At 39.1% G+C, this 61,855-nt stretch overlaps 5 protein-coding genes and 1 long non-coding RNA gene across 7 annotated transcripts in view; 5 read left to right on the forward strand and 1 right to left on the reverse strand.

Annotated features, from left to right (window-relative positions):
- The first annotated feature begins 1,451 nt into the window (after positions 1 to 1,451).
- On the forward strand, positions 1,452 to 9,105 carry gjc4b (gap junction protein gamma 4b). Its single transcript, XM_058787418.1, has 3 exons — positions 1,452 to 1,666; positions 5,218 to 6,376; positions 7,592 to 9,105. The coding sequence occupies exons 2-3, from the start codon at positions 5,248 to 5,250 to the stop codon at positions 7,603 to 7,605; spliced, it is 1,143 nt and encodes a 380-aa protein (XP_058643401.1). The 5' UTR covers positions 1,452 to 1,666; positions 5,218 to 5,247; the 3' UTR covers positions 7,606 to 9,105.
- A 764-nt stretch (positions 9,106 to 9,869) lies between these two features.
- LOC131547117 (uncharacterized) lies at positions 9,870 to 11,884 on the forward strand. The gene is made up of 2 exons (XM_058787417.1): positions 9,870 to 10,696; positions 11,462 to 11,884. The coding sequence occupies exons 1-2, from the start codon at positions 9,884 to 9,886 to the stop codon at positions 11,795 to 11,797; spliced, it is 1,149 nt and encodes a 382-aa protein (XP_058643400.1). The 5' UTR covers positions 9,870 to 9,883; the 3' UTR covers positions 11,798 to 11,884.
- A 166-nt stretch (positions 11,885 to 12,050) lies between these two features.
- Positions 12,051 to 15,831, reverse strand: LOC131547116 (uncharacterized). Its single transcript, XM_058787415.1, has 2 exons — positions 14,962 to 15,831; positions 12,051 to 14,357 (listed from the first exon to the last, which is right to left on the reverse strand). The coding sequence occupies exons 1-2, from the start codon at positions 15,091 to 15,093 to the stop codon at positions 12,408 to 12,410; spliced, it is 2,082 nt and encodes a 693-aa protein (XP_058643398.1). The 5' UTR covers positions 15,094 to 15,831; the 3' UTR covers positions 12,051 to 12,407.
- Positions 15,832 to 17,762: 1,931 nt separating this feature from the next.
- On the forward strand, positions 17,763 to 39,489 carry LOC131546621 (lactase/phlorizin hydrolase-like). Of its 2 annotated transcripts, XM_058786338.1 has the most exons (18): positions 17,763 to 17,885; positions 18,157 to 18,705; positions 19,181 to 19,251; positions 19,335 to 19,418; positions 26,153 to 26,252; positions 26,350 to 26,434; positions 26,525 to 27,215; positions 27,297 to 27,942; positions 32,425 to 33,981; positions 34,728 to 34,996; positions 35,096 to 35,386; positions 35,488 to 35,686; positions 35,791 to 35,993; positions 36,872 to 36,978; positions 37,968 to 38,099; positions 38,192 to 38,415; positions 38,592 to 38,828; positions 38,914 to 39,489. In XM_058786338.1, exons 2-18 carry the CDS (start codon positions 18,207 to 18,209, stop codon positions 39,054 to 39,056), a joined length of 5,538 nt encoding a protein of 1,845 aa, XP_058642321.1. In that variant the 5' UTR covers positions 17,763 to 17,885; positions 18,157 to 18,206; the 3' UTR covers positions 39,057 to 39,489. The 2 variants fall into 2 exon arrangements, with proteins under 2 accessions (XP_058642321.1, XP_058642320.1); XM_058786337.1 differs by lacking the exon at positions 17,763 to 17,885 and having other exon boundaries at positions 18,129 to 18,705.
- Positions 39,490 to 48,911: 9,422 nt separating this feature from the next.
- Positions 48,912 to 50,545, forward strand: LOC131546626 (uncharacterized). Its single transcript, XR_009272757.1, has 3 exons — positions 48,912 to 49,096; positions 49,373 to 49,530; positions 50,062 to 50,545. It is a non-coding gene; the product is annotated as an uncharacterized LOC131546626 (long non-coding RNA).
- Positions 50,546 to 54,872: 4,327 nt separating this feature from the next.
- LOC131546620 (lactase/phlorizin hydrolase-like) overlaps positions 54,873 to 61,855 on the forward strand; it is a 10,458-nt gene continuing 3,475 nt past the window's right edge. The window contains exons 1-8 of the mRNA XM_058786336.1: positions 54,873 to 55,452; positions 57,026 to 57,096; positions 57,187 to 57,275; positions 57,439 to 57,533; positions 57,632 to 57,686; positions 57,751 to 58,456; positions 58,534 to 59,179; positions 60,029 to 61,585. Of these exons, the coding sequence (XP_058642319.1) occupies positions 54,873 to 55,452; positions 57,026 to 57,096; positions 57,187 to 57,275; positions 57,439 to 57,533; positions 57,632 to 57,686; positions 57,751 to 58,456; positions 58,534 to 59,179; positions 60,029 to 61,585 (3,799 nt within the window). The remainder of the gene's footprint in view (positions 55,453 to 57,025; positions 57,097 to 57,186; positions 57,276 to 57,438; positions 57,534 to 57,631; positions 57,687 to 57,750; positions 58,457 to 58,533; positions 59,180 to 60,028; positions 61,586 to 61,855) is intronic.

Consider the following 61,855-nt stretch of genomic DNA (forward strand, 5'->3'; position numbering starts at 1 on the left):
AAATAGATATTTCTTTTCCTTCTTTCTTTTTTTTCTGAACAGGTGTTCACTGACAGTGGAATATATATTTAATATAATATAATATATTAAATATATAAACATACTTTTTAAATAAAAAATTGGAATTTAGTTCCTTTCCCAATCCAATCGTTTGTGTGCTTGACAATAAATTTCTTGCTTGTACAAAACATGCATTCAGAAAATGAATAGTGCATGACTGAGTTGTTTCCCTATAATCATTGTCATCACATGACAAACTGATGGAAAAAGTGTTGCATTTAAACGCGAGTGATTTATTGTCTAGTTTGGATTTTTTCCTTAGTCCATTGTCTGGGTCAAAGTGAAGAAGGAAAAAAAACTGTAAAAAAAATCCATCAATGGTGTAAAAAAAAAAATTGAATTGAAATAAATGTGGCAACAGAAAACTGGTTAAACAAACTGGTTTTCAATGACTGATTTTTCAAAGCTGGTGACGGAACTGTAAAATATACAGTCACCAAAATGCAATCCTGTGCTACTTTTACATTCACTCTTGTAATGTGATAAAGAAACAAATAAAGTATTGTATTTGGAGTAGTTCAACCAAAAATGAAAGGTCTGTCATCATTAACTCACTCTCATGTCATTCCAAACCAATATGAATTTCTTCTATGGAGCACAAAGGAAGATATTTACATGTAAAATCTCAATCAAAGTAGTTCCTTATTTTGATTACTGGCAATAATCTGAATACTCAACACATTTTTGTGGCAATCTGAAATTATTTTACATTTTAGCAAACTGGTGGCTAATTAATACGATCTTGATTTAGGTGTAGGGTTAGGGACGTTCATGTTTAGTTTACATACATTTTCGCTCTAATCATATCATACAAATTTACATGAAATCGCCACCTCATAAAACAGTTTGCTTATAAGATTGGGTATGTGTTTTTACTCTAGATGCAGACATACAGCCATTGTTTCTATCCTACACAACTATTTCCTGAATTTTTGTTTTTCTTTTGCACGTTAAAGTATTATGAGGTGCATTATTTCATGCTAAATAATACAATTGTTAGTTAAAAAGCAAAACATTAAACTAATGTGAACTAATGATTCAATCTTCTGAATGCAACATGCATACTTTAGTATTGATCCATCCATCACCATGCATCTGTGATTTTACAGTTACAAATAAAAGCTCCATTAACCAGACATTTAAAATCAATAATATTGGGTAGCCTACATGCTACCACTTAAACAAGTTAATTAATGTAATGTGCAATTGTAAAATTAGACATTTTTATTTTATTTATCGATTTTTTTTTTTTTTTTTTACATTTCTTCAAAATATGCGATGGGATGCAAATCAAGAATGCGACAGCAGGGTATGAGCTACAAAAAAATGTACTATATCAAACTATAGACTATATCAAATTTCATACTCAGGCCTGGAAGGGGGTGGGGTACGCAGGCGGGAGGAGCGCCAGTAGCCTCTTTGTTTCTGACGCTATATGAACCCCACGACGGCGTGTGGTGGGTACACATGCTGCAATACTCCGAATGGGTTAACAACGAGTGTGGCTTTCATCGTCAAAGATAGCTGAGGGATGTGGTGATATTTCAAGCGTTCGTATAAACTCTTACGAAGGACTGAGGAAAAGTGTGGAAATCGATTTAACGAGGTATGTTTTTTTTCCCTCTCCTTAACTGACTGAAATTCGCCAGTGACGCCGCCAACGGATTCTTTTGGTGACATCTTGCGCAAACACAACAAAATAGCTTCTTTTTCTGCGCTATTGGTTGTTTTGGTGGGTAGTTTATGCTCTTATTTTTTTCACTAACAGCACCATTAGAGTTAAATTTGTGAGTTGTTTTATAAGGGACTGTCGCGTCTTTCTTGCGTCAGTCGGAGAACAATAGTGAACTTACAACTGGATGAGCATTTTCGTGGAAGGATAACGGACAAACCGTTCGTAGCTGTACGACGAAACCTCTTTCTGTGGTCGATATTCAAGAGTTATCATGTTCTTCTGTAAGTGGCCTTGAAACTCAGCCACGCTGCTGTTTGGGATGTTGGCTCTTTTTTCCCTTAACGTACTTTGAGGGGAGCAAAAAAAGATTCACCTCAGGTAAAAGCGCGCCACCGTTCGCGCGTCCACATCGACACGTTGAGCTTGAGTAGAGTTAAATATTTATCGAAATGGTATTTATTTTTTTTATTTATTTTCCGGCTGAATCATCAAAAACAGTATGCTTCGTATTTAAAATATTTTGTTGTCTTTTATTTGTTAAAAAAAATCCACCGATAAGTTACAGATATTTTTCCTATCTTGTAATGTTATCTCTTGTCTCATAATGATACACTAAAATAATTTGTGTACCTTTTTAGTATTGGTTGACCGCATAACAAATTAAACTACGAAGAGTAAAAACTATCATTACTTATTTTTTTAATGTAAATTTGCTTTCTACGTGGTCACGTTTATTGGTACTACTTTCCCTACAGTTCAATTTAAGTTAGTTTATTGTTGGGTGCTATTCTCTAAATTCCCTCGATGTTAAAGATTCAATAACTAAGAAACATGAGTATTGTTTATATTTGAATTCATAATAGAGATCAACCTGATTATCTACAGATTTTTATTTTTATTTTTTATGCTTAGGTCAACACCGGTGTCCTGACATTTTATCCTACCCGTCAGGTTTTCCTACCAGGGCTTACTGCGCATGCGCAAATCAATATTGCGTCTTTTTTCTCATACTGAACAACATTTAACGTGTCTACGTTACTGTATTGGTAGGTTGAAAACTCTTCTGCTGACCCTAGGATTTGCTGAGTTTAAAAAAGTTTTTAAACACTAGTTATTTCGTCAAGATTGTTACAAAGAATCGTTTCAGTAAAAGCCCAGTCTTTTATGTTTTAAATGCCAGAATTTTCCACCAGCCTGCCAGATTAGTTCATAAACACATTTTGTGAATATCATTTGGTATAGGGTAAGTGACCACCATGCTTTTTGAAATATTAAAAAACTTGCAGAAAATGCACATTAAATGTGGTGATTCTGCATCAAACTGCTCTTAAGTTTCTTAGAAACTGATATGTTGTTTTGAGGTAAGAACCAGTCTCCTGTCCTTTCCCCAAAGCTGAAGGAATCTGGATTGGAACGATAACTACTTTCTCAGATGTCTCCACAAAGCCACTCTGTTCTCTCTCTTAAAGTTAATGTCTGACGTGGTAATGGTTCCTCTGTGTGGTGCTGCTTGACTTAGGAGGTCAGGGTTAGGTTTGAGGTGTTGCTGAGGCACTCACAGTCTGTTGTTCCAAACCTGTATGAATTTGTTTCTTCTGGAGTCTGAACACAATATTTTGTTGAAGAATTTTTTTTTTTTTTTGTACTCCCTTTGAATTTCACATGTACAGTTATTCAAGTACAATTCTGCTGGTCTTTCTAAGTTTAGAATCTAAACTTATTTTTTATTTATTTTTTTCCTTCTTAATCTCTTTCCATCCTGATTACGCCTTTATCTGCACTTTAGTTACTTTAAATATATGATTCAAAGTTTTTGTCTAGTGCTACATCAATGACTATTGGTCATTCATCGACCAAAAAGTGTGCGCGCCCAGTTATAAGATCACACCTTTATAAGATCACCAAGCTAGGTGTGTTGTAAGCGTAGAGACTGTTTGGGGCCCTGCTGATGTGTAATTTGAGGGCCAACTGGGCACCAGCTGTGGAATGTTACAAACGACAACCATACTGCTGCCAGTGATCGGATATGGCCCTTTGTACGGACTACAAATTACAGTGATTTTGAAGCCTTTAAATGGCACTCATAGTCTGTGTTCTCTACCACAACAGCGTGTCCCTCACTTCATGCAACTGTCTCTAATAAACACTTGGACAGAAGTTGTGGCCATTGGCAGCACGTCATCACCACCAGTTCCCATTAATTTTATTTGAATTTGGGCTTGGACTGGAGTGGGAGTCGAGGTTCTCATGATTGTGGAAACGGATAAATCAAGTAATTTAGAATGTACTTGCTGGTCTTATTAGAGACATTTGTTATACTTCAATACTATACTAATCAAGTAAAATTTCTCTAAATCTATAATCTTTTTCTCCAGCGCTGCTTTGAAAATACTCATCCACTAATCAAGAACAAAGTCATAGAAAGTCCGTGGTCAATAATAGAGGGAACCCTAGAGAGTCTTTACAGATGTTTTGATAAATTCACACACTGAACTTTGTGGAAAAATCAAGTCCCTGCCATGCCTGAAGTGCCTTTTGTTTACTTGAAGTCGGTGTGGATTGCACTGTTTGATTAGACCGGCAGATGACCCCATCCTCTCTCTACTCTTAAAGTAGCTGGACTCCAGATTGTGACCAAACTATTTTCAATTGGTTGCCTGTTTTGAATTTACTTTGTTAGGGCTGCCATTTCTACAGTGACTTCTGGGGCCTTTAGTTGGGAAAATTAATTTATCTTTCTGTGTCAAGTCTACAAGATCTGTCAGGTCTACATGAGACCCATGCTCTATTTGCTTAACACTAGAGTAACTGAATGTTTTAATAAGTAGGTGTTACACACTAGAGATCAGATAACACCAAGGTAGTAAATTCCTCATGCAAATGATTTTTTTTTTTTTCCTTTGGTCCTTCTGTAAACCTGTCTTATTCAAACATAATTAAGATTAATAATTTTTATTTTTTTTTCATTGAAAGACTATGCAAATTGAGGTGAATTAAGTAAATGTATATTTTAGGACATGTTTCTTCCTGTAAGGGCCTGTTTTTTTTTTACTTCATTAATTTAATTGAATGAATATAGTTAAAATGGTTCTTATTAGATTAATTAAACATTTATCTGACTTGTTTCTGTGACAGAGCTTGATAGAAAAGTGACCTTTTAGCACCATCTAGTGGATATTTCTGGTCAACCAAGCCTTTTATAAAAGGCTCTTAGAAACTTTAATTTTTTTTAACTGATAAAGCAAAGCACCTCATACAGCTTGTTCGTTGTCATTTTGCTAAGATGCATGGAAAGCTGTAAATATCTTGTTCATGGTTTGAAACATTGAATCAGCACCTCATCTCCTCAGAATAGTCAACTTTTGTCAGTTGTTGTAGGCAGTTAGGCCATATTTATTATTGGATGTAATGTACTAATGTCTTAAATCCTCTTTTTGATGCTGTTTTCCATTACTAATATTTAATGTCTTGTTCTCGTGCAGGACTGAGACGGCGGCTCTTCTCAAAGCATCATGAGCTGGAGCTTTCTAACGCGGCTGTTGGATGAAATCTCCAACCACTCCACCTTTGTGGGCAAGATCTGGTTGACATTATTTATCGTCTTCCGCATTGTGTTGACTGTTGTGGGGGGAGAATCAATATACTACGATGAACAGAGCAAATTTGTTTGTAACACCCAGCAACCTGGTTGTGAAAATGTCTGCTATGATGCGTTTGCACCACTCTCTCATGTAAGGTTTTGGGTTTTTCAGATCATTTTGATCACGACCCCCACTATTATGTACCTGGGGTTTGCTATGCACAAGATTGCTCGCATGAATGATGATGAGTACAAGCCGGGTAACAGGAAACGCATGCCCATGATTAAACGCGGAGCCAACCGTGATTATGAGGAGGCTGAGGACAACGGTGAGGAAGATCCCATGATGATGGAGGAGATCCTGCCCGAGAAAGAGAAAGTACCTGAGAAGCCTGGCCCTAAACACGATGGCCGGCGGAGGATAAAGCGGGATGGGCTCATGAAGGTGTACATCCTACAGCTTCTATCTCGGGTTGTTTTCGAGGTGGGCTTTCTCTTCGGCCAGTATATCCTGTATGGTTTCGAGGTCTCCCCCTCATACGTGTGCACTCGCAGTCCCTGCCCACACACAGTGGACTGTTTTGTGTCACGTCCCACGGAGAAAACGATCTTCCTGCTGATCATGTATGCCGTGAGCTGTCTCTGCTTGTCTCTCACGGTGCTGGAGATTCTTCATTTGGGCCTCAGTGGAATCCGTGATGCTTTTCGGCGACGCGCGCGCAACCACAGTGTTGCTCGCCCCCGTGGTGCCATATGCAGACAGGTGCCCACAGCCCCGCCAGGGTACCACACTGCACTGAAAAAAGACAAGCTGTCCATGGGATTGAAACCGGAGTATAACTTGGATTCTGGTCGGGAGTCTTTTGGTGACGAGTCGTCATCGCGAGATATTGATCACCTGCGTAGACACCTAAAACTGGCCCAGCAGCATCTGGATATGGTCTATCAGCATGGGGAGAGCAGTCCTTCACGCAGCAGCAGCCCAGAGTCCAACGGCACTGCTGTCGAGCAGAACAGACTCAACTTCGCTCAGGAGAAGCAGGGAAGCACATGTGAAAAAGGTAAGGCAAAAAAAACACAATTTCACAATAGCTTCTCGTTTTGTTTTTTTGGGGGGGTGGGGGAGAGGTAGAAATAAGGAAGTGTGTGTGTGTCATTTCTAAAAATATGTATATTTATTTATATAAAATGTAGTTTTATAGATGCAAGTATCTCTATATAATTTATTAATGAAATATATGCGCACTATTTATACTATATATGTAATATACATTTATATTTGTTTAAAAATGTATTTTTATTACAAGTATAATGTATTTTATTTATTAGGGGTGGGAGGAGAAAAATCAATTCTCCGATGCATCGTGATTCGCTCTTCATCGATTCTAAATATTTCATGTTTATTTTTTTTCGCATATGTGCGCGCTAGAGACGCGGTGGGCTTCATTGAACAGAATTTGTACTGAGACACGTGCACATTGCTTGACAGTGTGTGCTTCCACCCGCCGTGTTTTACTTTAGATATGCTTTAATTTATACCGTTTGGAATGCAGTACTATATTAGATGCACTGACAGACTTTCACGTGCGCTTTGTGTTTGTTTGTCCTGAAGCTCGATTGTGGCTGCGGTTAAATGCACTTGCATTTTCAAATACTTTTATACGAAGTTGATGTGCACACAGTCCGTTATGTTTTCAGAGCAGGACAAAACATCTGATTTATCGAAATAGATCTGTGCATTAGTGTGAATGCAGCCTGTTAAAGCTGCCACTGTCTATGATCTCATCAGTAATAATCAAACGGCAATAATGCTGAGGGGGAAAAAAGGAAAAACCCATAACTATTGTCTGTAAACTTTCGGATACTTATTTAAAGTAAGTAATTGTTTTAAAAAAAGTAGCCTGCTTGTATAATAAAAAAAATAGTAAATTTTGCACAAAATACATTAGATTTAAAATTTATATGAAAATGTAGCCATGTGCAGTAATATTGAAAACAGAATGTGACGCATCGTGATATTGAGTTGATAATGATAATTGTAATTGAATGGAATCGTGAAACCAAATGGGAAATGTAGAGCAAGAATTGTTTTGGAATCGGATCGTGACTCCCAGGATTGGATCGTGAAGTGCCTGAAGATTCCCACCCCTTTTTTTTTTTTTTTTTTTTTTTTTTTTTGGAGAATGAAGTTCAAAATGGAGACTGATGTTGTTACTGTCTCAAAATGAAGATATGTGAGTTTTAATGATTTTTCTTTTTCTCTCTGTCTCTCATAGGGATCCGTGCTTGATTGAGACTAATAGACTATCATCTGCTTTCCTGTGCAACAAAGCGCCCCACCTGTGGTTGACATGGCTCATCTTGAAAAGCAGAAAGTTTCTGTATGTGCGTGTTGTGTATTTTATGTTTGGCTGCTGAACATTGAACATTGTGTGAACCGAGTGGAGCATGTGTGTCTTTGTGCACACTGGTGAATCTGTGAGAATGTGTCGTGCAGTATTATGGCAAGTGAATGCTAAGTTAAAATCTCAGAAAGCAGCATCTCACCAGCCAGTTATACTTGACATCAGCCAGTCTGCCTGATACTCCAAAGTGCCCAAAAGCTAGTTAGGAAGATGGTTGTTATACTCCTCAGTCACTAGGCGACTGTGCAATGTCTCTCATTTCTTGTCGTCTTTTTTTTTTTTCATAGGAAAAATAAATTCTGGTTCTTCCATTTGTTTACCACACTTCTTGTGAAGTGCCAAGGGTTGCATCTCAAAAATGCCTTAAACTGGAGTTTACATATCTTTGCCATTCCAAAACGAGATGGACGAGCCAGTGTAAAACCACATCAGAAATGTAGTTTAGTATGTTTAGAACAGTTCTGTGGTTTGAGTAGTGGACCACAATTAGTGTATGTTTGTAACGAATTAAATGGGGAAAACCTGGAAAATGCTTGAATACTTGTGAATCAATTATTGATCTACAAAGAAGCTTTTGATATTCTATTTGCATATTGTGTACTTTACCTGTATATGAGAAGTATTGATTACTATCCCTCTTATTTTGAAGAACCTTCTCTGTAGGCTACAATTTCAGTCTTATTTGTTTTCTTTTTGTTTACTTCTGTTGTTTTCTGAGGCTTTAAACAAGTTTGGCTTTAGTTTCATTTGACTGTTAGAAAGGCAAACTCCGCTTTTCAGAGAATGTCTTCACACAATTGAAAGCACTAATAAAAAAGAAAATCATTTAATTAGTTTTTTTTTTTTTTTTTCAGGTTGGGGTGTCATTTTGCCTCCTTTATGCAAATGAAAATCATAAGTTGGTCCAAAGTTTACACTGAATAGCAATAAGGTCTCAGAATTGAAAGCCATAGAGCCTAATGTTTTATACATGGTACCAATGCAATCTGTCGTTTTGAAATGGTTTAATTCACCCATGTCTGTTAACAGCCAGGTTTTCCATCTTTTGATACATTTCTCCAGGATCATCTCAATTTTTTTTATATTTTTTTAATGCTTTTTGTAAGGTTTTGTAATCTTAAAATAAACCTTTGGTTTAAAAAATGCAGCCATGCCTCACTGTTCATTTTTTTTTTTTTTGTGCTTCCAAGAATTATTAATTTGTCTTGAATAATGACAGACTGATATATCATTGAGGTTGGGCCAGTTTTTGTCTTATTTGAGGTGTTTAACCATTGCCTGATAAAAGGTCCTTTGTGTGATTAAATATTATGTCATAAATATTTACAGTGAGTTATAAATGCCTTATAAAACACATTAACGTACAGAGATAGTTTTTTTTTTTTAATGTATCTTTCACTGAACTAGCAGCAGCAAGAGTGATAGATTACAGTATAGGTTCGAATATGCAGTTTATGGTGTTTCCCATGACTTAGTCAAATCTACTTTTTATTTTTATCTCACTCAACTGTCATCTCAAAATGAACATTTTGTCATATTTCACAAGCATAATGCTGTGATGCCTAAATTCCTTTGGGCATCACTGCAATAATTTGACATTGGTTATAAATCGCATACTCTGCAGAAACAAGCCAGTATTTTGTTTGTTTGTTTGTTTGTTTGTTTCTTCTATTTTAATATCTATAATTTTTCAGTTGTATTCCATGTATTAAACTGTATACATGTGTGTAATTTTTATATCATATCTTGACTGAATACCTATAAGTAGAGTATACAGGGGTATCAAAAAGCTTTCCTGATCACAGGGGTGCAAACTTGTCACGTTTCGGCGAAATTCGCCGTTTTCACCTTGAAATAGGTTATTCACGTGAATCATGTAGATCTGTAAAAAAATTAAAAAGCGAGTCATCTGTGTCATATGGAAGCCCATTTCCGCCAGGTAAGAAAAAAATTAATGCCTCAAAAAGTCGAAATTATGACATACTTAAGTCATAATTTCGAGATAAAAAGTCGAAATTATGATTTACTAAGTCGAAATTATGACTTAAAAAAAAAATCGAAATTATGATATTTTAAAAGTCAAAATAATGACTTTAAAAGTCGAAATTATGACTTGATGACCTGCAGGCTCATGATCTAATAAGATACAACACAGGTGGTCCGATGGATTGTGAACATATTAAGGAGTATTTTAAACGTGGTTTTACTAACGATGAAATTCTTGCTTTATTAGCGGAACGGCATGGAATAGTTCTGAGCAAACGCACTCTTGAAAGGATTTTAAGCAAGAAACAGCTTTGGCGCAGAAAGAACAAAACGGATGTGACTGAGGTGGCAGCTTTCATTGAACAGCAACTTCAAACCTCTGGCCAGTCCTATGGTTATAGATGGATGCACCAAAAATGTTGGTTGAATGGTATTGTAACTGATAGGGAAGTTCTGCTCCGGCTTTTAGATGGTGAAGGGGTTAACTTGAGGTCAAGAAATCGACTGAGGCGGCGTGTATATCATAGCCGTGGTCCGAACTTTGTGTGGTACGTAGATGGCTATGACAAGCTGAAGCCATTTGGAATCGGAATAAGTGGATGTATTGATGGATTTTCCAGGAGCATGATATGGCTTGAGGCATACAAGACCAACAATGATCCAAGACTCATTGCTGGATACTTCATGGATGCAGTAATTAAAGCTGGGGGGTGTCCTGCTAGAGTAAGGCTAGATTTAGGAACAGAAAATGTTCATTTGGCTGAGATGCACAATTTTTTTACTTTTTCTGAGGATCGACCAGAAACAGACCATGTTACTTTTGGCCCAAGCTCTGGAAACCAGCGCATCGAAAGATGGTGGCTCACTCTGCGAAGTGAATGTGTCCAATTTTGGATAGACCTCTTTGACAAACTGAGAGAGGATGGGCACTTCGCAGACACTCTTTTGGACAAATCCTTGGTCCAGTTCTGTTTCCTTAACAAAATCCAGGTGAGATCTCATTTATCGCAACTGCCTTGATTGCATTAATGTCTTTTAGAGGACTTTGTAGTCACCGATTTTATGTGGAGTTCAGTAGGCTTAATATAGTCTAAATTTATGTCGGGATACTGTATTCAAAATGGTTTGGCTAGGCATTAAAAGTTACAAAAGTATTCTTAATATGTTAACTGAAAAAGGAATACTGGTTTAAACCAACAATAACTTCCACATTTTGTTCCATCAATTACGAGAACTGAAAATAGGCTATAAAGCTGATTAACACGATAAAAGCTAGCAAGAGTTTATCTAAAAATGTTATTTAATTTAATCTGAATCTGAAAATCCTGATAATTTTCAATACACTTTATTAGATTTATTTAACTGTAGCATAGACCTGGTGTTTAAAGGCAAAATTAACTATAGTTATTATAAACTGAAATAGATCAGATCAAAAGTAAAATAACATTCTGCAAATGTCACTCAGTTTTGCCTGTCACTTCCCCAAGTGTCCACCAGATGTTACCTATAGTCTAACATGGAATTGTAACTTGGCTCACATCTTTTATTGACGTCCTCACTCAATCAGTGTATTTTTAATGTTATAAATCATTTTTATTATGCATACCAAAAATGTAAAATATCTTAATTCTATTCATTGCACATTTTCTGTGGTTTGATTACCTGGTTCCATGATGCATGCTCTGTTTGATTCTCCTGCTACACACATAGATTGACAGACATCTACTAACTCTGTTTCAATACGTTTCCTTACAGGAAGAGCTTGATGAGATTGTCTTAGCTTGGAACAATCACAGAATACGGCCCGTCCACAACTCACGGTCACCACATGGCCGACCATCCATCATGTATGCAGTATCTCATCTATATGGAGCCACAGACCACCTGCATCCAGTACATCTGGAGAAGGTTCAAGTCTGTTTAGAAGAGTGTATTTTCAAGGACTTTCCATGCGATGAAGACATTTTTAACACATGTGTTGATCTTATGTCAGAGCATGATTTGAACCTTACAAATGATGTGTTTGCAGCAGTGGACTTGTACATAACACTTAGAGATCTAATTAACAGTGTGTTGGAGCCTCGTAACTAAAAAATGTGTTGCTGAAGACTTAACATTTGATATTTGTATTCTACTGGTCAGTAATGAAGACAAACAAGTTGTGTTTTAACAAGGGAATTGTTTAATTGTCCCAAAACAACACATTCCAAAATTGCAATTGGAAAAAAAATACATTTAAATAAACTGTAGCATAGGCTACTTGTGTTATAGTAATGAAAGAACAGTGATGACGAGAATAAAAACAAAAGGAAAGTTTTGTATAATATGTGTAGAAAAACCTCTTTTTATCAAAATACATGACAAATTGTAGAATCTTTGTTACTGGAATATCAAAAAGGCCCTTTCAAACTTTGTGCCTCAGAGAGAATATTAACAGAAACTTTGGAAATGTGAACATGTAAAACGCATCTTGGAAAAAAAAAAAGACAAAAACAAAAAATAAAGCTTGCTTTGACCTCAATTATGTTGTTTAAGCTTAACTTCAGTTCCTTCTCTTGTGCCTTAGAGAGAATATTAACAGGAACTTTGGAAATGTGAACATGTAAATCACATCTTGAGAAAAAAACAAAAAATAAAGCTTTTTAGGTTGTTTAAGCTTAGCTTCAGTTCCTTCCTAAATAGTAGGCCTATACTAAGTGTCCTAGACTATATCCATGACCCATATGTTGCTCTCTAACACTTTGTTCATTTCGTGGCGAAACTCTGGGTAGTTATCATAATTCACAGGCAGCTCCAGGTGACAGCCACATGTGTGTGCAATGGGTCGTCTTTGAAAGCCTTCCAGTTGTGTGAAGCTAACGGTGATGTTCTTTCCCAGGAACAAATCTGACCCGGTGCAAAACCGAAGGAAGAGGGACAGGTGTTGTTTATCTGATTCTCTAAGAAATGTACTTAGATACCTGCCAGTTTGTTTTTGTTGTACATTCATCGTAGCAGGGTAAGCTATTGATTTCATGACCTTTCTTGATGTCGGTTGGAGTTCATCATAGGCAGCTGCGATGTCCTGGAGCTCAATTCTCATAGGTGCAAGCACATCATGCCACTGCTCTATCACAAACGCAGGTTCTTGAATCAACTTCTGATGTGCCATCTCCTCCAAGAGCTGCTCAATATTATCTGCTGTTGGGACTCTTCGACAGTTATGATGATCCATCACCTCAAACAGCTCTTCTTTGTCCACATCTTCAAAATGTGAACGGCATGATTCTAGGATCACCCTGTCTGATTCTGTAACATATCTGAGAAAGCAGTCCACAAGACTTGTTGTGACACATCCATGAGCTGCCTGTTCCAGCATTACAGGTGCTATTTTTACAGGCAGGTACTTCTCTTTTAGCCAACCAAATGCAATGATTCGGCCAATGCTTTCCCACTCTTGTTGACCAAAGTCATGTCGTAGATAAGGGACCTTAAAACTATTTCCCAAAGTGCATTGCTCATAAAAGTCATTCCAAAACTCAGAAAGCACATCCCTCAAAACCCCCCCTTCATCAACAGCATTTTCTAGCCGTCCATCAGGAAGAATGACTTTCATAGATATGTTATCTGTCAAGACACTTTTGTCACAAAAATGTGCAATAAGCTGTCGAAGGGCCTGGCCACGATGAATAACAAGAATTTTCTTCACCCTTTCACTCTGAACAAACGGCTCTGGTGAGTTATCAATTGGAGAAGGAACAGAATATGATTCCTCTAAAAGAGGTAAGGTGTCATCTAGCGCAGTGTCTTCCAGCCCAGAGATGTGTCCAGTGGAGACTGTTACAGTGCCACTATCCTCCAGATTGTCCACCTCTGGCTGTCTGGCTGCATCAGTCTCAATCGCACTTGATGCATCAGGCACGCTAGTTATTGAGTCAGACAAAAAAACATCATCACTGCCTGTTGCAATTACAGCGCTACTGCTTATGTAAATTAGATCTGGCTCAACATTCTCAGAGAACAGAGCGGACTGGCTGGTACGTGTGGGAGACCAGGAATCTTGCATGTTTTCCACTCTCTGCGCAATTGTTTCGCTGCTGAAGTGGAACTGTGTGTCTGACTGCGTGTCACTAGGGATGATTTTCTTCTTGGTTGTCAAGTAAAAACGCAAGACTGGTAATTTGGTCAGCTCATAAAGTTCTCCAACTGTAATCTGGTCATCTATTGCTTGCTCTTTAAAGTCTGTTACATCAACCACAAAATCTGTGAAGTTTCCCTCTGAACTTTTCTCACCAGGAAAAAACAACTTGACAGCCTTTTCAAGTAGATCCTTTTTTCTACAGTCCTTTGACACAGAGATTTTCCGTGTACCCCCACCTTTTTTTGTTCGGACCTGAGTAAACTTCCCTTCTCGAAAATGCATCCATCCCATCTCAATTTTTCGCATACTCTTTTGAGCATTTTTTGACATTGTTTTTTCACATACATTGTCAGTGTCACCTTTGCTTCTTGCTAGCCTGGTTCTCAGCCGATCAAAAAGTTTAGCTTTTCGGCCACTGGGATCTTGTTCTTTTCGCCTGCAGTATCCATGAACAGCCAGTCGGTCACCATAGGAAGGCAGATATTCCTTCAGCTGGTCATCTGTCATAAGCTGTATGACACTGCAATCAATCTGCAAAAAGAACACTTTAAATATACGTTTACCATTCTCTAATGTCAGTGACACTGTGAGGTATAGTTCAGAAATATTACTGATTCAACTGAACTGAAATTGGGTGAGAACTGAGCTGAGATGGACAATGACACTATTGTTTACAAGGTATTTGATCTAATTTCATAAGTGATCATAACCTGTTTTTGAATATAACTGAATTAACGCTGAATTGACTTCAGCTGAACAATGTCGTTATTTATTATTCTTTAAGACCATAATTTTCCTGTTTCTTACTGTAAAGCTGCTTTAAAACAAAATGTGTATTGAGCACTATAGAATTAAAGGGGACTTGGATTAACTATAATGTATAAGGAATAATGTACAGTCAACTGGTTGTTATAAACCCAGGGGTTTATAGTGAGTTATAAGGGCAGTCTGTTTTTTGAACCAGAGACATAGGATTCAGTACTCGGTATTGAGTACTCAGTATATCAAGAAAGAGCAGTTTAAGCACTTCTACTGGAGAAAATTTAAACAGAATATATTGTTCCAAAGTTTCTCTGTGACAATTTTTAGGGACTGTAGGCTACATGTGATACATATTTAACAGTTTCATGAATACCTTATCCTGTTGCATTCGCTGTATGATGTCATCTGAAACGTTTCTTGACTTCATAAAGTCATAAATGTCATCCATCCTAGAAGACAACGATGTATATAATAATACCTCAATGCTGGTTACGTCTATCAACATAAATTTGAGCTGCTATCAGATCGGTCTGTGTTGCCATCTAGTGGAGGGTACGACTTTGAACGAACAATAGAAATCACAACGAGAAATCCGTCTTGGTTCGATATCGAAACTGAATTGATGATTGTATGACAAATAAATAAGATACATGAAATTAATAGGTTTTACATATATCATTTCTGATTGTTTTTTTTCTTCTTTTTTTTAAACCATACTTCCTAGGCTGCACATCACAACAACATGTATAAACATTATTACTATTAAGCATATGTAAACACGTATAATAAAATACAATTTCAAGACAGTAGCCACGTATTTATGCAGTAAATTTGACCCAATTAATATTTTTTGTTGGAATTATGGTAGCTTTATGTTTCCCCATAAATGTTACATGCTAATCATTATTATAACTTACATCTGCAAACTTCAACATTTCCACAGTGTTCTAATTTTTCCATATAGCCTAGGCTATTGTTAAAGAGCGTTTATGCGCCAGTCAATGATTAAATTCTGAACATGATGCGGGATCATTCTAGGCTTTACATATGTGCAATAGGCCTACTTCTGTAATTTTGCGACTTACTTGGGGTGATGCAATTCTTTGCTTGAAATGCTTTCAAGGGTGGGTTTGCTCATACTTTTCCATGCCGTTCCGCTAATTATGGCAATGATCATCAAACTACTAGATCATCAGGCTACTACTTAGTGTGTTCACATCATCGTGCGTCCTGTCGTGTAGATGAGCCAGCAGCAAGTCATAATTTCGACTTTTTAAATCATAATTTCGACTTTTTATCTCGTAATTATGACATAGTTAAGTCATAATTTCGACATTTTATCTCATAATTTCGACTTTTGAAGTCATAATTTTGACTTTTTATCTCGAAATTATGACTTAAGTCGTAATTTTGTCTTTTTATTTCTCATAATTTCGATTTAGTAAGTCATAATTTTCGACTTTTTATCTCGAAATTATGACTTAAGTATGTCATAATTTCGACTTTTTGAGGCATTAATTTTTTTCTTACCTGGCGGAAACGGGCTTCCATAGTGTCATGTCACCTGTAGCGTTTTTTCCCCTGTTGGCAAAGGAATAGACCCGCCCTACTCTGCCTCTGATTGGCTTACCTTAATGTTCTTTCCCTCATCCAACCAATCTCACTCCTGAAGCATAACTTTTAGACGCTGCAGGCAACTATCCATATTCCCAGAGGCTACGTAAAACGTGAAGGAACAAGCTAACGGCAAGCAACTTATTTGTGAAGTAACTGGGCTATGCTGGTGGTTAGATTAGCCTGTTTGCAGCTAGCTAAATTAAGTTCACTGTAGAGCAGGACGGAATGCATTTGTATCTGCTGTAAATTGTGTTCCAGTCTGGGAACGTGTCGTCACAGCGGCAATGCATTCTGGGAATTTAGGTCACGGAAGCTACAGCGGTGATTACCGCGTGAGGCTGCTGTTGCAATAGCTATGAATATTGTAAGTTACGTTATCGCTACATTAGTTTGCTACCCTTTGCAAAATGCTCCTCAGTCTCGACCTTAACATTTGTCTCGCATATCATCAGTGAGTTATTACTCTGACATGAAGTCGATTTGAGAACTGTTCGACCTACAAGGAAAGCATACTGATTAATGTACAGGAATATTAGTATCACTCCGCACAAGTGGAGGCAGCGCTAAACCATAGCTAAGTGTCAGCCTGTAACAGCCTGTTTCAAGACAGAGAAACACCTCGCGTTCAGCCCGTCAGCTGCTTCAAACTTTCGAGTGCTGAAATGAAGATTTACAATGGTTTATTTGCCCTGACTAAGTTCATATAACATCTTAACAACAATCCGTTGATTGTAGACCGTAGTTGTCGCTCAAACGTCTTTTAATCATATAAAGGTGTTTATCCTTGAATGGTGCACTGCAAAAAAATGATTTCCTACTTGAGAGTTTTTGTCTTGTTTCTAGTCCAAATATCTAAAAAATCTTAAATCAAGAAGCATTTTCTAGACAAGTAAAAATGGTCTTGTTTTCAGAAAAAAAAAAAAAAAAAGGGAGTTTTTCCTTAAAACAAGCAAAATAATCTGCCAATGGGGTAAGCAGAATAATCTTATTTAAAACCGAAAAAAATATTATTTTGACTTTTGACGTATTTTTTTCTGGGGGAAAAAAATTATTTGATTTAAGAATTATTAGATATTTGGACTGGAAACAAGACGAAAAAAATGTAAGAAAAGCATTTTTAGCAGTGTGTAACATTTTCTCCCTATAAAGCACTTTAACTTGCCATTGTGTGTGAAATGTGCTATGTGAATTATGTGAATTAACTTGCCCTTAGTTTTAACACACGTGTGTGTGTGTGTGTGTGTGTGTGTGTGTATGTTGCCGGGGGGAGGGTATTTTGGTTTGTCACCTTTTTCACCCCTGACGAGTTTGCACCCCTGTGATCAACCACTGATCTTCAGTTTATCAATTTCTCAAATGTAAGAATGATTAATGAATCTTATTGAGCAACTGAGAGCTTCTCAGGAAACTCTGCTGCATTGCACTCTAGTAATCCATTCACCAGCCACCAGTGAAACCTCTTCATGTCACTCTAGTACAAAGTTCTTGAAATATCAGTTTTGCTAGATAAGGTTTAATTTCTTTGCACACACTGAATCTATTGTTGTCTTCTGTGATTTCCCTTGTGTTCTTGATAAGCCTAACTCGTGGATATCCGCTAAAGATGCTTCACTGCAAGTTTTTCCCAAATGGAAAAGGGGAATTTCCATTAATATAAGGATTTGTTTAGTGCAGTTAATGGTAAGGTGCAGATCTATTTATTTATTTATTTATTTTTACTTTTATTTAAAACATTTTTTTTAACCCTAGTGTTTCTGGATATCTTTACAGTCTTAACACTCTTATCTTAGCCCAGAGTTTATATAATGAAAACGTAACCACTGCAATAAACTGTACTACATGTATAATATGTATGTCTCTCCCTTAGATTAGCAGTAGTACTTATAAAGATCTTTGAACACTCTTCCCCTTTGTAGAACAGTCATGATGAGGGTCGGGTTTCTTTCTCTAGGTTTGCTGGCTGTTTTTTGGAGCTCCAGTAATGCAGAGCAACAGGACTTCATGTTACTTGCTGGCCCTCTGAAATCCAGCCAGACTTCACCATCAGATGAAGACAATACGTTTAACTGTGGAGGTCCACTGCCTCAACAATCCAGAGCCTACTTCCTGTACCTTCATAGCAGAGGGGTGACCCACTTTAAAGTTCCCCTGTCCTGGTCTCTCATCCTTCCTTCAGGTGATCCCAACCAGCCACATGAAGACACTGTCAAGTGCTACAAGACGCTCGTGCAGCAGCTGACTGAATCGGGCATCAAATCTCTGCTGGTTCTCCATCGGTCTGCGGTACCAGAACTCTTCAGAGCCAGATATGGAGGCTGGGAGAATCCATTACTGGTGCAGATGTTTGAGCAGTATGCAGGATTTGTGTTCAATACATTTAGAGATCTTGTGGACACATTCATCACATTCAGTCACCTGCATGAGCTACATGAAGTGGAACTTCAAAATGCCGTCCAGTCTCATGCAAATGTTTACAATGTCTATCATCAAATGTTCAAAGGTAAGACATGAGTTTATTAATGAATAATTAAATTAATGTTTCATGTACACAAAACAGACCAGGGCTAGTTGTCAATGGCAAACTCTCAGTAACTCGTTTTGAGTCAAAAGTTCAATTTATACTTCTCGACAAAACCATTCTGATGAAAGCCCGAATAATTTCTTAAGGCAATTTTAAAAAAAATCATTAAATCTCCAATCAGGTTGTCATTTTGAATGTAATTTTATGCAAACTATTATGAGATTATGATTTCTGTTGAATCAAATAATGTGTGGATCTTTTTGCACGATACCTTTTACATAAGTTTAATAAATAACAATGAACATTTAAATGTAGCTGAAAAAAAAACCATTAAAATAAACTTTGCTATTAGTATTAGTATATTCACTGGAATATACTAATCCCAGTACCCCAATTACATAGTTCTTTATAATAGTACAATGTTGATGTCTTAGTGATATTTTTTGTTTTTCAGCACTTCATTTGTCTGTTGGGATCAGAGCCAGTGATATTAAATTAATTTATCAAATGGGGTCAAAAATCATGGTAAGTGTTCAAGACAGATAATCATATATTATGCTGGTCAATATTATGTTATTCATCACATACGTCTCTTGTCTCATCTTCAGGCACATGTGGATTTCATATCTCTCCATATGCAGTGCAACTGCAAATTGGAGACACCTCTTACAGAGGAATTGAGGAAGTTGCAGGTAATGATTTATTGTGGCTCTTGAAGTACACTGAACAAAATTATAAACGCAACACTTGTTTTTTCCCCCATTTTTCATGAGCTGAACTCAAAGATCTAAGACTTTTTCTATGTACACAAAAGACCTATTTCTCTCAAATATTGTTCACAAATCTGTCTAAATCTGTGTTATTGAGCACTCCTCCTTTGCCAAGATACTCCATCCACCTCACAGGTGTGGCATATCAAGATTAGACAGCATGATTATTGCACAGGTGTGCCTTAGGCTGGCCACAATAAAAGGCCACTCTAAAATGTGCAGTTTTATCACACAGCACAATGCCACAGATGTCGCAAGGTTTGAGGTAGCGTGCAATTGGCATGCTGACTGCAGGAATGTCCACCAGAGCTGTTGCCCATGAATTGAATGTTCATTTCTCTACCATAAGCCGTCTCCAAAGGCGTTTCAGAGAATTTGGCAGTACATCCAATCGGCCTCACGACCGCAGACCATGTGTAACCACACCAACCCAGGACCTCCACATCCAGCATCTTCACCTACAAGATTGTCTGAGACCAGCCACCCGGACAGCTGCTGCAACAATCGGTTTGCATAACCAAAGAATTTCTGCACAAACTGTCAGAAACTCGTCGTCCTCATCGGGGTCTCGACCTGACTGCGGTTCGTTGTCATAACCGACTTGAGTGGGCAAATGCTCACATTCGATGGCGTCTGGCACTTTGGAGAAGTGTTCTCTTCATGGATGAATCCCAGTTTTCACTGTACAAGTGTAGGGTTTTATACATAAATATAATTTTAATTTAGCTCAAAGGGAATCATTTATGATTTTATAGGTAATTTGAACAGAATCACTGTTTTGCGGCTGATCACTGAGTCTTCCGCGATTCACTGAACGAGCTGTATAACATCAACTCTGCACTGGATATTAAAATCCAAAATATAGTGAAAACACTATTAATAAGCACAGTAACAAGATTGGCAGATTAAGACATTAACTTGTAAGCACAAAACACAAGATACTTCTCTTTTGAATATAAATAAGACTTTATTTATATAAACCCAAGACATAAACTAATCTAACATGAACACACGCATTCACACATTCACACGTTGCAGAAAGAGAGAAAGGATGAGTTTAGAGAATGAGAATGTGAAATCCCAAGTTTATAGCAATATGTGCTATCGCATAGACCTGAACAACCATCAATCACTTAATTAACCCTCGCATTGAGTTTCTCAATGAGGCTAAAATTTATATTAAATGCACCAGTTCAGTTAGGATCTGGAGTTGTTTTACTTGCGTTGCCTTGTGTTACAGGGATTCCCTTCTGTCGTCGTTGCAGGAAAGGGGTTTTCCGAGTTGGTGATTGGCTGGAAGTTCAGTAGTCTTTGAAGTGATGTCTTGGGAAGTCAATGGTTGGGCGTTGGCTGAGGATGGTCTTGGAGTCCGTTGCTGGTTGAAGTTTGAAGCGGGTGCAGTCGGAGCTGGACTTTGCGGCAAACTTAACTTTTGAACACGAGACTCAACGGAAAGAAAAGAAACTAAAGTAAAAGAATAAAATGAGTAACGAGACTAGGTGGTTTTCTCTCATCGTGGTGTTAGTAGCAACTGGCCTGTAGGCCAGAGCACGCTCAAAGAGCGCTAAAACAGCGTCAAAACGCGGTGGCGAGAAGAAGAAGAGGAGAAGGGAAGAAGGGAAGAAGGGATGGTGTCCTGAGGTTTTAAACTCAGCTTTTTGGACACATCCCATCTGGTGTCTTGACCAATTAGATAGGCTATTATCTTAGCTAGGGTTGTTCCTTCCATCATAAATCAGCATGTTATCTGGTCACATGGTCTGACTTTTCACACTCTTGCAAAGTATAATTTCGGATGTGATTTCTATAACCAGAATATGATACATTTGACAAAGAATCAGTTGGAAGAAACGTTTCAAGCTAGAATTGTCAAGCTCATACATACCAAACATGAATAAACCTTAAAGTCATTCAATAGTTATTAAAAAGACATACATAATATGTGCTTAAAACATGATAGTCTAATGTGTGGTTACATACATAATACAGTGTTATGTCTAGCAATGTCCTTTTAGGATGGTTTTATGTGCATATTGTGACGGGAGGAGCCAACGACAGACACAGTGGGTGTGGCGTCAGGCCTCGGAGAGGCTTTTATTAACAAAATAAAGTGTCCAGGGGAAGAAGTGTCCAAAATAAACAGGGGGTCTGGTGTCCTCGTCGTGCTGCGGGGCTTGTGCAGGAGGGCAGTGTTCCAAAAGGGGAAGGGTCCAGGAAGGGGCGGAGTCCGCGGCCGCACGCGCTCCCACTCGGGTCCGGGCGCGAGGCGGCGGCTTCTTCACAGCGGCGGCTCTTACACGTCGTCCACGGCCTTTGGTAGGACTTATGCGGCCCGACATCCTGGTCCGACGGCCGTGTACGGGTGCGGCTTTCGTCCGGACCGCGGGTTCGGCAGCTCACGTCTTCGGTGGCGCGATGTCCCCACGCACCCTTCCTGGACCCACGAGGACACCAGCGTGCATGCACGGGGAAGAGACCGGTCTCCCGAGGAGAGGCGCTGGGCATTTAACAGCGGCGGTGATGAGGCTTCATTCAGTCCAGCTGTGCCTCATCACACGCCGCCAGCCCGCGTTGATCCCACGCCTCCTCTCATCCACCCACTCCAGTCGGGAGCCTGGTGAAGGCGGCGAATAAGGGACGGGTGGTGATGATAATGAGGGGAGGGCCACTGATCCGTCACATTCCCCCAAGCGACATCCCGTCATCGGTCGCCGCCCACGCAGGAGTGCTACCTTCCTCAACCAGGCTCCATACGGTCGGAGTGGGCGGGCAGGGATTCCTCTCCGGGCGATCCCCTCTCGCACCGCGCGGAACAGGGACAGAGAAACCGGTATTAGTCGACAGCCTCAACCAACCACAGGGTAAGATGACAAGTGGGGAAGCGTCACTTACCCCTTTGGTGGTTGGGAGGCCGTCTCCGTCGTTTCTCCGTCCCACGCGCTTCTCCACGAACTTCTGCGGGCGAGAGGATGACGTCTTCAGGTGTTGCCCAACTGCGCTGTCTAGGCTCTGCCTTGCCCGCATTCTCCACCACTGTGACGGGAGGAGCCAACGACAGACACAGTGGGTGTGGCGTCAGGCCTCGGAGAGGCTTTTATTAACAAAATAAAGTGTCCAGGGAAGAAGTGTCCAAAATAAACAGGGGTCTGGTGTCCTCGTGGGTGCTGCGGGGCTTGTGCAGGAGGGCAGTGTTCCAAAAGGGAAGGGTCCAGGAAGGCGGAGTCCGGCGGCCGCACGCGCTCCCACTCGGGTCCGGGCGCGAGGGCGGCTTCTTCACAGCGGCGGCTCTTACACGTCGTCCACGGCCTTTGGTAGGACTTATGCGGCCCGACATCCTGGTCCGACGGCCGTGTACGGGTGCGGCTTTCGTCCGGACCGCGGGTTCGGCAGCTCACGTCTTCGGTGGCGCGATGTCCCCACGCACCCTTCCTGGACCCACGAGGACACCAGCGTGCATGCACGGGGAAGAGACCGGTCTCCCGAGGAGAGGCGCGCTGGGCATTTAACAGCGGCGGTGATGAGGCTTCATTCAGTCCAGCTGTGCCTCATCACACGCCGCCAGCCCGCGTTGATCCCACGCCCTCCTCTCATCCACCCACTCCAGTCGGGAGCCTGGTGAAGGCGGCGAATAAGGGACGGGTGGTGATGATAATGAGGGGAGGGCCACTGATCCGTCACATTCCCCCAAGCGACATCCCGTCATCGGTCGCCGCCCACGCAGGAGTGCTACCTTCCTCAACCAGGCTCCATACGGTCGGAGTGGGCGGGCAGGGATTCCTCTCCGGGCGATCCCCTCTCGCACCGCGCGGAACAGGGACAGAGAAACCGGTATTAGTCGACAGCCTCAACCAACCACAGGGTAAGATGACAAGTGGGAAGCGTCACTTACCCCTTTGGTGGTTGGGAGGCCGTCTCCGTCGTTTCTCCGTCCCAGCGCTTCTCCACGAACTTCTGCGGGCGAGAGGGATGGCGTCTTCAGGTGTTGCCCAACTGCGCTGTCTAGGCTCTGCCTTGCCCGCATTCTCCACCACTGTGACGGGAGGAGCCAACGACAGACACAGTGGGTGTGGCGTCAGGCCTCGGAGAGGCTTTTATTAACAAAATAAAGTGTCCAGGGAAGAAGTGTCCAAAATAAACAGGGGTCTGGTGTCCTCGTGGGTGCTGCGGGGCTTGTGCAGGAGGCAGTGTTCCAAAAGGGAAGGGTCCAGGAAGGGGCGGAGTCCGCGGCCGCACGCGCTCCCACTCGGGTCCGGGCGCGAGGCGGCGGCTTCTTCACAGCGGCTCTTACACGTCGTCCACGGCCTTTGGTAGGACTTATGCGGCCCGACATCCTGGTCCGACGGCCGTAATACGGGTGCGGCTTCGTCCGGACCGCGGGTTCGGCAGCTCACGTCTTCGGTGGCGCGATGTCCCTCGCACCCTTCCTGGACCCACGAGGACACCAGCGTGCATGCACGGGGGAAGAGACCGGTCTCCCGAGGAGAGGCGCTGGGCATTTAACAGCGGCGGTGATGAGGCTTCATTCAGTCCAGCTGTGCCTCATCACACGCCGCCAGCCGCGTTGATCCCACGCCCCTCCTCTCATCCACCCACTCCAGTCGGGAGCCTGGTGAAGGGCGGCGAATAAGGGACGGGGTGGTGATGATAATGAGGGGGAGGGCCACTGATCCGTCACAATATGAAAAAGAAAGTCTCTGTATAGTTCTGTGGAGACCAAAAGACATGTTCTTTGGACAGAGGAATTTCAGTCTGGTTCTTTGTCTTCTATGTGTGGGGGAAAAGTCAATCTAAAGAAGCTTGTGATTTCTCTTGTGGAACACATGTGATGGCCATCTCTTTGACCATTAATCTTGATTATTTACCCCAAATTTGACGATCTCCTTCCTACGTTGGACTTATCAATAAGTGTTCTTTTGTCTTAAATGTTGCAAGCTGTTCTGGAAGAGGCTTGTTGGTTAGGCTTGCTCCAGAAATCGGAGATAGGAATCTTTACGATGTTGTCCTGTTCTCCTGGAATTTCAGCTCCTCATGTTTCGATGTTCTGAATGAATCTTAGTTTTGTCTGACTCGTTCTGACGCTACACAAGGCAGATGGCAGACAGCGTGTATGGCGTCGTGTGGGTGAGCGGTTTGCTGATGTCAGCATTGTGGATCGAGTGGCCCATGGTGGCGGTGGGGTTATGGTATGGGCAGGCGTATGTTATGGACAACGAGTACAGATGCATTTTATTGATGGCATCTTGAATGCACAGAGATACCGTGACGAGATATTGAGGCCCATTGTTGTGCCATTCATCCACGACCATCACCTCATGTTGCAGCATGATAATGCACGGCCCCATGTTGCAAGGATCTGTACACAATTCCTGGAAGCTGAAAACATCCCAGTTCTTGCATGGCCAGCATACTCACCAGACATATCACCCATTGAGCATGTTTGGGATGCTCTGGATCGGCATATACCACAGCATGTTCCAGTTCCTGCCAATATCCAGCAACTTCGCACAGCCATTGAAGTGGACCAACATTCCACAGGCCACAATCAACAACCTGATATGACTGGTTTTCGGACCCCCCCCCCCCCAATACAGAAAAACTGCACATTTTAGAGTGGCCTTTTATTGTGGCCAGCCTAAGGCACATCTGTGCAATAATTATGCTGTCTAATCAGCATCTTGATATGCCACACCTGTGAGGTGGATGGATTTAGAGGGCTGCATTGGGTTTGGGGTCCCGTGGGACCCAACGCAAATCTTGCGGGAGCAGGCGGTTTTACCTTTGCTGCGGGCGGTAGTGGGCGGTCAGAAAATTTCGCGGGAGACCCACGGGAAACAGTGGGATTTGGCTTGCAATAGAAATGGAGTCAACACATGAAGTTGAGAAGAAAATTAAAGCGGCTGTTTACATGACAAAAGCAAAGCAAGGCAAGTCAGACATCTGGAAACAATTCTCAATTGTCACGGAAAAAAATGGGAAAGAATTAAACTTCATAAGCCGCTAGTTTTGTTTTAACGGTTAATATTTTATAATGGTAATAAAAAATACCCAATGTTTTTGTCACGTGTGGTGCTTTGGTTTAGCATTACTTCATCTTATTTAAACGCAATCATGTTTAAAGCCTGTTAGAATAACAGGATGTTAACTTATTTAGTTTGAGTATTTGTGTACATTTTTCACAAGCTCTGAGAAAAAGTCCGCGGGAGCGGGCGGGAATTGACACAAACATTGCGGGCGCGGGCGGGAGTGGAACACGCAGGTTGTGGGAGTGGGCGGTCCTGGTCAGAAATTCAGCGGGCAGGTGCGGGTTTAAGAAAACAGTCCCGTGCAGGGCTCTATATGGATTATCTCGGCAAAGGAGAAGTGCTCACTAACACAGATTTAGACAGATTTGTGAACAATATTTGAGAGAAATAGGCCTTGTGTGTACATAGAAAAAGTCTTAGATCTTTGAGTTGAAAAATGAAGGCAAAAACAAAAGTGTTGCGTTTATAATTTTGTTCAGTGTAATATATAATCATATTCACAACAGATTAACTCATTGAATAGTCATCAGATTTCATAAGACTTATCGCTAGTTTTTAATATTTAAAGGCTGCTTAAATGACTTGATAGAGAATTACAGGACACTGGAATGACACTTGACACTCTTGTTTCAGATTGGCAGTGGTCAAAAACCCATCCTTATGTATCAGCTGACAGTCAAAGACTGCGATGGATATGAAAATCATTTCCAGCCACTTCACACAATTCCTGGAAGTAAATGTTAGCATATTTATTTAAGTGATGTGTCCAATGTCTAAGATGCTTTTCATAAAATTAAAATACCAGATGCTAGCCTAGTATTATTTGCCAGTTTTACAGAAGAAAGATCTTCACATCATGGGCTGTGACATCACACAACTTTTTGAGAAGCTAAATCAGGAAGAAACACATAAAGGGTAAAGCTGAGGCCAAAACATTTGACAACTGAGTATATAATAGCTATTTTTTAAATCAGTAGGGGTCATATAAAGTATGTTCTCATTTAGTTTGCAGATGGAAAATACTAAGACAGTCTCACACCAGAAATCAGCTTCTGCATTCTCATACCAAAAGGTCTGGGACAAATTCAGAAGTCAAACTGAAGCTGAGCGTGATCAGTTTTTGAGTGGTTCGTTGCCAGTTGATTTTGACTGGTCTGTCTCCAGTGAAAGTTTCAAAGTGGAGGGTGGATGGACTGAACACGGGAAGGGTGAGACCATTTGGGATCGATTTAGCCATGAAGATAATGTCTTTGAAAACCAGACCACTGATTTGGCCTGTGATAGTTATCACAAGGTGGACTATGATGTGTATCTGCTTAGAGGCATGATGGTACCTAATTATCAGTTCTCAATTTCCTGGGCTCGCATTTTCCACACTGGGCGCAAAGAAAGTTTGATTGAAAAGGGTGTTGCTTATTATGACAAGATGATTGATACACTCCTACAATCCGGCATCGAGCCCACTGTTACCCTGCATCACTGGGACCTTCCCCAAGCTCTGCAGGACTCAGGAGGCTGGGAAAATGACTCTATTGTGGAGGCTTTCAAAGAATTTTCTGACTTCTGCTTCTCACATTATGGAGACAGAGTCAAAACATGGATCACTTTCGGCAGCCCGTGGGTAGTGAGCAACTTGGGGTATGGAACAGGGGAACATCCCCCAAGTGTGAAAGACCCAATCATAACATCTTACAAGGTGTGTCTGTCAATCTGAAAAATATTATTATAATATTTTTTCTGATTTTAGAAAGTGACAATTCTTTGTTTGCTTTTGCAGGTGACGCACAATATTCTAAAATCTCATGCTGAAGCCTGGCATATTTATAATGATAATTACAGAAAACTACAGAGTGGAAAAGTGGGCATTGCTCTTAACTCTGATTGGGCAGAGCCGAGGAATCCCTCAAGTGATCAGGATGTAGCAGCAGCTGAGCGTTATCTAAACTTCATGCTGGGCTGGTTTGCTCATCCCATATTTGTAGATGGAGACTATCCAACCCTGTTAAAGGAACAAATTGAGAAAAAGAATGGTTCATGTGGTAAAGAGCTGGCAAGACTCCCTGTTTTTACTGAGGCTGAGAAACGAAGAATTCAAGGCACAGCTGATTTCTTTGGACTTAACCACCACACTTCCCGACTGATTAGTGAGAGCTTGAATAGTTGTGATGCTGGACCGAATAATATTGGGGACTTCCAGACTCATATTGACCCCACATGGACCCCCACAGCTTCTGACCAGATTCAGTCTGTTCCATGGGGCCTTCGAAGATTATTGAACTACATCTCTTTAGAGTACACGTCCTTCACAAAGGTGCCCATCTACATCACAGGAAATGGAATGCCAACTGAATACAATGGTGATGTGTTCAATGACACTGAGCGTGTCAATTATCTCAAAGCTTACATTAATGAGGCAATGAAAGGTAAGCATCTTAAGAAAACTGGTCTGTCTATGTGAAATCAGAGAGTTGGTGACTTACCTAAGGTCTGTAATATACTTCTTGGCGATTCTAATATTTTTTTATATTTAAAGTATTCATTATTTCCAAGTCAAAAAAAAAAAAAAAAAAAACTAATCTAGTAAGCTATAGAATGAGAATCAAAATGAGCTTTATTGCTAAGTGTGCTTACACACACAAGGAATTTGTCTTGGTGACAGAAGCTTCCAGTGCACAGACAGGATGAGAAGTGACAAGACACAGATAACAAAAATAAACAAGTGATTAAAAATAAATATGTGAAAAACAATACACAATAGACAAGAGTCAATAGCCATGTCACCCTGTAGCCAAGACTGGTTGCCCACTGAAGCTAAGTGGGGTTGAGCCTGGTCAGTACCTGGATTGGAGACCTCCTGGGAAAACTAGGTTGCTGCCAAAAGAGTTGCTAGTGAGGCCAGCAGGGGTTGCTCACCCTGTGGTCTGTGTGGGACCTAGCGCCCCAGTATAGTGATGGGGACACTATACTGTCAACAAGTGCCGTCCTTCGGATGAGACGTTAAACCGAGGTCCTGACTCCCTGTGGTCATTAAATATCCCAGAATGTATTTCGAAAAGAGTAGAGGTGTGACCTCGGCATCCGGGCCAAATTTCCCCATTGGCCTCTCACCATCATGGCCTCCTAACAATCCCCATATACTGATTGGCTTCATCACTCTGTCTCCTCTCCACCAGTAAGCTGGTGTGTGGTGGGCGTTCTGGCGCACTATGGCTGCTGTCGTATCATCCAGGTGGATGAGGAGACCCCCCCTCACAATGTAAAGTGCTTTGAGTGCTTAGAAAAGTGCTATATAAATGTAATGAATTATTATTATTATTATTAATAGACGATATAATGTATGTACAGATGTGCTATATACAAATTATGCAAGTGAATTTGAATATATGTAAGATATGTTAAATCGATAATATATGTATAATAAATATAAATATGGATAGTGTCTATTGCACTTGTTTTATTGCACGGGGGAGGGGGGATGCATGTAACTGTTCGTGAGGTAGATGGCCTGAGGGAAGAAGCCTTTCCTATATCTGGCTGTTTTGGTGCTCACTGCTCTGTAGCACCGACCGGATGGCAACAGTTCGAATAGGAAATGGGCTGGGCGTGAGGGGTTCAGAATGATTTTGCTAGCCCTTTTACTCACTCTGGATGAGTACAGTTCTTGAAGGGTAGGGAGGGTTGTACCAGTGATTCGCTCAGCAGTCCGAACAATCCTCTGTAGTCTTCTAAGGTCAGTTTTGGTAGCTGAGCTGAACCAGACCGTTATTGAAGTTCAGAGGATGGATTCAATGATGGCCAAGCAGAACTGTTTCAGCAGCTCCTGTGGCAGGTTGAACTTCCAGGTAGAGGTACTGAGGACCCGAGGACCTGGGACCCGTACGGGTTCGGGTCTATATTTTAAATGGTCAGCCAGGTCCGGGTCGGGTCCCAATCTATTACTTCAGGACTTGGGTCTATTTAACATTGTGTGTAATACCCGAGTCAATCGGAGAACACCACACCCGCCAGAGATCAGTGTCAGTGTTTTGTAACTTGCAGTTTGTAAAATTAGGATGAGAAAAGTGTGAGCAGGAAATAAGGTGGAAAAAAAAAACACGCGTTACCTCAGCCGCCAGAAGCAGAGTGCGGGTGGAGTTAATGTAATACTGCAAGCGGACGGTGATCATGGATTCCTTCATGAGTGATTTGGAAAAGAATGGGTCCAGAATGATTTTGCTAGCCCTTTTACTCACTCTGGATGAGTACAGTTCTTGAAGGGTAGGGAGGGTTGTACCAGTGATTCGCTCAGCAGTCCGAACAATCCTCTGTAGTCTTCTAAGGTCAGTTTTGGTAGCTGAGCTGAACCAGACCGTTATTGAAGTTCAGAGGATGGATTCAATGATGGCCAAGCAGAACTGTTTCAGCAGCTCCTGTGGCAGGTTGAACTTCCAGGTAGAGGACCCGAGACCCGAGGACCTGGGACCCGTACGGGTTCGGGTCTATATTTTAAATGGTCAGCCAGGTCCGGGTCGGGTCCCAATCTATTACTTCAGGACTTGGGTCTATTTAACATTGTGTGTAATACCCGAGTCAATCGGAGAACACCACACCCGCCAGAGATCAGTGTCAGTGTTTTGTAACTTGCAGTTTGTAAAATTAGGATGAGAAAAGTGTGAGCAGGAAATAAGGTGGAAAAAAAAAACACGCGTTACCTCAGCCGCCAGAAGCAGAGTGCGGGCGGAGTTAATGTAATACTGCAAGCGGACGGTGAGCATGGATTCCTTCATGAGTGATTTGGGAAAAAAAATCTGAAACAAAACTGAAGAGACACACCTGTTAATAAACGCGCATGCAGTAAAGTGTAATGCACTTCTTGTTCTGTGCATTTTTTTGGTAAAAAATAATTGCTCCAGGGTCTTTATTACAACCAACAAAAAGTATTGTTATTGTAGGGTAAACACAACAGTCGAAGTTGACTCGAGATGGAGAAAAAAAAAAAAGAAACTGCGAAGTTGCATTAGTCATCCGTCTCCAACCGTGACAGCAAGTAGACTTTTAAAGCTGGAATAATGAGTGGATTAAGGCTCTTTCAGTCAGCAAGAGAGAGAAACAGCCTAACATGGATGGAAATGTATTGGCTTGGAGGACTGTATGCATCGCAGTCAGGGAGAAGGCTACTAACAGCAGTAAGGGATTTATTTATTTTTTTTCGCGACTTGTTATTGACTTAATAGCAGCTTGCTGTGCAATATGTGCTGATTGGGTGCAGTCGAGTCTGTGTCTTCCCAGCCGGGTTCGGATCCAACTTTCGAATAATGGTCGGGTCTGCGTCGGGTCCGGGTAGTACATTTAATGCAATTCTCGGGTCTGCACGGGTTCGGGTCCCACTTTCAAATAAAATACGGGTCTGGGTCGGTTCCGTGCAACACATTTACGGGTCTCTTTGGGTTCGGGTAAGAATTTTTAGACCCGGGAAGACCTCTACTTCCACGTTGAAGGAAGTACAGCTTCTGCTGGGCCTTTTTGACAATAGGGTCAATGTGATCGTCCCACTTCAGATCCTGAGAAATTCTGGTGCCCAGGAACCTGAATGACTGATGAGGTCGATGACTGTAGTGTTGTCCGCAAACTTCAGGAGCTTGACAGAGAGGTCTTTAGAGATGCAGTCGTTGGTGTACAGGCAGAAAAGCAGTGGTGAGAGAACACATCCCTGAGGAGCGCCAGTGCTGATGGTCCGGCTGTTGGATGTGAATTTACCAATTCTCTCTAGTCTAGCTGTCAGAAAGCTGGTGATCCATTGACTGATAGAGCTAGGAACAGAGAGCTGGGTTAGTTTGGTTTGGAGGAGTTTTGGGATGATGGTGTTGAAGGCCAAACTGAAGTCCACGAACAGGATCCTCACGTAAGTCCCTGTTTTGTCCAGATGTTGCAGAATGAAGTGCAGTTCCATGTTGACTGCATCATCTACAGACCTATTTGCTCGGTAGGCAAACTGCAGGAGTTCCAGTAAGGGTCCAGTGATGTCCTTCAGATGCCTTCATGACCACCAATGTTAAAGCAACAGGTCTGTATTCATTAAGTTCAGTAATTTTGGGTTTCTTTGAGACGGGGATGATGGTGGAGCGTTTGAAGCAGAAGGGACTTCGCACAGCTCCAGTGATCTGATAAAGATCTGTGCAAAGATGTAGGCCAGCTGGTCGGCACAGGTTTTCAGACAGGCTGGTGTGACACCGTCTGGGCCTGGTGCCTTTCTTCTCTTGTTCTTTCTGAAGACCTTACACACATCATCTTCACTGATCTGAAGTGCAGGTGTGAGGGAGAGGGGGGTAGCTGGAAGTGTTAAAGGTTGTGTAGAGAGATGTTCAAAGCTGGTGTGAGGTGTGAGACCGGTTTCGAACCTACAATAAAACTCGTTCAGGTCTTCAGAAAGTCGTTGATTCACCTCAGTGCTGGGGGATGGTGTCTTGTAGTTTGTAATGTCTTTCAGGCCTTTCCACACTGAAGCCGTGTCATTGGAAGAGAACTAGTATTCTTGCTTTTTAGCGTAGTTCCTCTTAGCCACTCTGGCTCTAATAAGGTATATAATCTAAAAAATGATTGTTGGCAAAACTTTCATATCAAGATAGCCTGGGACAAACTTCTCTTTTTGCAGAAATAATGAATACTGCAGGGGACTGAAAATATATGAAAAATGTTAGAATCTGCAATAATCATACAGACCTTTGTTTTAGGTTGCCATAGGTAAGTCACAGCCTTACAAGATTTGAGACGGACCTTAACACAAACTTATACCAATGTTACAAAATATTTGCCAAACCTTAACATCAGGCTATGTAATAAAATATCACTATCTACAGTTCATTAAATACATACACTTTGTTGTTAGTAGTAGTAACTGCAAACTACTACACTTTCTGTCCAAACAGCTTTGCTTTTAGATAAAATTGACATCCAGAGGTTTACAGTCCAGTCTCTAATGGATGGATTTGAGGGTCCTCAAGGCTACAGTCAACGATTTGGATTGCACTATGTGGACTTTGAAGATCCTGACAGACCGAGAACCCCCAAAGCATCAGCATATTACTACTCAAAGGTGATTGAGAAAAAAGTATTTCCTGATACTACAGCAAGTGCTAAGATGCAAATATATGGAAAGAAAATTGAGATCACAAGATTTCCTAGTCTGCCTCCATCTGAAGTTCCTTCAAAATCCAAGGTTGTTTGGGAAAAGTTCTCCCCTCAGACCAAATTTGAGAGACAGCTTTATCACTATGGAACATTTCCAGAGGGATTCCATTGGGGTGTCTCATCTTCAGCATATCAGATAGAAGGTGGCTGGAATGCAGATGGAAAAGAACCAAGTGTTTGGGATACCTTCACTCAAAAACCTGGAAATATACCAAACAATGACAATGGTGATGTGGCATGTGACAGTTATAATAAAATAGATACAGATCTATACATGTTGAGAGCACTGAAGGTTAAAACTTACAGATTCTCCTTGTCATGGTCTCGAATTTTTCCCAAGGGCTATAAATCTTCTTTTAACCAGAAGGGGGTGGACTATTACAACAGACTCATAGATGGTCTTATAGCAAACAATATCACACCCATGGTGACTCTCTACCACTGGGACCTGCCACAAGCATTGCAGTATATCAATGGTTGGGACAACCCTGAAATGATTAACATATTCAATGAATATTGTGACTTCTGCTATGCAACATTTGGAGACAGGGTAAAGTTTTGGATCACATTTAATGAACCTCAGACAATTGCATGGTCGGGATATGGACTGGGTCAGATTCCACCTAACGTGAAGCAACCCGGAGATGCCCCATACAGGGTTGCACACAACCTCCTGAAAGCTCATGCACAAGCATATCACACCTATGATGAGAAATACAGGGCATCTCAAGGAGGTCTGGTATCCATTAGTCTGAATGCTGAATGGGCAGAACCCCTAGACATCAATGTTCCTCGAGAGGTGGTGGCTGCTGATCGAGCCCTTCAGTTCCAGCTAGGCTGGTTTGCACACCCCATCTTTAAAAATGGCGACTATCCTGATGCCATGAAGTGGCAGGTTGGGAACAAGAGTGAACTTCAAGGCTTGACAGAATCCAGGTTGCCTTCTTTTACTGATGAAGACAAAGCCTTTATCCAAGGAACAGCTGATGTATTCTGCGTTAATACATACACTACCAAAGTTGTGCGTCATGTGACCAGCAGACTTGATATTGAGTCTTATCAAACTGATCAGGATGTTGAAAAGAACAATGCAGATGGCTCTGAAAATACAGCTGTTAATGAGCAGAAGGCTGTTGCTTGGGGACTCAGGAGACTTCTTAACTGGTTAAAGGAAGAGTATGGAGACCCTGAGATTTATATTACAGAAAATGGTGTGGCAACAGGCATTGACATAACAGTTGATGACACTGATCGAATATTCTTCCTGAAGACCTATATTGATGAGGCTCTTAAGGGTATGCTAACACCATTTCTAACGCCAACTGTTTTTGCTGTTTGTATTTGTGCATAAAATCTGCAGAAATCATAAATCAATACATTTAAAAAGTTACAAATATATGTTATAAATATAAAAATGTATATGATATATGATGATGATGGTTATTGCATGTAATTTTAGCTTTTGTATTATTATAGAACCTACATTTTATTTTAATGTATTTTTAATTTTTTTTAAATATATATTATTAGAGATGGAATATGTACAAAAGTAAGAATTATTTCTGAATGATAAATAGAATAAAAATTGTATGACAAAATGCTGACTGGGCAGGAATATGCTGGTAAATAAGAGGTCTGAAACACAATTGTGTGTAGTCTACGCCTATTTGAAAGTTTTGTGTATTGTGTTCAATACACATGATTTTGAGTGCAAAAAACATTGCTTTACATGAACATCTAAAAGTGCTAGGTTGAGGTTGTACAAAAAATCCCTTATTTTGGCATGGTTTGGGTGCATTTTATGCAAATGACTAAATGAGTGAACATTCTTGCTCATTTAGAAGAATATTCTGGACTATATATATATAAGTGAACAAAATTAAAAACAAAGTTACGTGCATACACCACATTACAAACTACATTCTGCAGACATTTTTGCATTCTATCTGCCTTAAAATGCTAATTGTACAAGATTATTAGTGAATGATGCCTACTGTTTTTTGTTGAACCTGACACACATTTAGATGTATTCTCTTTTTAGCGCACAATCTGGATGGAGTACGTGTCAAGGGTTACATTGTTTCCTCTCTAATGGACTCCTTCGAGTGGCTGAAAGGCTACAATGTTGGCTATGGACTTCACTATGTGAAATTTAAACATTCAAGTCGACCAAGAACTCCAAAGCGCTCCGCTCACCTCTACTTTGATATAATGAAAAATAATGGATTTCCATTGACAGAGGAGGAAGAAATGTTATATGGACATTTCCCAGAGGGATTTATGTGGAGTACAGCAACTGCTTCCTATCAGGTACAATCCATTTTAACACACAAAACCGTTTAAAATCTTATTTGCTCTCAGTGTCTTTAAATGATGATTTTTTTTTCATGTTATGCTCAAACACCACAGATAGAGGGCGCCTGGAGGGCCGATGGAAAAGGTCTCAGCATTTGGGACAAATTTGCTCATACTCCAGAAAAGATATCGCAGGATGAAAACGGTGACATTGCCTGTGACAGCCACAACAAGATCGCTGAGGATATCAACAGTCTCAAAACACTCAGGGTCAGTCACTACCGGTTTTCTATTTCATGGCCCAGAATTATGCCAGATGGAACAAACAGGAAAATTAATGAAGCTGGACTCAACTACTATCATAGGCTAGTGGATGCTCTTTTGGCAGCCAATATCAAGCCACAGGTAAAATATTTTGAATTAATCTGCATGCAAAAAAATCGCTCTTGTAGCCTAAAAGAATTTGATTCATTTCTGACAGTCTAATCATCATTTTGAATTGGCAGGTGACTTTGTACCACTGGGATCTCCCACAAGCACTTCAGGATGTTGGTGGCTGGGAGAATGAGACCATTGTCGAGAGGTTCAGAGACTACGCTGATGTTGTATTTAACAGTCTGGGAGACAAAGTAAAGTTTTGGATCACTATAAATGAACCCTACATTGTTGCACTGTACGGTTATGGCCATGGAACCTTTGCACCAGGTATGATTTGTATTGAAAATTATATTTTTGCTTTTTGTAAATAAGATTTTGCTTATCAGTGTCAGTGTTAACAGTTAAGTTCTTGATGTTCTATTTCTGTCCAGGTCTAAATATTAGTCCAGGCACTGCACCATATATTGTGGCACACAACCTCATCAAGGCTCATGCTGAGGCCTGGCATGTGTATAATGACAAGTATCGTGCAAAACAAGGTGGCATTGTTGGCATCACGCTATTCTCTCACTGGGCTGAACCAAGAAACCCATACAAACAGGAAGACGTGGATGCTGCCATGCGTGTAGTTCAAGTACAGTTTTTAGTTCAACCATTTTCTGCATCCATGCCAATCAAGCGTATAGCGTTAGTTCTGGCAGGTCACATGAGTCAAGCTTGCATCACCTGACTCTCAGCTGATCACATCTACCTATAGGAATACGATACCTATCACGGCATCTCTACATAAGCGCTATTCAGTATTATTCAGCAGCTTTTGCTTGCTCGGGAGCAATTACCCTCCTCCGTCCCCAACTCCTCCTTTCGCCACAGTCAGGACTTGGCTTCTGATATTCCTGTTGAATAAGACTCTCTAATCTTGAGTTATGTGTTATACTAAATGTAGTTAAGTACATTAATGATCTGCTTGGTTCTGTTCTGTTTACCCTAGGGGGGTTATTATTATTGCTGCTCTCCCTGCTCATTCATGACAGGCTGCATGGATGGACAGGGAGTTTTTGCCCAGAACAGAACCATACCACCAAACTGTATGCTAAGTGTCTATCATTTGACGATAGTGGTCCTGACAGAAGTGTTGTTATCATTAACTAAAAATAAAAATACTAAAAAAAAAAAACATTTACGTTAATTGAAATAAATTAAACATTTACAAGACATAAAAGGGAATATAAAAAACTATTTAAATTTTTTTTAAATTACTAAAACTTCAATTTAAATAAAAATAATTTGAAAATAAATGAAAACTAACACAAATGACTCAACAAAATTACTAAAACTTTAACTGAAATTTTAACTAAAATGAAAAATCTAAAAATAAAATTCTAAATATGATAGAGACAAATATGATAGAGAGAGAATATGACAAGATAGTATAGCAATGATACTAAAATAACAGTACCTGTGTGCATAAATAAGTAATGTTCCACTGCTCTTTTTTATCTCTCGAAACAGTTCATGATTGGTTGGTTTGCTCATCCTGTGTTCAATGGAGATTACAGCAATTTAATGAAGAACATAATTCGAGAGAGAAGTTTAGCGGCTGGCCGACCACAATCAAGGTAATAAAGATATGTGACCATGGACCACAAAACCAGTCATAAGGATCAATTTATTGAAATTGAGATTTATACATCTTCTGAAATCCGAATAAATAAGCTTTCCATTGATGTATGGTTTGTTAGGATAGGACGATATTTGGCCGAGATACAACTGTTTGAAAATCTGGAATCTGCAAAAAAATATATATATATTGTCACGAATCTGGTCTGCACTTCTGTTCATTCAACACCAGAGGTCACTTGCTCACCACTTTGACTTTCACACCACACATCACAATGGACTGCGTTTCCCATCAGCCATCTCACCAATCACACGCTCACCTGATCACACGCACACAGCTGTAACCAATCACACTGATCACATACCCTATTTAAGCCACGGACTTTCTCTCCCTCGTCGCTGAGTATTGTATGCATTATCGCTTCCCTACAGAGCCCCGTTAGTTTTCCTAGCCTTGCCTTTGTTTGGATTGTTTTCCCCTGACTGGACTCTCGCTCACGTTTTGGATTACCTCTCTTGTCAAGCCCCTTTGGATACTGTTTGCCGATCGTCGACCCACGCTTGTCTTTGTTTACTGTTTGACCCTGCCTGTTATGACCACGTCTCTGACACGTCTCACGTCTCGTCAGGCCCGTTACATATATATATATATATAGCGAAAATCGCCTTTAAAGTTGTCCAAATTAAGTCCTTAACAATGCATACTACTAATAAAAAATGAAGTTCTGATATATTTACGGTAGGAAATTTACAAAATATCTTCATGTAACATGATCTTTACTTAATATCCTAATGATTTTTGGCATAAAAGAAAAAATGATCATTTTGACCCATACAATGTATTGTTGGCTATTGCTACAAATATACCGTGCTACTTAAGACTGGTTTTGTGGTCCAGGGTCACATATTATCTTTTTTTGTGAGGAATTCAAAGCTTTGTATTCAAATGCGTATAGATGCTTTCACATTTGCATTTAACATCTAACAGGCTTCCAGAATTTACCCCTGCAGAAGTAGCGAGGATTAAGGGAACTCATGATTATTTTGGATTCAACCATTACACCACTGTCTTAGCCTATAACATGGACTATCAGTACCAAGAGCATTATGATGCAGACAGGTAGCCTTTCAATTTTAATCAACATCGTGACTCTGTTTTAGGCCCAATTTGTTTAAAACATGCATTTATATTTATGTTGCCGTCTATTCCAGGGGTGCAGCAGTTATTAGTGATCGTACATGGCTGGATTCTGGATCTGACTGGTTGAAAGTAACTCCTGCGGGATTCAGAAAAATTCTGAAATTCATTAAGGAAGAATATGGAAACCCTCCTATTTACGTTACAGAGAATGGAGTATCAGAACGAGGGGCAGTAAATCTGAATGACATTCACCGAATCCACTACTATGAAAACTATATCAATCAGGCCCTGAAAGGTAAAGAGTTTTATGCACTTCAGCAGACTCACACAGGGCAGCGTTAAACAGTACATTTCTGGGATGGTTTTTCATGCATTTTTTAAATTTGTTTGTATTATTGTTTGTTTTCAATTTTAGACTACTGGTAAAAATTCATTTGTGCTAATTGAATAAAATGTTATTTTATTCTTTAGCGTATTTGCTGGATGGTGTGGACATCCGTGGCTATGCTGCCTGGTCACTAATTGACAATCTAGAATGGGCAATGGGTTATGATGAAAGATTTGGCCTTTTCTATGTAAATCGATCAGATCCAACTTTACCACGTATTCCTAAGAAATCTGTCTGGCACTATGCTACAATAATCAACTGCAATGGCTTCATAAACCCAGGAGAAAGTCCACATGAATGTCAGATCTATGAACCTAAAGGTGACATTCCCATACTTACTTATCTATCTATCTGTCTGTCAATCTATCCATCCATCCATCCATCCATCTCTCATCTTGTTTACAGGATCTACACATCCATCTTGGTTAGTCAGTTTATTGGGTTTGGAAGTTTCAGGTTCTGATGCTGAACTGGCTCTCAATGTCCTCTTCAGTCTCACCATTACTGTGGTAGTCGCTGTTGTCCTCTTGGTGTATGAACTTGCATGAATGTAAAATATTCAAGAAACAAAAATGTTTCTTTGTGTATGAACCTGCATGAATGTAAAATATTCAAGAAGCAAAAACATCCTGAACACATTGACCTTGAGATAAAAGACAAGTTCTGAACGTAATACCTGCTTGACCAATTAAACGGTAAGTAAACAAAAAGAAAACGATACATGAAGTATTATGAAATATGAAGGCATGAAGTAGATTGTGTACAACAGGTTTATCAGCTATGTTTTTATTAAGTTGATTATTTATTGGCCCTATAAATGTCTGTATTAATTATTATACGGGCAGCTAACATATTCATAAATATACATTATATTTATTGTTTAAGAGAATGTTACAACAAATTTTTACTGTAAGTTATGAGAGAGTAAAATTTTGCCAAACAAGCATTCCGTTTTCAATTCCCAAAGGGACAGCATATCAAGGGGGGTACAAACATTAAAATCATGTTTTGTAAAATTTCACTTCATGAATTTGTATTATTTGTGTCTTAAAAAGATGTGTGGATAATATTCTTTTGCCAATAGGGAGGCAAAATAGTTTAGTGATAGGTGCTCGTCAGCAATAACAATGATTTTTGACATTATGATTTCTGCCATATTTCTATGGCAGAGCTATGTTATCTTCTGAGAAGATAAACTGAAACAAACAATTTTAAGAACCCTATTATGTGTCAAACAAATGAATCGAGACATTATTTGGTATTAACTGACATCAGCTATATTAGAAAATTATATACTGATAATATAAAACAGTGCCAAGGTCTCCAGAAGAGGTTTGGATAAGTGATATTTACAGCACGTTCTCTGTGGTTGAGTGAGCAGTCTTGTGGCGATGACTTCTTCCACTAGGAGGTGGAAGTGGACGTCGCCACCTCGGGCAGTTCTGTGGTGGTGTACGCAGCCCAAACGCAACATAAAGCGATCCCCATCACGGGAAGCGCTTCAGACAGGGGAATTAGTTCAGGAACAGAAGGGTTAGAGTGAATATGCCTTTAACTGAAAATTGAGTGTTTAATCTTCTCATTATACATTACTGACACTCTATCCTCCAATTTGATACTGTTAAGTGCTTTGACACAATCTGTATTGTTAAAAGCGCTATATAAATAAAGGTGACTTGACTAGAGTGAGTGAATTTGGGGATACCAGCTGTGCATGCAGACACCAGCGGTGCATCCCTCACACTACCAGACTGGGATACTGAAAGACCTTGAAGATCTGGGTGCAACAGACAGGACCTGACAAGACTCCTGACGATCAGCTGTGTCATGATGTGACAATGGGTGATCAGCTGAGATGTGATGAGATTCTGGAAGATCAGTGGAAACTTGACGAGATTTTGGAAGATCAGCTGTGACTTGACGAGACTCATGAAGATCAACTATGATTCGACTTGATTCATGACGATCAACTGTGACTTGACTTGGTTCATGAAGATCTGCGGTGTCCTGGCCTGACTCAGGATTGGCAGCTGTGACGTGACGGGGAGCTGTTGTGTCCACCATTTTGCAAACAGGCTCCGCTGTCGCCGCCATTTTGTGAATGTGCTCTGGTGCAGCCACCATTTCAGTCACAGACGTGGTGTTGCGTTCCTTCTCCGCAACACCCACAGTAAACAAAGAGCCAGCACACAGCAAAGCATAGTCCTTTAATCTACAATTAAACTTCCCCTCAGGTAACCATGACTTTATGGGCTCACTTAGTCCGAAACGGAAAATATCTTTTAATATGACCTCATCAAAAGGTACCCTATAAGATAACTCACAGAATTGGGTGACGTACTCCTCAATAGATAAACTCCCCTGTCGCAGGTCGAGCAGCTGGTTGAATGGGTCCTTTAGAAAAGCCACTGGATCCTCATGTGGCCGAGTATTCTGTAACAGGGCAAACAAGACGTGAGACGTGCAGATTCATACGCAAAGCTTTTTCCACAGACATGGTCATACACAGGCAGGGTCGAGCATCAGCAAACAGATATATATAAGGCAAGACAAAGAGTATTCCTAGGGCTGGTGTAGGTCATCGGTCAGCGAACAAAATCCAGAGGGTTTGACAACAGGGGTAATCCAGAAACATGAGCAATAGTCCAGATGAAGTACAAACAGAGTCCAAGACAAGGGTTAATCACAGGCAGGAAACAGGAAATAAGGCAACATGAAAAGACTAGACTAAACAAGAACTAGAAACTAGGCTCCGTAAAGCAGCTAACACTAGGAGGGTGATAAACACTAAACAATACTAGAGACTAAACACGGAATGGCTTGGTAAGGCAGTTAACCCTAGGAGAGTGATAAACGCTAAACAATACTCGGTGTGAGAAAGAGGAAGTCCATGGCTTATGTAGCATGTCTGATTGAATTCAGCTGTGTATGTCTAGTTAGTGTGGTGCAAGAGTCAATATGATGAAGCGGCGACCTCTTGTGGCAGTCGGATGGAAGACAATGGACACAATTAATAACAAACTAGGACGTTGATCTCCTGGAGCACCAAAGGGTCCCAAAAGCTGGAATAAAACCATGGCTCTGGAGTAGGTGCAGAAGGTTCTTAGCCTGGAACACACAGACGAAAATACCTTGAAGTGAAGGTTTGCCCGCTGGAGCTTAACCTCTGTTGCAAATATCTGTACTGTATATCTTCTGCTTCTCTGGGCTAGAGACTCAAAACTTCAGTCTGTCTGCTTTGTCTCTCTAGGATGGAGACTCAGTCAGGACGTGCTGCATCTGTTGTTGTCAATGTCAATGTCAAATTTATTTATATAGCATTATTAATTACAACCCATGGTTGTCCAATGTGCTTTACAGCAAAAGAAAAATGGGAAAAAAATTAAAATAAAGTACACAACATACAATAAAACAATAAAATGTAAGGCAGGAAAGTATTAATACACATTATAGGCCTTAGCAAACGGATACGTTTGTAAGCTAAACTTAAAAGCAGATACAGAGGGAGCAAGTCTAATTGTGACAGGTAATTTATTCCAGAGTCTGGGGGCAACTACCGAGAATGCACGGTCACCTCTACACTTATACTTTGACCTAGGCATGAACAACAGTCTCTGATTGGAAGACTGAAGTGATCTACTGGAAAAATGTTCAATCAAAAGGTCAGAGAGGTAAGATGGGGCCATACAGTTCAGAGATTTGTACACTATAAGTAATATTTTAAAATCAATTCTGTAGCGCACAGGCAACCAGTGAAGAGAACGTAAAATTGGAGTGATGTGGTCCTGTTTTCGAGTACCTGCGAGCAGTCTGGCTGCTGCATTTTGAACTAACTGTAATCGGGAAAGAGCTGATTGGCTAATCCCAACATATAGAGAATTACAGTAATCCAGCCTGGAGGATATAAAGGTATGGATTACTTTTTCAAAAATTTTGAAGGAGAGAAATGACTTTACTTTTGATAGCATTCACAACCAATTGTATCTGCTTATCAAATTTCAAAGACTCATCAAAGACAACACCCAGGTTTTTCACTGATGTCTTCACACAAGAGGACAGCCCACCAAGATTTAATTTGGGATTATGAATTGAATCTGAAGAACCAAAAACTATTATTTCTGTTTTACTTTCATTAAAATTCAGAAAGTTTAGAGACAACCAGGACTTTACATCTGACAAGCAAGCCACGAGAGTGTCCAAACCATCTGAATTACATTTTAAGGGCAAATAAACTTGGGTGTCATCAGCATAACAATGGAATGACAGCCCATATTTCCTGAAAATAGAATCAAGTGGAAGCATGTATATTAAAAAAAGAAGGGGAGCCAAAATGGATCCCTGAGGAACCCCACATTATATAAAAGCATCACTAGAAAAATTATCTCCAAAATTAACTGAAAATCTTCGATTAGAAAAATAAGACTTAAACCAATTTAAGGCACTACCCTTTATACCTGCGCATTGCTCCAACCAAGCAATAAGAACTTTGTGATTGACCATATCAAATGCAGCAGTCAGACTCAGAACTTGGTATCTGTTATTGCCTCTTCCCCCATGGGCCAGAAGTTCTGAGCATTGGGTTTTTTTGATACTGTATCTCTAGATGAGGGACTTTGAACTTTGGTGATCTGTTAGTGTCTCACTGGACATGCCGGATACTCAGAATGAGTGTATCTGTTGCTGCCTCCCTGTAGTGGGCTGCAGGCTCCGAACAGTTGTGTCTGTTGCTGCCTTCCCTGTAACAGGCAGGAGACTCAGTACTTTGGTGATCTGTTAGTGTCTCTCTGGGTGGGAGACACAGAACTGTGTATTTGCTATTGTCTCACCCTTGCAAGCTGGAGTCTCAGAACTTTGAATGTATCTGCCATTGTCTCTCCCCTTACAGGACTGAGACTCAGAACAAGGAGTGTCTTTTGTAAGGGTACATTTATCCCTTTCCAATTAGGAGGAGATTGCAATTTGGAGCTTCTCCATTCCTGTGATGTGATTGGCTGTTTCCATCAGAGCGGGGAATATGGTGTGGCACACCCTTCTTTCCAACTGCATAGTCCAAATTAGAAAAGTGTCACTAAAGTTTTACCGATGCATTATTCACCTACCAAATCACAACCTTTGGCAATTTTGTGAACACATTAAGACCAAAATTATAGAAAAAGATCAAACTATTATGCATGCATTCATTTGTCCATTAACAGCTGAGTTTGTGTAAGATGTTACACTACACATTGCTCTCACTGGGAATACTTTTTTTCTCTGAATAAGATGGGTGTGTTGTAGTTTGCATTAGTTTAAGTTTATTAGTCTTTGTTTCACCCACTGCTGCTGCATCTTGGAGGTCCTAATGAATTTGTATGACGGTCACAGGCCAAAACCATAAGAATCCGTCTCTAGGTGGGTGAAGGGCAGAAACAGTCCTTCCCGGGCTTGGTACCAGAAGCCTGTCTTCTTGCCATCTAAGTAGGGTTGGGTACCGAAACCCGGTACCAATATGGCACCGGTACCTTTCGGTGCCTCATTTCGGTGCCTGAGCGATCGATTAAAATATTTTTCCTTTGTTTCTCCGAAAAGAACATAAGAAGCATCATCACCCGCACCGCACGTGAAAAATAATTTCCCGACTGAGAAAATGCACGCGAACTCACGTCGGAAAGCTCAAATAATACTAGTCCAACAAATCTTTGTAGTAGTAATGCAAGTGTGCTGTTTTCACATTCCTACTTAAAAGCACAACTCGGGAAATGAGAGCATCCGAGGAGCGCGTGAATGCAGAAATTACACTTGCTCTGACGGCAGCAGGTAGCGTTCCATTAACTAGCTGAGCTAAACATGCTTAAATTAGGGCTGGGCGATATGAGCAAAAATTCATATCTCGGTATCTTTTGGCTGATGTGTTGTATATGGTATATCTCGGTATTTTGTATTTGGATTAAACAAATAAAGTGAATGTAAGCATGTAGGCATATATTATATGCAAAAAGGGTTCAAATCACATTACATTCTAACATTGTAACATTTCAATCTAAAAACAAAAATAATGCTTTTAAAGCAGAAGTTAAATTTACTGAACTAAAAATGAAAATAAAGCACAGACTGAGTAGAAATGGCTGTTTTGATTACCCCATTACTTTACAGTTAGTGCTATCATACAAATACACTTACTTGTAGGTTTAAAATTCTGCATATATCACATTTATTGTCCAACTACAAATATTTCAGCAAAATGTATATTTTAGTCAGAGTTATTGCGCTCCGTCTGTTTGGCGCGCGTGCTCGCGGCGGCGCTCGTTCTAAATGAAGTCTGTGAAGTTTAGCGGAGAATCGCAAAACAAAAGCTCACGCACTTCTGACAGCAAAATGGAAATATTTCCATGGCTTTCTAACATTTACAGATGGAGAATATGTAATTTCACATTACCTGTGAAATGTAAGTATGCATTAAGGGAAAACAGCACGTCTCAAACACATTAAACAGCACGTCTCTGTCAGCGGCACACGCAACCTTTCTGTCAGAGCCGCTTTAAACTGAAACTATAAACTATAGGCTAGTATATCTTACGAGTTTTTTTTTAAAGCCCTTCATATAAAGCTTTTCACGTTTAGAACAAATTGTATTATGCACTTACTCTGCAGCAGTTCAGTCTGTGTCCTCCCTAGATATCTTTTTAGCTGCACTCGTATCAAGCTTGTAAAGAATATATCGCTATATCATGGTAACTCAATATACCGCCCAGCCCTAGCTTAAATTAAAATGCCTAAAACTAAAATTATCTTGTATTCACGTTTTTAAACCTGTTGTTCAACAAAAGAGAACATTATAACCTTTTTAGTCCACAGCAGTCAAATGCTTCCTTTTGTGATCTGATGTAGCTTCTTGTCACAGAATGAGGCAGAAAATATGTTCCATAGTCTACTAATGCATCAATTAGCAATGGATTATAAATATACTTAATTATTATGAAAATACCAGCGATGGCTTGAATAACACAGATAAACTATATATTGTTGTAGTCGAGTGTTTAATTTATTTGTTTTATCATTCAAAACGTTTATATCTTCTGTTTACTCAGTTACAGCAATAGCAATGCCTTTGTCCATATTGGGGATTTCCAGGAGCTTCATGAATTGCATAAATAAAGTGTGTTTATATATACATATACCTGTATATATATAACAAGTATCGGTTCAGGCACCGTTTAGGCACCGGCACCGTTTTAAAAGTATCGATTTGGCACCGGTATCGAAAAAAACCCAAACGATACCCAACCCTACATCTAAGAGGTGTCTGGCTGTTTTCCTAGCATCTTTATCTGATGGCATTGGATAGTTTGCTTATGTTAATCCACCAAAATCCAGTCAAAATGTAGCAAACCTTTGTCCACTGATGTGGTCAGAGAGAGGCCCCGCCATAAACTGGGCCCTGAAATGTACTGTTCACTACAGATGAAAAATAGCAAAAAAATTAATTTTGTTATGTCTTTTTATGGTATTGCCCTTTTTAGTGTTAACAACTATAATTTACTATGATGTCAATGCATTGTGAACCTGTGTGACATTCTATTATTATAGCCTTGCAAACACGCACATTGAGATAACAGGTATGATAAAAAAAAGTACAAAGATTTGATATCTTTGCTCATTCAGATAGTAATTATTGCAGATTTATATAACAAATACAGTCTCTCTAGGCAAAGTTCACTCAAAACTGATTTTCACTATAAGATTGCTGTGACTGGTTAAATTTACCAACATTACACCCATGGAATGATGGAATGACCCGCCAAACTCAATCTGAGCAGTCCTTAGCCATATTCAAGAAATGGCTAAAAACACATCTCTTCCATCTTTATTTGACCCTCTAACTCTAGCACTCTATATTCAAATTCTATTTGATCTATTTGTTTTCTTTTTTTGTAACGCTTTATAATAACTTTCATTAATAAATCATTAACAAACATTATGTAATGCTTAATGGATCATTAGTTAATATATATTCACATATATAGAAACATGAAATAATGTGCTTGTTAATGTGTACTAAATGTATTAAACATTACCTAATATTTCATGTAAATTAAAATGCTTACAGATGTCATTAAACTTCTAATTCATGCACAACTTGAAAATCTACAAACGATTTTAACAGATGTTATACAATGATTAAAAAAGCTTTTGTTAATGCACAACACTTTTGCTGCTGTTGAGGTGTGATACGGGTAAGGTTACGGACAGGTTTGGTGTATGGGTTGGGTAAGGGGTCAACAGTGTACAGGGGTCAATTTGATTACTATAAGGGAGCAATATTCAATCTGTTTATATTGCATTGTTTTGATAAATTATAAATTAAGTATTTTCTTGAAAATTTGTTGTTGTTCCCCTTTGATGTATGATTCAAGGAATATTCTGTTTAATGATTCACAATATTATACTAATATATGTGTTGAGGCAATGAAAACATGTTTTGCACCCAAATTACAATGTGTGTAATGTCTTTACTAAGCATTTAGCTAAACTTAACTAACCACCCTTTACACAAACGTTGTAGCTAAAAGTCCAGTGCCAATAAAATATTAGTAAATGTTTATGAACATTTACAAATGATGAATAGTCTCAATTTTAGATTGGGTACTGCAAAAACATGAACAAATGATTAATAAATGATTTTAAAAAATTTGAAAATAGGATAAATTCAGGTTATTTTGGACACTTTTTGTCATCAAAATGACTGCACTTGAGGGTACTAATGATTAGTAAATGTTTATAAACATTTACAACTGATGAATAGTTTCCACTTTTGATTGGGCACTGCAAAAACATTAACAAATAATTAATAAATGATTTAAGATGTACAAATAGTAGAAGTCACAACAAACAAAGACCAAATATATGACCTTTAAAGACTGTGATTATGAGTTAATGAATATATTAACATGCATAATTTGTGTAGTGCTTATAATAAATAATTAAGCTATATTTTCACAACATTTGTAAATGTAAAAATGAGCATTAGCTAAAATGTGAACTGAAGTTTAATGACACGTGAGCATTCAAGTGTTCATTAACAAATAAACTTGTAATTGTTGTGCAATTTCTGTTCAAATCATTTGTAGATTTTCAAAACATTTTGTAAACATTAACTAATGATCAGTTAAGCATTGTATAATGTTTGTTAATGATTTATTAATAAAGCTTTAAATCATTGTAAACCATCAGTCAAAATCATTTGAAGATTAAAAAAAAAAATGCATGATCATATGAATTTAAAGTTTAATGACATATGCAAGCATTTCAATTTACCTTAAATAATGATCTGTTAATCATTTGGTAATGTTTAATAAGTTCATTAGTTAACATTAGCAAGCACATTATCTCATATTTCTAGATATATTAATATATATTAAGTAATGATTAGTTAAACATTATGTTTGTTAATGATTTATTAATGAAAGTGTTACAGACTAAATGTAATGTAAATGTAATTTGTGCTGCTCTTGGTAGATTGTGCTGTTCATTATGGAAATGATCTGGCTGCGTCTGTGTTCTTTAATGTGAGCATTGTTAGTAAATAACCCACAGAATTTTTGGAATTTTATGGAATTGTGGTCTAACGCTATTTGCCCTGTTTAGTAAATCTGGCCCTAAGTTCATTAAAATGACTTAACATACAGTTAGGTCCATATATATTTGGTCACAGCCACAATTTTTATTATTTTAGCTGCTGACCAAAACATAAGTTATATAATTAAAATGGGCTTAAAGTGCACACTCTGATCTTTCATTTGAGGGTATTCTCATCAAAACTGGAGGAAAGGTTAAGGAATTACAGCTCTTTAATATGTACCTCCCCCTTTTTCAAGGAACCATAAGTAATTGGACAATTGACTCAAAAGCTGTTTCATGGACTGTTTCGTGGGCTATTCTTTCATTATTTCTACATGTATTAAGCAGGTAAAAGGTCTGGAGTTGATTCTAAGTGTGTCATTTGCATTTGAAAGCTGTTGCTGTGAACCCACATCATGCAGTAAAAGGAGCTCTCCATACAAGTGAAACAGATAATTGTGGGGCTTCAAAAACAAAACAAATCCATCAGAGAGATGGCAGGAACATTACACTAAAAAAAAAAAATGAACTTGGTTGGTGGCAGTTTTACTAAATCATTTATTGTTCACTTTACTTAAAAACACAAGTAACTGCATAGAATTAATTTAACTTAGTAATTTCAACAAAAGACCGTGTCTTGTCATATTTACTTTAGACATTTTTGTTCAGTCAACAAATCATTGTTCGGTGAAAGGCACAAATACAAGAAAACCAAAACGGTATGTCCCTTTGCACACACCGTATGGAAATGCAGCAGCGCCAAAGACAGACGAACGTTGTCGTTGAGAGGGGATGACGACATTGGCGACTTAATTTGTGAGGTATGAATATTTTGCTTAAATCATTTTCCATCCTGAAAAATACTGCCAATAAAAGTTTTATTACGTCGAGATGTCAGTTTATGTCAGAGAATATACGTGCTTTTCATTTTAGATAAGCTGAGCTGTGAAAGGCAGACGAACCAGATCGAATGTTTTGGGAACTTTGTAAGGTATTAATATTTTGAAATCAGTTGACATCTCGATAAATGCTGTCAAAAATAATTAACTGATGTAGAAGACCAAATAGTATTTACGTTATGGGTTTTTGTCGGAGTCTGGAAATGCAGGTTGAGTTTTCTTTTTTCTTTCAGTGCATAAAATTAACTTAATTATATATATATAAAAAACCAACTGTTTTGTCATTTCTTTCAGTGGATAAAATATGTTTAACTAGTTATTTATATTTTAAAAAAATAATTGGCCGTGTCTTGTCATTTTAACTTTAGGTGTTTTTGTTCAGTCAACAAATCATTGTTCAGTGAAACGCACAAACACGCACAAAAAAAAAAAAACAGGATGTCCCTTTGCACACACCGTATGTAAATGCAGCAGCGCCAAAGACAGACGAACGTTGAGGAGCTGACGACAGTGGCGACTTTGTGAGGTATGAATATTTTGGAGACAATTTAATCGCCCATGATCAAAAATAGTGATATCGCACACCCCTAATGCTATCCTTAGTTCAAACCGGTAATACTTGTATTGGTGCTGGTTGGACTCTATGGGTTAATAGGTGGGGCTATTTGGTAATTTTCAGTGCACAATTGCATACACAACATAAGGCAGTTTGATTCTAAACTTTAAGTTGTATTTTTATTTAAACTAATATTAAAATAAAACATTAAATTACACACTTAAATTAGTTCAAGCTAAAATTAAGGACCCATTCAGTATGGGTGCATGCATATTCCGCATGTTTCCTGTAGTTAGAATCAACAGAAAAGAGGGAGCATATATGTGATCTAAAACGCATATTAAAAAAATTACGCTTGCCACATATACAGTGTAAGAAGCCCTTTAAGTGACTGTCATTTTTTTAAACCTATTCTATTCATTATGATATTAATATAGGACGTGTTGTTGTCAAAGTAAGTTTCCTGTTTTAAAACTAATTAACTTTTGTTGTTTGTTTTAGGACAATGACTTGAAGAAAGCTGAGAGAGACATGGCTAATACAGTCATTGGAATTTTCATTGTCCGAGCTGAAGGTGCAGGACCTGAACAACCACCATTGGATGTTGGGATCATTGTTGAAGGAGTGAAAGTGCTTCAGCATCTACGAGATGTCACCAAGGCTTGTGCTCTCCTCTTGGGAGTAATATATACCTTGAATCTTAGCTATCCATGTGATCTCAAGTACACCTTTGAGTTTCTTCAAAAGGTGTTACTGGAACTTGATGCAAGCAAACTTTCACACAAAATGCAGGTACTTAAAAATAAACTTATTGAATAATTAACTGATGTTTAGTTTAATTCCAGTACAATACTGCTGTTTGAAAAACAATATTGTTTTTGTGTTTATTTTTTTGTATAAAAAAACATGCCTCATTCCTTTCTATGAGGGTCAAGTTCTGTAGCACTTTGGGGTGCGTTAGACACGAATTGTCATGCTTGTAGAATTTATTGAATAAAAAAAAACAAGTGCAAGACTTGTTTATATTGCAAATAAAAAGCTATTTGTTTCTGAAAAATAGTAAGTCTGATTATTTAATGGTTTTCTTGAACACTTGTATGGCTTCTAATTACAAAGCAACTGAAATCCTTAAATGTTTATTGCACACTAAATGTTCGTAAATTTAGCATAACATTAAGTATATTTAATAGTGACTTTAATAGGATTTCTTTAGCTCATACAACAACATTATCCATATGTAATAGTGACTTTACTAGGATTTCTTTAGTTCATACAACATAACATTATGTATATGTAATAGTGACTTTAATAGGATTTCTTTAGTTCATACAACATAACATTATGTATATGTAATAGTGACTTTACTAGGTTTTCTTTAGTTCATACGACATTTAAATTGTCAACTTTACACAAACTTTTTTAGTAAATACAACTTACATTTTGTTTGTTGAGATTACTTGACAAAGCTATGTGGAACCCACTTGACGAAGTTTTTTTAAGTAAATCAACGTTTAAATTTTTTGAGTGTAGGACTGGCCAAATCAACATTTTGACAGAAGACAGAAGCAGCCAGAAGAATTCTGAAGTGTATAGGGATATTGATTGATTGGGCGGTGCTTCATAGTACAAATGAATGACCCAAAACATACAGCAAAAGCAACCTAGGAGTATTTGAAGGTAAAAAAAGTGGAATATTCTGCTATGGCCAAGTCAATCTCCTGATTTCAACCCGATTGAGCATGCATTTCACTTGCTGAAGACAAAACTAAAGGCAGAAAGAGCCACAAACAAACAACAACTGAAGTCAGCTGCAGTAAAGGCTTGGCGAAGCATCACAAAGAAGGAAAGCCATGTCTCTGGTGAGGTCTATGAGTTCCAGACTTAAGGCAGTCATTGCCTGCAAAGGATTCTCAACAAAAACATTTTATTTATGATTTGTCTAATTACATTTGAGCCCCTGAAAATGGGGGGACTGTGTATGAAATGAAAAAAAAAAATGGTTGTGATTCCATTTATAGCATAAAAATAGCATTCTGTGTCATATTTTTGTTCAACCCCTTTAATTTAAGCTTAAAGTCTGCACTTCAATTTCATCTTGATTTTTTTTTTTTTGTTATGTTCTGGTGGCATACAGAGCCAAAATTATGATTTGTGTCAGTGTCCAAATATATATGGACCTAACTGTATAATAAACATTACAGTTTAGGATTGACACAGTATTGTACAATCTTTGGTAAAGTGTTTACCATTAACATAAAACAGTATTAGTGAGAGGAAGAGAGAGACAGAGATCTTTTCAAAAGTACAGATTATGTTGCTTTAAAACCTAAATAAAACATTCCACAAACATTTGTTTAGCAGAGGTCATTGATACAGCTCTTACATCTGAAACTTCTTTAGAGGATTACGCTCACCAACAAACATCTAGTTGGGGTCCAAATGACAGCTGAAAAATTCTGATTGTTAATCCACAAACACATGCACAATATTATACAACAAGGCAAGATACACTGACGTCCATAGTTATCCAATATTCATCCACAGGCCTTATCAAAGGTTAAAGTAGGTTCAATGTGATATACATTGAGTGTATCACCTAAAGTCCTGAAGGTCTGCATCAAGCAACTGGCAGGTGTGACATTTTTAATTAGTCTCTTACGCAAGAAGTAGTACCACGCTTATTCAAGTCCTCTATTATCATACATGTCCCTAAGAAATTAGACACATGTACTCTCAATGATTTTAAGCCAGTAGCATTGCCATCAATCACCATGAAGTGCTTAGAGAAACTCATACTTGCATACATTAACTCTGTGTATCCAGACACTGTTGATCCCCTAAAGTTTGCCAAAAACCCCAACCAAACAGTGGACGGTGGCCATAGCTTTGCATTATACATTCAACACCTGAACTACAGTGAAACATATGTAAAGATGCACTTCCTGGATCATAGTTCTTTCCATCTGACCGGGAAAGATCATTTGCTGACAGACCTTGGGGTCTCAAATCTCATCTGTTACTTGATTTTGGACTTTCTAATTGATAGACCACAAAAGGTGAGGATGGGAGGCAGGTATGGAAGTAAGTGTGCTTTTGTATAGTATGTATTTCATTGTATGTGTAACGGGGCTGATGAGACGTGCGGATCCAAGTGCAAGCTTTTATTTACAGGCACGGTCATAAATACAGGCAGGGTCGAGCAATGGCAAACAGGTATGGCAGGGACAAGACAAAGAGTAATCCCAGGGCAAGCGAAGGTCAACGATGGGCGAACAGTATTCAAAAGGGCAAGGCAGAGAGATAATCCAGGTACACAGGCTATAATCCAGGCAAGGGAATAAACAGAGTCCGAACAGTGAGACAGGGGTAAATACAGGGAACACAGACTAGAAAATAACAAACATTCCGTAAAGCAGCTGACACTAGGGGAGTGAAAAACACAGGACAATACAGGAACTGAATAGAAACACAGAATGGCACAGAAAGGGTTAATTCAGGAAACACGGGCTAGAAAACAAACACAGGAAAACAGGAAATGCAAGACTAGGATTACTAACAAGGGCTCTGTAGAGTAGCTATCACTAGGAGAGGGATACGTGCATACAATACTCGGCAGAGTGTGTGTGTCGTCAGTGCAATGGATGATGGGTAATCTTGTCCGTGGGTGTCGTGCAACAGTAGTGTAGTGCAACAGTCAATGTGGTGAGCGAGTGACCTCTGGTGGTGGGTGAACGGAAGTCCATAGGCCGGATTCGTGACAGTATGTCTATAGAGTGTGTTTTAATAATATTAGACCTAAACACATAAGACCTTAAACAACATATGTTAAATACAGTATTTCACTTTGTAAAAATAAAACCTCTGTAGTCCTGACACTCGAAAAACAAAAATATAATCATGTAACTTACTCTTCAACAGACTTTTATGCTTTTAAAATACTTTTCAAACCTTTTTTCCTTTATATTCAGTTGCATTCAGTCACAGCCACATGGATGCATGTTTTCAAACTTTCAAATTTGAAAGTCCTCATCATTTCCACATCTGTACTACAATCACATGCACTTTGCTTGTTTACTCAACACATAAATGTGATATGTATGTTGTGGGGATTGTTGTATGTTGTCATTCGTAGATCTTTCACCCCAGTGTATACAAACATAACCTGCAACCAGCAGGTTTGTAAAACTGTAGTAGATGATTTACAACTGATGAGTAGTTTACACTTTAAAATGTCCACACACCACAGGCATTGTCCTTTCAGTATAATGTGTCAAGCTAAAGATTCTGTTAGTTAGTTAGTTATTTTTTATTTATTTATTTATTTTATTTTTTAATGCAACAGATAAAATGTATCTACTGTCTGAAAGTTATCACTGAAATAGGTGACTTGGGAAGTCACACTTGTCTCTATGACAGCAAACAAGAATCTGAGATCAGGTCACTGTTATTTAGCCAAATAGCAAATGTGTGTTTAAAGTTTCTTATTAGGAATTTTGGAGAAAGTGACTGGTCTTTGTCAGTGCTAGGTAGATTGCATATAAATTGTAGTCCATTACTGATTACAGAAAATACATTCCCTTCTTTGATATCAACATGAAATGCAATAAACACCAGGTTTTCTCAAACTGGGCTAAATTTAAGAACTGCAAAGGGTTTGTAAGTAGATAAATATCTAATAATTAGTACTGTCTATTTTAGTGGATGTAAAAAACATGTTAATTTAATTAATTAGTTATTGAAAAAAAAAGCGTTAAAATTATTAATGCATTTAAATGCCCCTTTAGATATTGTGTCAAAAATACTCTTGTGAGAGTTTTTGTATTGTATTATATCATATGATATAGTTAGACAATATCACATGAGCAATTAGTGCTGTTTTTGAATAGCATGAGTGCAAATGTGATTCTGATTTTATGCAACCGTTTACAAGTTACAAGTTAAGGTTGTCTGTTTTTGCCCAATTCAACAGATTATGTCAAAATTATTTTATTTTTTTAATACAGTCAAGAAGGTCAATACTTCTGTAGGGGCAAAAGGCCCACATTATCATTTAAAGGGAAATGCATTTTATGCTTTCATACTACTTTAATTTCTTGTCAGAGAGCCATGTGTGACTCGCTAGCCATAGGTTCCTGGCAACTGATCAATATAATAGTTATGAAACTTAACAACTGCCATAAATTGTATCAGTAGTTAGATTAAAGTTAAACCGCAAGATTATGACGCTAATATGTATGCTTCCCCCTTAGATAAGCAGTAGTACTTACTTATAAAGAGCTTTGAACACTCTTCCCCTTTGTAGAACAGTCAAGATGAAGGTTCTAGAGGGGTTTCTTTCTCTAGGTTTGTTGGCTGTTTTTTGGAGCTCCAGTAATGCAGAGCAACAGGACTTCATGTTACTTGCTGGCCCTCTGAAATCCAGCCAGACTTCACCATCAGATGAAGACAATACGTTTAACTGTGGAGGTCCACTGCCTCAACAATCCAGAGCCTACTTCCTGTACCTTCAGAGCAGAGGGGTGACCCACTTTAAAGTTCCCCTGTCCTGGTCTCTCATCCTTCCTTCAGGTGATCCCAACAAGCCACATGAAGACACTGTGAGGTGCTACAAGACGCTCGTGCAGCAGCTGACTGAATCGGGCATCAAACCTCTGCTGGTTCTCCATCGGTCTGCGGTACCAGAACTCTTCAGAGCCAGATATGGAGGCTGGGAGAATCCATTACTGGTGCAGATGTTTGAGCAGTATGCAGGATTTGTGTTCAATACATTTAGAGATCTTGTGGACACATTCATCACATTCAGTCACCTGCATGAGCTACATGAAGTGCAACTTCAAAATGCTTTCCAGTCTCATGCAAATGTTTACAATGTCTATCATCAAATGTTCAAAGGTAAGGCATGAGTTTATTAATTAATGTATTATCCATTTAAGTAACACTTTATAATAACATTTGGTTGTAAGTCATTTATAAATGATTAGTTAATGATTAACTAATCTTTTACAAAACATGACTATGTGTCCATAATTTATTAATAGCTAAGTGATATGTTAATATTTTTATCTATGTTTTGCAGATTAAGTTATAAATCATTTACAAGTGATTAGATGATGATGAACTAATTGTTTACAAAACATGACTATATGTTCACAAATGATTAAGTAATATTCTAACGATTTACAAATCTGTCATAAGTTATCTTTAAAAAAAATGCATATCATGAAATAAACAGATCCTTAGTAAATGGTTAATAAGTTACTAACTAATATATTATTAATCATTTGTTATTCATTAAAATGTCAACATTGTACTATTGTCTCAATAAACATTTGTTAATCATGACCAAATGATGATCAAACCATTAGTAAATGATCGATATATAATTTATGTACGTTTCGTTAAAGTTGTAAGCTGGTCTGTTAAAAAGCACAAAAATGCAATTATGCTAAAACTATTTTTTTTTTTTTTAAAGAATAATGAATTATTTGCTGTCAAGTGAATAAACGTGTAAATGACTTACAGTCAGGGGATTGCAGTGGGTTGTGTTAAACCCTTTCTCTCATCAGCACAGACTTGTGTTCTGTGTGGAGTGTGTGGGATCTAGTGATAATGTGAACTGGTTTTATCCTCCACTAAAGTGCACAGCGTTAAAATATTCTGTTCAGAGAAGACATCTGTCTACAACCTCACCGGTCATTGCAGTACACACTACAAAGTATTCAAAACCTGTTGTGTAAATGCATGAATAAATCATTTACAATCATTTACAGCAAATAATTTATTATTCTTTAAAAAATATAGTTTTAGCACACAGTAATTGCATTTTTGTGCTTTTTAACAGACCAGCTTACAACTTTAACGAAACATACATGAATTATATACTGATCATTTACAAATGGTTTAACCATGTAGCAAATGTTTATTGAGATAATAGTACAATGTTGACATTTCAATGATTTATAAAGTGATAATAATATATTAACTAGTAACTATTAACCATTTACTAAGGATCTGTTTGATTATTTCATGCTATTTTTTTAAGATAACATAAGACAGATTTGTAAATCTTCAGCGTATTACTTAATAATTATTTGTGAACATATAGTCATGTTTTGTAAATGATTAGTTCATCATCATCTAATCACTTGCAAATGAATTAACAAAACATGCACAAATTGCTTGTTAATCGCTTATGAATTTTTTGTAAATGATTAGTTCATCAATAACTAATCACTTATAAATGACTTACAACTGAATGTTATTATAAAGCTCATTTTATGGCCCACTGAGAAAACTTACCGCATGCAATCTGAAAACAGGCCCATATGCGTGGACAAATGTTAAAACAACAACAACAACAAAAAACTTTAAAAATAAACTTTTACATAATTTACATTACATAGTTCTTTATAATAATACAATGATGAAGTGTCTCTCTCTCTCTCTCTCTCTCTCTCTCTCTCAGCACTTCATTTGTCTGTTGGGGTCAGAGACAGTGATATTAAGTCCAATTATCAAATGAGATCAAAAATCATGGTAAGTGTTCAAGACAAATCATCATATATTATGCTGGTCAATAGTCAATATTATGTTATTCATCACATAAGTCTCTTGTTTCATCTTCAGGCACATGTGGATTTCATATCACTCCATATGCAGTACAACTGCAAATTGGAGACGCCTCTTACAGAGGTATTGAGGAAGTTACACATAATTATTTGTTGTGGCTCTTGAAATATTATATAATCATCTTTACAATAGTGAATAGTCATCAGATTTCACAGCTGGTCACTTAACTGGTTTGTCATGTTCATTGGTTGATGTGACAGAATATTTCAGGACACTGGAATGACACTTGACACTCTTGTTTCAGACTAGCAGTGGTCAAAAGCCCATCCTAATGTATCAGCTGACAGTCGAAGACTGTGATGAATATGAAAATCATTTCCAGCGACTTCACACAATTCTTAGAGGTAAATGTTAGCATATTTCTATAAAGTGATGTGTCAAAAGTCTAAGATGCTTTTTATAAAATGAAAATACCAGATGCTAACCTAGTATTATTTGTCAGTTTTACAGAAGAAAGATCTTCACATCATGGGCTGTGACATCACCAACCTTTTTAAGTAAATCTGAGACCAATAAGGTACAAATATCAGTATATAATAGTTATATAATAGTCATAACAAGTATGTTTTCATTTAGTTTGCAGATGGAAAATACTAAGACAGTCTTGCATCAGAAATCAGCTTCTGCATTCTCATACCAAAAGGTCTGGGAGAAATTCAGAAGTCAAACTGAAGCTGAGCGTGATCAGTTTTTGAGTGGCTCATTCCCAGTTGATTTTGACTGGTCTGTCTCCAGTGAGAGTTTCAAAGTGGAGGGTGGATGGACTGAACACGGGAAGGGCGAGACCATATGGGACCGATTTAGCCATGACGGTCATGTCATTGGAAACCAGACCACTGATTTGGCCTGTGATAGTTATCACAAGGTGGACTATGATGTGTATCTGCTTAGAGGCATGATGGTACCTAATTATCAGTTCTCAATTTCCTGGGCTCGCATTTTCCCCACTGGACGCAAAGAAAGTTTGCTTGAAAAGGGTGTTGCTTATTATGACAAGATGATTGATACGCTCCTACAATCTGGCATTGAGCCCACTGTTACCCTGCATCACTGGGACCTTCCCCAAGCTCTGCAGGCCTCAGGAGGCTGGGAAAATGACGCTATTGTGGAAGCTTTCAAAGAATTTTCTGATTTCTGCTTCTCACATTATGGAGACAGAGTCAAAACATGGATCACTTTCGGCAGCCCGTGGGTAGTGAGCAACTTGGGGTATGGAACAGGGGAACATCCCCCAAGAGTGAAAGACCCAATAATAGCATCTTACAAGGTGTGTCTGTCAATCTGGGAAAGTACCATATATTTTTATGAGTTTAGAAAGTGACAATTATTTGTTTGTTTTTGCAGGTGACGCACAATATTCTAAAATCTCATGCTGAAGCCTGGCATATTTATAATGATAATTACAGAAAACTGCAGGGTGGAAAAGTGGGCATTGCTCTTAACTCTGATTGGGCAGAGCCGAGGAATCCCTCAAGTGATCAGGATGTAGCAGCAGCTGAGCGTTATCTAAACTTCATGCTGGGCTGGTTTGCTCATCCCATATTTGTAGATGGAGACTATCCAACCGTGTTAAAGGAACAAATTGAGAAAAAGAAAGGTTCATGTGGTAAAGAGCTGGCAAGACTCCCTGTTTTTACTGAGGCTGAGAAACAAAGAATTCAAGGCACAGCTGATTTCTTTGGACTTAACCATTACACCTCCCGACTGATTAGTGAGAACTTGAATAGTTGTGATGTTGGACCGAATAATGTCGGGGACTTCCTGACTCATATTGACCCCACATGGCCCCCCACAGCTTCTGACCAGATCCAGTCTGTTCCATGGGGTCTTAGAAGATTATTGAACTACATCTCTTCAGAGTACACGTCCATCACAAAGGTGCCCATCTACATCACAGGAAACGGAATGCCAACTGAATACGATGGTGATGTATTCAGTGACACTGAGCGTGTCGACTATCTCAAAGCCTACATTAATGAGGCAATGAAAGGTAAACGTCTTAAGAAAACTAGTTAATGTTTAAAACCTTTTAAATATTTAAAGAGATAACACGTCAGTCAGGGAGTTGGTGACCTAAACCTAAGGTCTTGGAGAGAATTATTTATTATATAGTATTCATTATTTCCAGGCCAAAAACACTATTTTCCAAACCTTAAAGGGGTAGTAAACCCAAAAATGAAAATTCTGTCATTAATTACTCACCCTCGTTCCAAACCTGTAAGACATTCGTTCATCTTCAGAACACAAATTAAGATATTTTTTTATGAAATCCAAGAGCTCTCAGACCCACCATAGACAGCAACACAACTAAAATGTTCCCAGATCCAGAAACGTAGCAAGGACGTCAGTAAAATAGCATTTGACGCATATGTGTGTGTTAACGTAAGCAGCAGCACCATGCGCATGCATTGTTTACATGAAGTGGAAGCAAGCGTATGCATCATGATACTCTCTCCACAATGGTGGTGCACCTCAGCTGACGGGAGGAGGAAAAATTGTTGAATAAAGTCATTATTTTTGTTTTCTTTGCACACAAAAAGTATTCTTTAAAAAGTATTTTACTGATGTACTTCTACGTTTCTGGACATGGGAACATTTCAGTTGTGTTGCTGTCTATGGAGGGTCTGAGAGCTCTCTGATTTAATCAAAAATATCTTAATTTGTGTTCCGAAGATGAACGAAGGTCTTACGGGTTCAAGAGGTTTGGAATGACTCGAGGGTGACTAATTAATGACAGAATTTCCATTTCTGGGTGTACTATCCCTTTAACATCAGACTACTGTATATAATAAAAGGTTGCTATCTAAAGTTTACTAACTACATCTCTCTGTCAAAACAGCTGTGAATTTGGACGGAATTGGCATCCAGAGGTTTACAGTCCAGTCTCTAATGGATGGATTTGAGGGTCCACAAGGCTACAGTCAACGATTTGGATTGCACTATGTTTACTTTGAAGGTTCTGACAGACCGAGAACCCCCAAAGCATCAGCACATTACTACTCAAATGTGATTGAGAGAAATGGATTTGCTGAGACTGCGGCAAAGACTAAGATGGAAATATATGGAAAGAAAATTGAGATCACAAGACTCCCTAGTCTGCCACCATCTGAAATACCTTCAAAATCCAAGGTTGTCTGGGAAAAGTTTTCCCCTCAGACCAAGTTTGAGAGACAGCTTTATCACTATGGTACATTTTCAGAGGGATTCCATTGGGGTGTCTCATCTTCAGCATATCAGATAGAAGGTGGCTGGAATGCAGATGGAAAAGAACCAAGTGTTTGGGATACTTTCACTCAAAAACCTGGCAATATCCCAAACAATGACAATGGTGATGTTGCATGTGACAGTTATAATAAAATAGATGCAGATCTATACATGTTGAGAGCCCTAAAAGTGAAAACGTACAGATTATCCTTGTCATGGTCTCGAATTTTTCCCAACGGCTATAAATCTTCTCTTAACCAGAAGGGGGTGGACTATTACAACAGGCTCATAGATGGTCTCATAGCAAACAATATCGCACCCATGGTGACTCTCTACCACTGGGACCTGCCACAGGCTTTGCAGAACATTAATGGTTGGGACAACCCTGAAATGATTAACATATTCAATGAATATTGTGACTTTTGCTATACAACATTTGGAGACAGGGTGAAATTTTGGATCACATTTAATGAACCTCAGACAATTGCATGGTCGGGATATGGACTGGGTCAGATTCCACCTAGCGTGAAGCAACCCGGAGATGCCCCATACAGGGTTGCACACAACCTCCTGAAAGCTCATGCACAAGCATATCACACTTATGATGAAAAATACAGGGCATCTCAAGGAGGTCTGGTATCCATTAGTCTGAATGCTGAATGGGCAGAACCCCTAGACATCAATGTTCCTCGAGAGGTGGTGGCTGCTGATCGAGCCCTTCAGTTCCAGCTAGGCTGGTTTGCACACCCCATCTTTAAAAATGGCGACTATCCTGATGCCATGAAGTGGCAGGTTGGGAACAAGAGTGAACTTCAAGGCTTGACAGAATCCAGGTTGCCTTCTTTTACTGATGAAGACAAAGCCTTTATCCAAGGAACAGCTGATGTATTCTGCGTTAATACATACACTACCAAAGTTGTGCGTCATGTGACCAGCAGACTTGATATTGAGTCTTATGAAACTGATCAGGATGTTGAAAAGGACAATGCGGATGGCTCTATAAATACAGCTGTTAATGAGCAGAAGGCTGTTTCTTGGGGACTCAGGAGACTTCTTAACTGGTTAAAGGAAGAGTATGGAGACCCTGAGATTTATATTACGGAAAATGGTGTGGCAACAGGCATTGACATAACAGTTGATGACACTGATCGAATATTCTTCCTGAAGACCTATATTGATGAGGCTCTTAAGGGTATGCTAACACCGTTTGTAATCACCAACTGTTTGTACTGTTCATATTTAAAGGGATGGTTCATTCAAAAATGAAATTTCTGTCATTAATTACTCACCCTCATGTTGTTCCAATCCCCTAAGACTTTTGTTCACCCTCTGAACGTAATTGAAGATATTTTAAATGAAATCCGAGAGGTTTCTGTCCCTCCAATGACAGCTTAAGCAACTTTCACTTCGAAAGCCCAGAAAGGTAGTAAAAACATCATGGAAGTAGTCCATGTTACTCCAG

The sequence above is a fragment of the Onychostoma macrolepis genome, chromosome 09, assembly GCF_012432095.1.
Source record: "Onychostoma macrolepis isolate SWU-2019 chromosome 09, ASM1243209v1, whole genome shotgun sequence".
Classification (NCBI taxonomy): domain Eukaryota; kingdom Metazoa; phylum Chordata; class Actinopteri; order Cypriniformes; family Cyprinidae; genus Onychostoma; species Onychostoma macrolepis.

Bases quoted from the DNA above. Each gene is read 5' to 3' on its own strand.
- gjc4b (XM_058787418.1), top strand. From the start codon at position 5,248: ATGAGCTGGAGCTTTCTAACGCGGCTGTTGGATGAAATCTCCAACCAC.
- LOC131546621 (XM_058786337.1), top strand. From the start codon at position 18,129: ATGATGAGGGTCGGGTTTCTTTCTCTAGGTTTGCTGGCTGTTTTTTGG. The intron at 35,687-35,790 runs GTATGATTTGTA...ATTTCTGTCCAG, and splicing joins CCATGGAACCTTTGCACCAG to GTCTAAATATTAGTCCAGGC. The intron at 36,979-37,967 runs GTAATAAAGATA...AACATCTAACAG, and splicing joins GCTGGCCGACCACAATCAAG to GCTTCCAGAATTTACCCCTG.
- LOC131547116 (XM_058787415.1), bottom strand. From the start codon at position 15,093: ATGTTGATAGACGTAACCAGCATTGAGGTATTATTATATACATCGTTG. The intron at 14,358-14,961 runs GTATTCATGAAA...TTCTTTTTGCAG, and splicing joins AGCGAATGCAACAGGATAAG to ATTGATTGCAGTGTCATACA.
- LOC131547117 (XM_058787417.1), top strand. From the start codon at position 9,884: ATGGATTGTGAACATATTAAGGAGTATTTTAAACGTGGTTTTACTAAC. The intron at 10,697-11,461 runs GTGAGATCTCAT...GTTTCCTTACAG, and splicing joins GTTTCCTTAACAAAATCCAG to GAAGAGCTTGATGAGATTGT.